Raw genomic sequence first — 72,089 nt, 5'->3', positions numbered from 1 at the left:
TGAAAAGGTGTATGTGATGGCGCTGGCTCCCAGCTGTAACGGCCAGGACCAGAGCTAGCCTCCGATCCTACCGATTAACCCCTAAGTGGTATCTAGCCTGTCGGCACCCCTGATGTTTGCCATGGCCGCGGGTGTCAGCTGTTTCTCACAGCTGACATCCTGCTCTAACGACCTTGACTGGAGCTAGGCTCTGATCTGGCCGATTAACCCTTTAGATGCAGTGATCAAAGCTATAGCTGTATATAGGTGATTAGATCGCACCCGATGGTTGCTAATGGCAACCATCTGCACCAGCGTGGGTGCTGATGGTTGCTATGGCAACCGGAGGCCTAACAATGACCTCCTAGTACAGAAGCCTATTAGGCCCCGCCAGGAGGTGAAGCCTAATAGGCTTGCTGTCAGTGAATACTGACAGCTCTAATACACTGCACTATGTAGGTAGTGCAGTGTATTAGAATAACAATCAGGGATTCATGCCTTCAAGTCCCCTAGTGCGACAAAAAAAAGTTAATAAAAATGTAAAAAAGTAAAAAAAATAAGTTTCACGTTAAAAATACAATAACCGCCTTCTTCCCCATAATAAGTTTTTTATTATAGGAAAAAACGGAAACCATAAAAAAAGTACACATATGTGGTATCACCGCGTCCGTAACAACCCGAACTATATAAATATCATGCTATTTTACCCGCATGGTGAACACCGTAAAAAATAAAATAAAAAACAATTCTAGACTCGCTGTTTTTTAGTCACTGCCCCTCCAAAAACAGAATAAAAAAAGTGATCTAAAACTTGCATGTACCCCAAAATTATATTTATATAATCGTATAGAATATGGCGACACAAAAAATAAATTATTTGAAACAAAACTGATTTTATTGTGCAAACAGCTGCAAAGCATAAAAAAAGATATATATTTTGCATTGCCGTAATCGTATCGACCTGCAGAATAAAGTAGAATTGTCATTTATAGCACACTGTGAATACTGTAAAAAAAAAGAATAAAAAACATTATCAGAAGTGGTCACCTTGCTTGCCTCTTAAATTAAATAAAAAGTGATCAAAAAATCACATGTACCCCAAAATGGTACCAATGAAACCTACAGATTGTCCCCCAACAAATAAGCCCTCACAAAGCTCCGGTGGAGAAGAAATAAAAAAGTTCTGTCTCTCAGAATATGGTGATGCAAAATGTGCTGAGCGTTCCATAGGCGGATACGATTTTTATTTATCAGTGCGACAATGGCCCCACATCTGTGGATTATTATTTATTTACCACATTATTATACCCTCTTATTATGCCCTGATGTACTCTGCCCATCTTACATACGCCCCCACATTACTAACTAAAATACCAGCAAAACTCCAAACAGAACAACTACCGAGCAAAATCTGTGCTCCAAAAGCCAAGTGGCGCTCCTTTCATTTTGAGCTCTGCCATGTGCCCAAACACCAGTTTGGGCCACACATGGGGTATTGGCGTACTCTGGAGAAATTGGGTAACAAATTGTGTGTTGTTTTTTCTCCCATTACCCCCTGTGAATATAAAAAATTGGGAGAAAAACTAAATTTTTGGGGATTTTTTTTTTCATTTTCATTTTTACTGCCTAATTCTAATACAATCTACTGTGGGATCAAAATGCACTTCTCAGGGGTTTCAACTGTACTGGTACCTCATGGGTTCTGTAAATGCGACATGGCGCTAAAAAAACAATCAAGCAAAATCTGCCTGCCAAGTAGCACTCCTGCCATTCTGAGCCCTGCCATATATCCAAACACAAGTTTCTTACCATATATGGGGTATTGCTATACTCGGGAGAAATAGCTTCACAATTGTTGGGGTGCTTTTTCTCCTTTATTCCTTGTGAAAATGAAAAAAAATCAACATTTTAGTGGAAAGAATGTAGATTTAAATTTTCACTGCCTAATTCCTATAAATTCAGCAAAAAAAAAAAAGTGTGGTCAAAATGCTCACTATACCGCTAGATAAATTCCATGAGGGGTATACTTTCCCAAATGGGGTCACTTTTGCGGGGTTTGTACTATTTTGGTTCCTCAGGGGCTTTGTAAATTGGATATTCCAGCAAAACTTGAGCTCCAAAAGTCAAATGGTGCTCCTTCCTTTACAAATGTTGGGGTGCTTTTTCTCCTTTAGCTATTGTGAAAATGAAAAAATATGAGCTAAAACTACATTTTAAAAGAAAGAAAGAATTTAGATTTTCAATTTCACAGAATAATTCCAATAAATTCTGCAAAAACTGTGTGGGGTCCAACTGCTAAATTTACCCCTAGAAATATTCCTTGAGGGATGTAGTTTCCAAAATGGGGTCACTTTTGGGGGGTTTCCACAGTTTTGGTCCCTCCAGGGCGTTGCAAACACGACATGGCACTAAAAACAATTCCAGCAAAATCTGAGCTCCAAAATCCAAATGGTGCTTCTTCCCTTGTGAGCCCTGCCGTGGGTCCAAACAGCAGTTTATTACCATATATGGGGGATTTCCGTAATCGGGAGAAGAGGCTTTACAAATATTGGGGTGCTTTTTCTTATTTATTCCATGTGAAGATTAAAAAATAAATTCAGAAAAAAGTAGATTTTAAATTTTACAGACTGATTCCAATTAGTTTAGCAAAAAAAACTGTGGGGTCAAAATGCTAACTATACCACTAGATAAATTTCTTGATGGGAGTTTTTTCCAAAATGGGGTCACTTTTGGGGGTTTCCACAGTTTTGGCACCACAAGACCCCTTCAAACCTGACATGGGGCCTAAAATATATTCTAAAAAAAAAAGCAGGCCCCAAAATCCAGTAGGTGCTCCTTTGCTTCTGAGGCCTGTGCTTCAGTCCAGTGGCACACTAGGGCCACATATGGGATATTTCTAAAAATGGCAGAATCTTGACAATAAATATTGAGTTGCGTTTCTCTGGTAAAACCTTCTGTGTTAAAGAAAAAAAATGTATTACCAATGAATTTTGGCAAAAAAAATGTAAATTGTAAATTTCACCTCTACTTTGCTTTAATTCCTGTGAAACGCCTAAAGGGTTAAGAAACTTTCTGAATGCTGTTTTGAATACTTTGAGGGGTCTAGTTTAATAAATTGGGTGATTTATGAGGCCTTTCTAATATATATAAAGCCCTCAAAGCAGGGGCGTAGCTAAAGGCTCATGGGTCCGGGTGCAAGAATTCAGCTTGGGCCCCCCTACCCCTCCCCAGCACCACCATCATCATCAGACCCCTGCGCGCTCCTATGCCCAGACGCCTTGCCCAACAGCCCCCATAGTATAATGCCCCCACACAGTTAATGCTCCCATAGCTGCCCCCACACAGTATAATGCCCCATAACGTATACTGCCCCCCCATAATAGCCCCATACCGTATAATGCTCCCCATATCAGCCCCCCATACAGTATAATGCCCCCCCCCGCAATATCAGCCCCCCCATACAGTATAATGCCCCCATATGTGCATAATTACTTACCTATCCCCGTTCCCACGTAGAGTGGAGGATCCTTCGCCTCCTCCGGTGTGTACTGAGTGACTCGGCACAGGAAGGCGCGATGATGTCGCTACATCCCGCCTGCCTGCGTCGAGCCGCTCACGGCACAGGGAATGCTGGATCAAGGAGATGTCAGCTCCTTGCTCCAGCATTGATTGGAACCGGGACCTCGGTGAGTGACTCACGAACCCCCAGGGGGACGCGACCCACAGTGTAGGGATGTCACGATACCAAAATTTGGACTTCGATACCGATACTTCGTTTACTTTGCCAACAGTAATAAAAATTTTAAAAAAAGTTCTTCCATTTTCTGATGTGAGGCACGAGGTGCGATGATGAATTTTGAATGTGCCTCACATTAATAGTAATTAACCCCATCATGTTTCTCAGCCATAATGGGCTAATATGTAAGGTACATGATGGGGTTAATTACTATTAATGTGAGGCACATGGAGGTTAAATTCATCATCGCACCTCGTGCCTCACAATTAGGCCCCATGCACACGACCGTAAATAACCTCCATTCACTTTCATTGAGCACAGACACATTTCCGTAGCGCTACGGATGGGTGTCCGTGCCGTAGAAATGTTCCGAAAATTATGTAACATGTCCGTCCTTTTGCATTTTGCGGGCCGTTCTCCCATACTTTGTATGGGAGCACAGCCCGAAAATGCGGGTGGCAGTCGGCGGCCGGCCGTGCCCGCAATCGCGGGCCCTGATTGTGGGCACGTTCGTGTGAATGGGGCCTAAGTGATAGAAAGCAATTTTTATTTTTTTACAGAGTACACATCATAAATGATGCAAAAAAATTGTTGTGCAGGTTATTACGGCCGCGCCAATACCGATTATGTGTATATTTTATGTATTGAGACTTATTTTAATGTTTATTATAAAAAAGGTGAATGTGTAATTTTTTTATTTAACATTACTTTGTTTTTATTTTATTTTTAAACTTCAATGTACTGGCCTATAGCTATATGCCAGTACATTAGCCTGTGTACGGATAGTACACAGGCAGTTGTTAAGACATACCTCAGTATGCCCTAACAGGAAATATGGTAGGACAGCCCTGGGGTCCTTCAACAGACCCTGGGCTGTCTGCCCATATATGGTATGTCCCTTAATCGCGTCACAGGAATTCCCCGTGACGCGATCCAGGGGCATCCCCCCTTCTCACTTTCCCCTGAATGCTGCAGTCAGCTGTGATCGCAGCATTCAGGGGAATAACGGCGGAGATGAGAGGTTTCTCTGATCTCCGCCGTTATAGAGCGGGGCTGCAGCTGTGGAATACAGCCATTGCCCCGCTCCTGATATAAGTGCGCGCGCGGTCAGCATGAGGTGATGCGGCCGGCGCTGCACTAATGAGCGGCGGTTCAGGCCCTGGGGACAGAACATGGGGGTGTTTTGTAGCGTGCCCACCATGTTCTGTCTTCAGTGCCGCAGATCATTAGTGCAGCGCCGGCCGCATCACATCATCCTGACGGCGCGCACATGTCAGGACTCAGGAGCGGGGCAGTGACTGTATTACACAGCCGCAGCCCCGCTCTCATACACTCGTGTACTATACTGTATCGTGCAGTTTGCGGTGGAGGAGGGGGGGGGCTGTGATTTAACGCCCCCCCCCTCTCCACCGCATACAACACAATACATTACAAGGCATCACACACATTACATTACAATACATAACGTTACAACACAATACATTACATCACACTGCAGCTTACCTGGAGTCCTCCGCACCGACTCTTCTGCTCTGTCTGGAAGCCGTGTCACGTGACAACACGGTCACATGGTACACTAAGTGTACCATGTGACCGTAACCCGGAAGTGCCGGCTTCACGGCACAGAAGATTTAGTTAGAAAACATGCTGTATGGCAACGGGGGCCCGTGGGCCCCCCAGGCTTATGGGCCCGGTCGCAACTGCGACCGCTGCGACCCCTATAGCTACGCCACTGCCTCAAAGCCACTTCAGAACTGAACTGGTCCATGAAAAAATAGCCTTTTGAAATTTTCTTGAAAATGTGAGAAATTGCTGTTAAAGTTCTAAGCCTTGTAACGTCCTAGAAAAATAAAAGTACTTTTAAAAAAACGAGGCTAACATATAGTAGACGTATGCTAAATGTTAACTAGTAAATATTTTGTGTGGTATTACGATCTGTCTTACAAGCACATACATTCAAATTTAGCAAAATGAAAATCTTTGCACATTTTTTCTGAATTTTGGAATTTTTTACAAATAAGCACTGAATATATCGACCAAATTTTACCACTAACATAAAGTACAATGTGTGACGAGAAAACAATCTCAGAATCGCTTGGATACATAAAAGCATTCCAGAGTTATTACCACATAAAGTGACACATGTCAAATTTTCTGTGTCCTTAACCCCTTAATGACCGGCATATAGTGTTTTTATGTCGGCCGTTCAGGGTAGTTCTTCTGAAGCGACGCGTTTCCACATCGGCCCTTCAGAAGAACTTTCCCTGCATCATGCGGAGTACTGCTGAAGCCCGGGCTGTTAGTAACAGCCTCGGGCTTCAGGGCAACGATCGGAGACCACGAGCAGTGTTCTCCAATCATATTTAACCCCTCAGGTGCGGTGCTGAATAGCTAGCGCCACATCTGAGTGATTTTAGAGGGAGGGGGCTCCCTCTCTCATCCCACTGGCATCCCCGCGTGCATCGAGGGGGGGGCAATGGGTTCTATGGCAGCCTGGGGGCCTAACAAAGGCCCCCAGGTCTGCCTTTAGTGATTGCCTGTTCGGCTATGCCAGATGCATGACCTAAAATGTGCCTGTCAGTTTTACACTGACCGGCAATAATACACTGCAATACCGAAGTATTGCAGTGCATTATAATAGCGATCAGTCTGCACAGTAAAGTCCCCCAGTGGGACTAAAAATAAAGTTAAAAAAAAGTTAAATAAAGTTTAAAAAATATAAATTAATGTCCCAAGTAAAAACACTTTTTCCCCTTACAAAATACTTTATGAAAAAAAAGCAAAAAATTATTCATATTTGGTATCGCCACGTCTGTAACGAACCCAACTATAAAATGATTACATTATTTAACCCGCACGGTGAACGCCGTAAAAAATATAATAGAAAACAACGCCAGAATTGCTGTTCATCCTGCCTTCAAAAGAATTTGATAAAAAGTGATCAAACCGTCGCATCTACTCCAAAATGGTACCAATACAAAATACAAGTGGCAAAAAAAAAGCCCTCATACAGCTGCATCGGTCAAAAAATAAAAAAGTTATGGCTCTTAAAATATGGCGACACAAAAGCAAATAATTAAAAAAAAAATAGTTTTTACTATGTAGAAGTAGGAAAACATAAACAAATCCATATAAATTTGGTATCGCCGCAATCGTAACGACCTGCTGAATAAAGTTACTCTGTTATTTATACCACACGGTAAATGGCATAAAATTAAGACGCAAAACAAATGGTGAAATTTCTGTCTTTTTTCCAGTACCCCACTAAAAAAGTTATTAAAAAGTTAATCAATAAATTCTATGTACCCCAAAATGGTGCTATTATAAAATACAACTTGTCCCGCAAAAAAAAAGTCCTTATACAGCTATGTAGACGCAAAAATAAAAAAATTGCTCGGTCATTAAGGTTTAAAATACCTTCGGTATTAAGGGGTTAATATGGTAGTGTGAATGAGGACTTACACAAACAAATTGGGTCAACACCAGACATGTGCTATTTCTGTCTATGAAAAACAATAGAGGAGCAACAAGATTTTCTGTCATGGGAATAAAAGTGACATCATAATTATTTCATTTTATATTTAAAATACAACCATATAGTGTATGTAAAGCTAATGCCTAGTGATTGGAAAAAAAAAACGGTCACTATCATGCTGTGGCCAAGGAGGTTTGTGCTTATTTTATTAACAGTTATTAATTAGATAAATAGGAAGTGCACATTAGAAGTGAAGTCCATACCTAGTGGAGATTTTGCAATGTGTATTTTGCAAAATCCACAGAAAACCTGCGGAAAAATCCGTATGTCTAAGGGTATGTTCACACGCAGTGACCAAAAACTTCTGAAAAACAGAGCTGTTTTCAGGCGAAAACAGCTCCTGATTTTCAGACGTTTTTGTAGCAACTCGCGTTTTTCGCGGCGTATTTTACGGCCGTTATTGGAGCTGTTTTTCAATGGAGTCAATGAAAAACTACTCCAAAAATGGCCCAAGAAGTGACATGTACTTATTTTTCGCGGCCGTCTTTTTACGCGCCGTATTTTGACAGCGACGCGGAAAATTAAGGCTTGTGGGACCAGAACACCGTAAAACCCATTGAAAGCAATGGGCAGATGTTTGTAGGCGTATTAGGGGCGTTTTTTCAGGCGTAATTCGAGGCGTAAAACTACTGAATTACGTCTGAAAACACTGCGTGTGAACATACCCTTACATGCAGATTTTGTTGCAGGATTTTGCAGCGGATATGCCGTAGATTTCATCCTTTACATTGTAAAATCTGCTATAAAATTCTGAAGCATTTCTGCAAAAGAATTGATATGCTGCACGTCCTGAATTCTGCACGGTTGTTTGCCTCTATATATGGATGTAATTTTCAAACCCCATCCACATGTGTTATACAAAAATCCACGACAGTCTCAACTCACCCGAAAAGGAATATACTGTATACACTTTATAAAGCCATTCTTTTTAGCTTACAGTTATATATTAATATCTTTCTTGATATCAATAGGTATCACATAGTCATCATGATTCCTTCAGTGGTTCTAACTGGTTAATTAACACATATTGTGAGGCAAATGAGAACAGCTGTAATAAATTTAAATGGTGGTACGAAACTGAAGGTGTTACAGCAGGTCAGTCAACATACCCATTCATCTAGAGGCACTAAATATTCAATTTTTATTCTGAATCTCTCTATGCCTGGAGGCTATAAAACACAATGCTGAGTGTGTTAACTCATTTGCCTGCATACTAGAAGTCTAAAGGAAAAGTGCTGCTACCACCGGTATAAACACGTTCTGAAGGGCAAGTTCTTATTAACCTATGTAAGGAATTAGAACAATTAATGACATCAGTCCCTGTCCCCAATTGAGCTCATAACTAATATCTTCATCTCTTAATGTCTGTCAGGGGAAACTTTCCTCAAAAACACCATCCCCAGAGCAGGGCCAGACTGGGACTTAAAATCAGGCCTGCCATTTTTAAGCACACAGGCCCACCGCAGGCCATACGCAGCCGCCAGTGTTGGGCTTGGACCACTTTTCAGCTATACAAGACATGGGGAGATTTATTAAAACAGGTGTAAATGAAAAGAGGAATAGTTCCTGATAGCTCCAACTCCAATGAATCCACTGCTTTTCCATGAGAATAATGAACATGCTCATTATTCTAAGGGATTTTTCTTTGCGGAGCTTGAAAAAAATTGAAGCAAACTTATTTCTGCTGCATGTGAATGGGGTATAAAATAGCCCATTCACTTGTAATGGATGAGGAATGTTAGTGGATTTGAAAGGGATTTAGGTATGGAATCAGGGACTTAGTCCTAATCAAATCCTGATTGCTCGATCATGGCCTAATACTGACGTATAAAGATTGCAAATTATACCATTATACATTGGTAAAATATCACCATACTGTAACTAAATAGTATGTGTCACGCAGAAATACACGGTAAACAGTGAGGTCCCTGTTCTTCGCCAAACCTCTGTCCCTACATACTTGTACGACCCGACCTAAACGACGGTGCACAACTGGGCGGCATTCCCTATACTAGTACAAGTGAAACTGCCAAACGCATAAGACAGAGACAGTACGAAATAACAAAGGGTCACCTGGGAAGTACACGGAGGGAGAGGCAGGGCAAAAGCGCCACGGACAAGTCCGGGCGCAAAAGGCAGAGTCAAACCGGGAGAGTGCAGGAAAACAAAAAGTCAGAAGGCAAAGAAAAGTCAGGAGTCCAGCCAGGGTCAGGGGTCACAAAGGAGTCAAAATGCAAGTCACTAAGGGGAGTCTGAAACAAGGGAAAGCACCAGGCAAGGTAACTCTAATTACAGGCAAAGGCCTACTACCCCAGGCTGAACTAAATAAGGAGAGGACGGGAGCTCAGGAATATCAGCTAGGCTTTGATTGGCCTGACGTTCCTCAGCTCCTATTGGCTGCAGACTGCCTCAGTCTGCCAGGCCGGGGGACGCCCGAGCAAGTGACTCTCGACGTCCTGGAGACCGAGGGAGCCACAGGAAGGGAGTACGTGACATTATAATTTTATATTTAGCCATATACACACAGACTCACATATTGGACAGATGCAACCCACAAGCTGGACACATGCTGCATTCGTGACACTCACACCTAGGACACATGTGCATGCACACCACTCACACCTAGGACACATGCGCATGCACACCACTCACTCCTAAGACACATATGCACGCACACCACTCACACCTAGGACACATGTGCATGCACGCCACTCACTCTTATGACTCATGCGCATGCACACCACTTACACCTAGAACACATCCCCCACTCACACCTAGGACATATGCCACACATGCACCACTCACACCTAGGCACATGCGCACCACTCACACCTAGAATATATCCTTGAATCTCGCCACTCACACTTAAGACATATGCCGCAATTTGTCTAACTACAGCAAGGACGTATGTTGAACACGCACTACTCACACCTGGCACAGATGCTGCACACACCACTCACACACTAGACACGTACCACACACTAGACACATAACGCACACACACACACACACTACTTACACTAGACACATACCACACACACCACACAAATGCTAAACACATGCCTCACATAACACTTACACACTAGACCTATACCACACATACCACTCAAACACACACACACACACACACACACACACACACACACACACACACAGATGCCACTAATACATTAGAAGACACAAAACTCACACAAATTGCATATTTCACTCATACAATTGACATACACTGTTAACACTACATCAACCAGTCACGCTACAAAAATCAATCCAACACTTCACTCACATTGCTATATTTGCTTGCTTTCTTTTGTAGACTGCTAATTCTTAAGCACTGGCATGCAGGATGCTGTCAGTACATAGGCATCTATACACGAGATGCCCCCTCCACCACTAATACAAACAAAAAATAAAAAAATAAAAATGCTTGAGAAAGGTACTGTTGTACTGAAACATTGCATGGGTGATTAAAGCTGTCTGTTTTTTTGAAGTGCTGCCTCTCAGCCTATTTTTCGATTGCCCTCCACCACTAAGACCCACCCATGTGCCCACAAAGCCATGCCCCTTTTACAAAGCTCTTCCCGTCTGTGGCTCAAATTAACCATAACCTGATGCTCACCATTTAAACCTATAGTTTCTTCTCTCTACAGTATCTGGACCCCCCCCCCCCCCCACAAGCAGGTTGCTTGCAGATACTGTGTGCATCACCCATGTCCTTTACACTCACTTATGCCCCCTCTACCCCCTTCAATGTAGAGGGCTGCTTGCAGCTTACATGAAGCTGAAGCAGATGAGGAAATAAACCTGCTGGCGCATCAGTCGTCAGCAACATACCTGGCAGGGGCTTGAGTCAGCAGCCAGACTGAAGCTGTGATCAAGAGGCAGTAGAAAGAGCAAGCCTGTCACTGATTGGCTGATGCTCAGCCAACCAGCGTTAGGTTTGATTTGTACGTGCAGACTGGGCAGGTACTGATTCTCACTTTCCTCTACGGCGCCAGAGATGTGCGCTAATGAGCGAGGCATCAGTGCAGAAAACAAGTCTAGGGCTGATTAGCTGTGGCTCGGCCAACAAGCACTATACTGTACTTTATTTCTGCAGTGCTCCTTCCCATCATTGCAGAGCACACAGCAAGTTATTGTAAGGTTGGTGTTTGTATTCACCACTGTCCGCAGGGCTGATTCTAGCTTTTCTGCTGCCTGAGGCCAAAATTGAAATGGCGCCCCCCAGATTTTGATTGACATCCCCCTGGCTGTTCTACATCACTAGCAGCCTCCCCCAACTTTTGCAGATGCGCTGTTGCCTTGTACAGGCATGCGCGATGCAGCTGGGCAGGGTACACCTCACTGCACGGTGGGTGCCCAAGTAACACAAGGCAATGGCGCATCCGAGAAAAATGGAGTAGACTGGTAGTGATGTATAACAGCTAGAGGGATGTCAATCAAACATGGAAAGTTGGGTTTGGAGGCAGGACGGCGGTTCAAGGGGTTAAAACTACCAGGTTCCCATTAAATATACAATGAATTGAAAACAATTCCATCTGTAATTTAGTTTTTATAAATATATTCTATATAATTACAGCTCCTGAACCAAGCTCTGATATATACGGCTCAGAACCAAGCTCAATACATATATACAGCACTAGAACAAAGCTCAGTACATATATACAGTAGCAGAACCAAGCTGAGTTCATATATACAACACCAGAACAAAGCTCAGTACATAAATACAGCACCAGAACAAAGCACAGTACATATACACAGCACCAGAACCAAGCTCAGTACATAGATACAACACCAGAACCAAGCTCAGTACATATATACAGCACCAGAACTAAGCTTAGCACACATATACAACACCAGAACAGAGCTCAGTACATATATACAGTACCAAAACAAAGCTCAGTACAGATATACAGCAACAGCACAAATACAGCTCAATTTAGTGTAACTCCTTCCGTATAGGTTTGTACGCTGTAAAACTAAAGCTCCCAGCATGGACCGAACAATGGTGAGGATATGCTGGGAGTTGCTGTTTGACAAAAAAACAAATCATACCACCCATTATCTCGCTGCAGATCATACAGTGACTACAGTACTGATTAGAGGCAGAATAACCATTTACAATAAGTGACTCGCCGGTGATATCTCAGATTCTAGTTCTTTTTCTCTTTTCTTCTCCGTCCGGTCCAGACCTCTATGATGACTTCTCCTGGCCACGGCCCATTTCTGCAGATTTTACCACTCAGATGTCTTCAGCTACTCACTATTCAAAACATTTCTGCGCCTATAAACGAAGATACAATTCTCAATGTGACACACACTGTACTCCTAAATATAATAGTTCCATACCACTTCACCTCTAATTATAATAGCGCCATACACTGTGTCCCCGATTATAATAGCACCATACACTGTGTCCCTGATTATAATAGTACCATACACTGTCCCTGATTATAATAACACCATACACTGTGTCCCTGTTTATAATAGCCCCATACACTGTGTCCCTGATTATAATAGCACCATACACTGTGTCCCACACACAGTGCCCCTTGCAGATAGTGCCCCCATAGTGCCCCCTGTAGATAGTGCCCCCTGTAGATAGTGCCCCCTGTAGAGCCCCCTGTAGATAGTGCCCCACATATAGACCCCCCTGTAGATGGTGCCCCACATTTAGCCCCCTGTATATGGTGTCTCACATATAGCCTCCCCTGTAGATTGTGCCCCACATATAGTGCCCCCTGTATATAGTGCCACACATATAGCCCCTCTGTAGATAGTGTTTCACATATAGCCTCCACAGTAGATTGTGCACCACATAAAGCCTCCCCTGTAGATAGTGTCCCACGTATGGCCTCCCCTGTAGATAGTGCACAACATATAGCCCTGTGTATATGGTGTCCCACATATAGCCCCCTGTATATGGTGCCCCACATATAGCTCCCCCTGTATATAGTGGCCCACATATAGACCCCTTAGTGTCCCACATATAGCCTCCCCTGTAAACTGTGCCCCACATATAGCCTCCCCTGTAGATAGTGTCCCACATATAGCCTCCCCTGTAGATAGTGGCCCACATATAGCCTCCCCTGTAGATTCTGACCCACATATAGCCTCCCCTGTAGATAGTGTCCCACATATAGCTCCCCCTGTACATAGTTCCCCACATAAAGCCCCCCTTAGTGTCCCACATATAGCCCCCCAGTAGACTGTGCTCCACATATAGCCTCCCCTGTAGATAGTGTCCCACATATAGCCCCCTGTATACTGTGTCCCACATATAGCCTTCCCTGTAGATAGTCTCCCACATATAGTTCCCCCTCCCGTAGATAACGCCATTCACACTTCTAAGTGGAAAAAAACAAAACTTTACATACTCACCTTGATCCCGTTCCAAAGCCGTCCTGTGTCAATGCAGGCCTGCTCTCTTTTGAGCAGGTCTGCTGGGTCTGAACGATGGCGCTGATTGGCAGGGCAGAATGACTTTCAACAACGGAAGCGGTGCGATGACATCATTGCGCCATTAGCATAGTTGAAAGGCACTGATTGGCGGGGCAAGTAAGGTATTGTAAGGAGGGTACAATTAGTTCACCAGGGGGGGCGGCAGCGTCTGCTTTCAGTGGCACCGCCGCCCCCTCAGAAAGGCAGCAGGCCGCCGACACTGATTGTTCGGGCGGACAGCAGGCCGCCTGCTGTCCGCCCGAACAATCAGTGTCGGCGGCCTGTTCACTGGCCCCTCTGCCATTTGCCAGAACTGCCAGATGGCCAGTACGTCCCTGCCCCAGAGCATGCTGCATTTTGAAAAAATTGCCATTGGCTTCAAAACAGCTCAAAAATGCAACATACTAATACTCAATGAGGGAGATTTACTAAGCAAAATGCGCCAGAATTCAGCCACAAATTGCTTCAAAAAAGTGACATACAAAGCTTGTCCCAAATTTATTATGTGTTTAGACATGTTTTACGCCTCATTAAACTGTTTTTAAACAAAGGGTCTAGAAAAAGGGGCTAAGAGGAGTGATAAAATGCGGCAGATTAATTAATGGCGTGTTCCATTTTTGTGGCGCAAAGTACTGGTGTAAAGTACAACAGCCAAGAGGTGGCATAAGAAAGAGAAAAGTATTTAATTTGTTTATCGAGTTGCGCAAAATTTATCCTACAGCGTGCGCCATTGTGATGAATTTGTCCTGTCTAAATTTGGGACAGTATTAATAAATTTTCCCCTATGTGTGTTGAAACATATATTTTTCTATTCACTAACAGAAAACATCTGGTTGCGTTTTTGTCTAAAATGTGCCCAAAATAGTAACACCAATGATGCCATAAAAAGGCTCTAAATGCTGTGTCTGAACCCAGCATATGCAAAAAATTGAACAAAGAATATAATTAAAACCACAGAAAAGGCCATACTCACAAATTAGGAGGAGGGTAAAAACCCGTTCCAAACAGGACGCGGCCAGGTCAGAGAATGCTGCTGAAGGGAAGTGCCCAGGTGTGTTTAAATAATGATTTAAACCTTGAGGGGAGTGGTGTGTTGGGCATGGAAGTAAATGTGTAATGGAAAAATAAATAAATAATGAAGTACTGTGTATAGTGTACATGTGAGGTATAGGGGACATGACTAAGTGTAGTGTGTAGAAAACAGGGCTGTGAGTGAAACAAAAACGTGAGTGTAGTGTGTAAAACATGGATGCATAGTGTTTGGATTGTGAGGCTTGTGAACCCAGCATAACACAAACATACACAGTATATTCAATATCATAGAAAACGAAGGCCCCATGCACACGAACGTGTTTTTGCGTCCGCAATTCCCCCGCAAATCCACGGGAGAATTGCGGACCCATTCATTTCTATGGGCCCATACACACTATCCGTGTTTTCACGGGTCTCTGCATGTCCGCAAATCCGTGCCGCAGAAACTCAGTACATGTCTTATTACGGCCCGCAAATTCGATGCGGAAATGCCCATAGAAGTCAATGGGCCCGTGGAAAATGCGGGTACACCTCCGTGTGTCAACCGCAGTTTGCGGATTTGCGGAAGTGTTGCTAGGCGACGACCGGGAATGAGTTCTGTCGTCATCCTGTTTTACCTAGGCTTTTTTTTTTTATCCGCATTTTGCGGATTACATACGGATGAACTGCGGATTACATACGGATGAACTGCGGAGGACATTTCACGGAACACGGTCCTGGAATTTGCGGACCAGAAAAACACTACGGTCGTGTGCATGAGGCCTAACTAAACTTTGTTTTTAGAGTGTGGAAGGAAAACCACAAAAACATGGAGAACATTCAAACTTCATGCACATTTAAAAACATGAAACCTAGAATTCGTAATTTAAAAACTAGGGGTAGATTTTCCATTATATACAGGAAGTGCATGCCTCAGGGCAGCCCTGCAGGAAAGGGCACTTGGCTTTCAAGGTCAGGGCTTGATTATAGCTCATGCGTTGGGTGTTGTCCGTTTGATGCTTATATTACCAAATAAACACACAACTTTAACCTCAATTTTTTTTTATCAATAATCAAGCACCTAAAGTTACTATTTTCTTGACAGCGCGTGGCCAAGTAATGTATAACAAATTATTGTTTCTGGTCCAGCCATCATCACTGTATATAACCCCCATCATCCCCGAATATAACTCCCATCATCACTGTATATACCAGCCATTATTCCAGGAATGATGGCTGGTATATACAGGGATGATGGTTGTTACATACAGGGATGTGTCCAACCATCATTCCTGTATTAACCTCTTCCGCTCTTGGCAGGCAGCGTCAGAGACGTGCTCTAGCAGACGTGCCTAGCGTGTGGCCGGGAACGCCCAATGCCCCCCCCCCCCCCCCCCCCCACTAGCTACGCCACTGAGATGCATCAGTCTTTTCTTTATACTTTTCTCTCTTTTGGATCCACTTCTGGCCTTGGCTAAAAAAAACAGCCAAAGACTGCATCAAAATATTTTGTGTGTGTGTGTGTGTGATCCTCTCCTAAGGGTCACTATACACATTAGATAAGGATTTGCTTATTGATGCATACAGATCTGCAGGCCGATTTAATTACCAACATTAAAGATAAATGTTGCTAGATGTGACAGGGATTTACAAAAAAAACAAAACCTTTTAGAATGCATTCGTTTCCAGGAGGAGATAATGCAGAGCTCACCTCTAATTCAATATCTTTTTATAGTGGTAAAAGTCTTTAAGTTCTGAGATCCTATCTGCACAGTCTGAAAGAAACAGTGTCAACCTACACGGAACAAATCTTGTCCCCTGTCAATACTGGTAGCTTAAACATTAGATGTTGACCCATATTTTAAGACAGAGATCAGCCCCTCATTCACGTAAAATAGATGGCGATATCTTACAGTAAATTAGTTTCCAGACATGAATTCAGTAGATTGTATGAGTTCAAAGGTGAGTTAGGACTACTGTAGTAGTAGTTCCTCGGCAGTGCTTAGACCAAGGCTCATGGCTCCATGTAATTTTTTTATGCTTTCTAACTGACTATTCTTTAAAGAGAAGCTGTCACCCACCCAAAAAAACTGCAGATGACACCTCAGTTAGACTGCCGGCACCTCACAGATTCTGGCGCTTTTTTTTTTCTTCTAGCCCCCAATTTTCCTGAGATTTCGGTGGCATTAGTTTTGGCGCCCGATATGCAAATGTGGCCTTTGTCTTTTTAAAAGGCACCAGGATCTGTGAGTTGCCGGCAATCTAACTAAGACGTCAACTGCAGTTGTTTGGGCAGGTGACAGGTCACCTTTAAAATTAACATGTATCCATTGTTAACCAGTTCCTCAATGCCCATAGACTATAAACATCTGGAACACTCCACACCTATCTCTGCAAAGATGTTCAAGAACATCCTGCAGAGAGGCCTGTTTGTCGCTTACCGTGGCATTTATCTTCGTGATACTGGTGTCTCTAGACAACTGTATCACAGGGCTTCACCCGGGGACCAAGCAGCGTGGTCTCCAATCATGTGATCGTTATGGCAACCTTTCACAATCAAATAACTCCTCCTATGGGCGCTTGTGCACCGACTGTAAGGAGCTCCGTGATGCAGCTGTCTAGAGACTTAACCCGGTGACAACTCAGTGTGCTCTCCGGTCATGGATCGCTATGACAGCCTGTCACAATGATCACAGAAAAGTTTGTTAGTAAATAACAAACTTTTCCATTAGTTGTATCTTCTCCCTCTTTGGCAAGCTGTCAGAGAGGGAGAAGAATAATGTAAAAAACACAAACACACTTTTTTTTTATAAATATATTTATATGTCTGTATATCTATCTATCTATCTATCTATTACACAGCAACTTTTGCCGTGACACAGGTCGCACGGCCAAAGATTGCTATGTCCCATAGCCTACATTGCAAGTAATAAAAGTGGTTTTGTCGCAACATGCAAGTTGCCACGACATGACAGGTGCAAGAAATCCAAACTGTCATGTCGCAGTTGCTTGCAGGTCGCAACGCGACCACAATGGCTTTCATTACTTGCGGTGTAGGCTATTGGACATGGGTGTCGGTGTCTTCTATGGCAGCCGGGGGGCCTAATAAAGGCCCCCAGGTCTGCCCCTAGTTATGCCTGCTAGGCCACGCCAGAGGCATGGTCTAGCAGATGCCTGTCCGTTTTAAACGGACAAGCAGTAATACACTGCAATACAAAAGTATTGCAGTGTGTTATAAATGTGATCAGAGGATCGCATAGTGAAGTCCCCTAGTGGGACTAGTAAAAAAGTTAATAAAAAGTTTAATAAAGTTTAAAAAAAAGGTGAAAAAACAATGAAAACCCCACTTTTTCCCCTTACAAAATGCTTTATTATTAAAATAAATAAATAAATAAAGTAAAAAAGTTACACATATTTTGTATCGCCGTATCCGTAACAACACCAACTATAAAGTTATAACATTATTTAACCCGCACGGTGAACGTCGTAAGAAATAAAATAAAAAACAATGCAAAAATTGCTGTTTTCTTTGAATCCTGCCTTAAAAACATGTGATAAAAAGTGATCAAAAAGTCGCATCTACTCCAAAATGGTACCAATAAAAACGACAAGTCGTCCCGTAAACAAAAAAATCCCTCATACAACTGCAATGGCGGAAAAGTAAAAAAGTTATGGCTCTTCAAATATAGAGAAGGGGGGCACAGAAATCTATATGGGGCACAGAAATTCCTGATGGTGGCCCTGGTGCCGTGAGTCAGACCACAACCGATCAGATATTCATGGCCTATCCTGAAGTTAGGCTATAAATTTCTGGGGATTGGACAACCCCTTTAACAGGGTTATGGAACTTCACAATATCTGTAATGGTCGTATAGTTTCAGCAAACCAGCTTTGGAAAATTTGCTCTCCAAAACCCAGTTTGCGCACAATTCATTGCAAGTTCCGCCTTGCACCTAGCATGTAAGAAATGTACACATATTCGGTATCGCTGAAGTCAGCAGAATTTGCCAATTATGAATTCAGTTGTGTTTACCCAGTGACATACACCACATGTTAAAAAACATCACCTAAAACCACATATTCACATTTTTTATCAATTTTTTTTTTCCATTTTTCCTTCCATATTTAAAAAAGAGTAAAATATATCTATTATTTTTTTTGCGCAATATGAAAGCCCAATGTTCTGGAAAAAAAAGACCAAATACATGTAGGTTGGAAAAGAAAGTTAACAACAATTTGCTTCTAAATTGGCACATGGCTAAAATTTGAACATGGGCCTGGTCAGGAAGTGTAAATGTAAAATAAACTTTACATTTCAAGTGACTGGAGTAAAATTCCAGTATTGCCAAATCCCCTTTTACATAATTAACCAATTTTGAATAGGATCTTAGGGCCTGTTCACATCCTGTTCACATCAGCATTCGGTTTCCATTGATGGGTTCCATCTGAGCTTTCCGTAAGAGAAACCCATCAACGGAAAGGCAAACAGAAACCATTGCTCCCGTTTGCAGTACCATTGATTTCAATGGTAATGCTTCCGTTGCCAATGGTTTCCGTTTGTCTCTGTTCCGTAACGGTTCAGTTTTTTTTGCGGAATCAATAGCGCAGTCTACTGCGTAGTCTAAGATCCGACGGAACCCATCAACCGAAAGTGAATGCTGATGTGAACACACCCTTAACCCTCTTAATTCGGGCAGGCAAAATGTGTCTTGCAGGTAAATCCATCTATTAAGGTTTATTATATACCACATGAATGGAGTGAATGCATGAAAAAAATAATCTGTAATAGCAAAGATCTCTAACCCTGACACTATGCCACCACTACAATTATGTTTTGTTTTTTTTTGTTTTTTTCATCCTAATGACATTATAACAATTATTATGGCTATTTTGAGCATTGAATAGGGGAGTAGCTTTAGGGGATGCAATGGTAGCAGTTTAATTTGAGGGGCACAAATGCCCCACTGCCATGAGTGTAGATTTCTAACGTTAATCTGTTTTCCCTTAGTCCTAACAGCAGCACAATAATGTGGTATTTCTGCCCCTGTGTATTAGTAGGACAGATGGAATTTTAAATTTAAGCAAATTAAACATTAATTAACTAGAGCCCCTACCTACATAAGGACATCTAGCCCCCCCTACCTTGTGTTTATTATAAAGTAGTAGCCTTACTTAGGGCCGGAACCTTATGCTGCTTTTAGGACTAAGGGAAAACAGGTTTACATTAGATATCTACACTTCCCTTACGTCCTACCAGCAGCACAATTGTCACGGGCTGTGGGTATGTGGACCCACTAGGCCGCACCGCCGTAGCGGGGAGTCAGCTGGCCAAACAACAGAGCACCCCAGCAATACAAAGTCCCGCACTAGGGTACCGGAATAGTCCAGACAGTGGCCGAGGCTTTGGCACGGATGGAGGTGGGTGCAGCAGGTTACGCCAGACGTGGCAGATGACAGCTGGTGCAAAACGTATGCGCCAGACGTGGCGGATCACATGGGACGTGGAAGATGGCACTGGACGTGGCAGATGACAGAGGACGTGGCAAACTACAGCAGGTGCAGTAGCCACGACTCCAACACTAGTAGGCACAGGAACAAGAACACAGCACGGGATACAGGAACAGGTAACACGGCACGAGTAACAAATGGAACGGGAAACACTAAGGGACGATTTGTAAGACAGACTTGGGATACACTAACAATGCCCATGCAGGACCCTTCTTATAGTCCAGGAAATCATTGTAGTTGATAATGATGATTGTCCACATGTGCGCGCGCTGGCCCTTTAAGACCGGGCACGAGCGTGCACGCGCACCCTACTGGACACAGTGGACCGGAGCGGAAGTGAGTGCTGGCGTCCCCTAGGAAGGAGATGCGAGCCAGCACTCACTGATCCATGGCTGCGGGCATCGAGAGGTGAGTAAACCCGACGGCCCGCCGCCATGGACGCTACAACAATATAGGGGATATAGCAAGAAGTAACCCCATAGGGAAGGCCCTCTTCTCTGGTGGAACTCAAAATTGACTGCTCAAGAGCCGTCTCCTCTGTGAACCAAAAAATCAGCCTATAATGGTTGATAAATATTAAGTGCGAGCTCCAAGCTGCACAGTAAATCTGATCGTGCTGGATCAGACTTTATTCAGCCCAAGATGTGGACACTGCTCTAGTAGAGTGGGCTCTAGAAAAATAAGGTGGATCAGGGTTAGTTCTAATGGCCTCTACACTCCATCTACCCAGGGTAGGTTTGGTGGATTTTAATTTTTCAATTGTATTTTTTTTGTTCACAGATCACGGCACATACAAATTTGTGACACATGGATATATTCCCTTGGAAGGAAACTGGCTGATCACATTTATTATAAGTTTATTCTAAGTAACAAATGGCTAATATTAAAGTATTTTTTTCTGTACATTTTTTGTCATTTATGTATTTGTCATAATCTGACAAATACATAAATTACAAAAAATTTACAGAAAAAACTACTGATGGTTACCTTTTTATATTTTTTTCCTTACCTCTCTCTCTCCCTTTCCTTTTCCATCCCCCCCCCTTTTTTCCTTTTTCTTTATTAGAAGCGTAATGTGGACAGGGGTTCTTTTGGATTTATTACCCCGTTATCAATATTATCCTTTGTGTTTGGGATAACCGGCATCTGTTTTATACAACTCAGCTGGCATGTAGTGGTGGCTAAAGCCATAGATATTATTTGGCAATTGCGGAGTACCCTTTATATGGGAATGTAGGACGATGGATTTGTCACTCGACTGCATCATATATGTGATCAATGTGCATCTAAGGGCGTATGCGCATTAGACTGTCCCCTCTGATGGATGGGAGAGTAGACTGTGTGTTCCTATGGGGTGCTACGTTTATACTGCTTATTGAGTTGGCTTATGCCATTATGATGCGCTTACAATGGTGCTCTCTTTTGATCTAATTTACGTAGTAAATCAATTTTATGATGCCTGGTAATTCCAATTATTCTCATTGATGCCCATATAACTTAGGGTAACTCTATACAAAAAACTCTCTATGGTAACACTATAAGTATAGCTAAGTTTAAGGTTAAGTTTCCCTACCCCGTCTCCTTGCTTTCTAATACGCATGCTCATTGATTTTGGGCTTAATAGCTTATATTCCCTTAAGCAAGATGGCCATTCTTTGCACGTTCTGTGCTATGCACATTTATGGACATGCGCTTTGAGTTAAAAAGCTTCTGACATTACATTGTGTCCTGACGTGCAGCGGCGCTACAGGAATTCTGCTATTGGCACATATATTCGATCAAAATGTGAAATGGCCGAATTCCAAATATGGCGAGCACTATGCACACTTTAATCCCTATCCACACCACGACGTACTAATGCGTAGTAGTGGGAGGAGGTCATGTTTGGAACGGGCTCACCTGCTGAAGCGGGTGTCAGCTGTATATTAAAGCTGACACCTAGGACTAACGGCCAGGCACAGTGATCGCGCTGTTCCTGGCCATTTAACCCCTTAGATGCTGAGATCAATCACAATTGCAGAATCTAAGACGTTAAAAAAGGGGGCGCCCCCTCTGGCAGGTCATCGCCCCCCCTGCAATGCGATCGGGGGGTCCCAATGGGTGTCACGGCATCCCAGGGGCCTAATGAAGTCCCCAGGACTGCCTTTCTTCATCTCCTGTTAAGCCCTGCTTGTTCATAGGTAGGTAGTGCAATGGTAGTGCAATGTATTCATAGGCAGTGCAATGTATTAGAACAGCAATCAAACAGTTGTAACTTGAGGTCCCCTAGTGGGACTAAAAAAAAAGTGAAAAAAGTTGTAAAAAAAAAAAGTTTCAAGTAATAGAATAAAACACATTCACCCTTTTTCCCTTATCAAGTCCTTTATTATTGCAAAAAATAAATAAACCATACATCTTTGGTATCGCCGTGTCCGTAACAGCCTGAACGATAAAAATATTATGTTATTTATCCTGCGCGGTGAAAGCCGTAAAAACAAAATCCTAAAAAACAATGCCAGAATTGCTGTTTTTTGGTCACTTTGGCTTCCAAAAATTGGAATAAAAAGTGATAAAAAAGAAGGAATTATAATTACGCTATTCTTCTTTTCAGTAGTCCAAGCAGCAGCACAGAAACAAATAGGTTAATCCCCCACTGCTGGTAGGACAGGTGACAAGAAACAATAAAATTCTTAATTAAGCAGACTATATCATGGGACCTATATCGAAATCTGTGACTATAAAATATGAACACCTATAAAAGATCACACATGAGATATTTTATACAAATATATAATTCTTTATTAGAAGGCCATACAATTAAAATATTCCATGAATGGACAGGTACGCTATGTCTAAAGTGATTACGGACAAAAAATATTGTCCAAAATATTAAGCATTATAGACAAAATCCAAGTCAAAAATACAGGGAGGCATACAGACCAGGGCTATGATCCAAACCCCAACACATATTTCGCACATAGTTTCTTCCTGGGGGCCATACCACAGGTTAGAGTGAATTGACATATAAAATACAGTCCACCAATGAAAAACATGACAAACAGCTGGTAGCAATATAACACCAATTTCAAGTCCTATAGAGTGCTTTGAAACCGGGTGGCAACCTCTTCATTACCATATGTGGCAGCATGCCAATTCGGGGAGGCGTAGTAGTTAGACACAACACCATATATGTACTCCATGTACAAAGCCGATCGTTATCCCAGCCATCCGTCCCTCAGAATGAGGGAGGGGCGGGTGTGAACACGGTAAAAAGAATGGAGGGAACCCACACAGGGCATTATATTAATAGAAAAACGCCAATAAATAATGGCATAGAAATATGATCATATCACCATGCATGGAACGTAGTGAAACGCAAACTGCGTGGCCACCGTCCCAAATCGCCCGCCCCACACACACGTGGAGGGAGGGGCGGATGGAAGAATGGTCAAATAGCGCCTGAAACAGAAGAGGACGCCAACTAAATGACGACACATACTCAATACCTCTGTACGTATGAGGTCAATGAGAAACGACGGAAAGGGATGGAGGTACAAAAAGATAACACTAGAATTATTGGCCAATCAAAAACTAGTGATAAATAGTAAATGCATATGAAATCAAATATTACCATATTTATATAAAAATAAAAAATAAATAATTAAACATAGATAATGAATATTAAATAACCATAACTATATATCAGTGCAAAAAAAAACTATCATAATGAAGCGATAACCCACTCCAAAATATCATATGCAAACAAAATATATATTATCTATAGTATAAATGTGACATATTGACAAAAACACCACCGTCGGGTGTCACATTGAGTATGTGTCTTCATTCCGTTGGTGTCCTTTTCTGCTTCAGGGGCTATTTACATTTTTCAGCACCGTGACCATTCTTCCATCCGCCCCCTCCCTCCACGTGTGTGTTGGGGCGGGCGGTTTTGGACGGTGGCCACGTAGTTTGCGTTCCATGCGTGGTGGAATGATCATATTTCTACGCCATTATTGATTGCCATTTTTCTTTTAATATAACCTGCACCTCCTTACATCTCCTCCCTCATCTCTGTCTACCACCCTACTCGGGCTCTACGTTCTGCCAACGACCTTAGATTAAAATCCTCCATAATCCGAACTTCACACTCCTGTCTCCAAGATTTCTCTCGTGCTGCACCCGTCCTCTGGAATGCGCTACCCCAGGCAATCCGATTAATTCCCAATATCCATAGTTTTAAACGTGCCTTGAAAACACATCTATTTAGACAGGCCTATAACATTCCCTAATCTGACTCCTTTCCATGGCCCTCCTTTTAGATTAGTCATCAGAATAAGATTCCCTCACACTCCTTCTCTTCATGTCCGTCATACACGGATACTGGCTGGTGACCGGCTCATGCAGCTTTGTGTTACCACCGCATGTGTATAAAAATAGCCGGACCATTGTACAGAACAAACACTATTACACTTTGTGTCTCCCTTATGTCCTCATAGATTGTAAGCTCTTGCGAGCAGGGTCCTCACTCCCCAGGTTTGAATTGTAAATGAACTTTGTCACTATGTAATGTCTGATATTGTTTGTTTCATGTCCCCTCTAAATTGTAAAGTGCTGCATAATATGTTGGCGCTATATAAATAAAGATTATTATTATTATTAATATAACGCCCTGTGTGGGTTGCTTCCAGTCATCTGACCGTGTTCCCGCCTGCCCCTCCCTCATTCTGAGGGACGGATGGCTGGGATAACGATCGGCTTTCTACTTGGAGTACATATATGATCTTGTGTCTAACTACAAACAAAGAGGGTTGGTCAGCTCCTCCTAAAACATGAAATAGATATGCAGATGCTAATCTGCCATGACTAATGTATTACCAGTAACAAGAGAATGCAGATGCACACCGCAGGCACTAAGATATATATGTATGTATGTATATATATATATATATATATATATATATATATATACATATATATATATATATATATACACACACTTATTGTTTATTATGCATTTTTATTGTTTTTATTGCATTACTTCTATAGTTATTGCGTTAATAAATGTGAGGTTCTTAGCGCTCAGTTTGATAAAAATGTGCCAGCCCGCCTGCCACGACAAGTCGACCTCTATCAGGGGATCCCTACACTGAACATTGTTGTAATGTTGGGGTAGGGAAACAGACAAGTGAGCCCTAATCTACCCGCCACTCAGTCCCTGCCTACTTGCAACGACCCGCCCTAGGCGACGGGGTACAACTGGGCGACGGTCCTTACACTCAATAGGTGCACGACAGACAAACAGACAAGGGTACAAAGAAGCCAGGGAAATGGGGAAGTTGCCCACCGTGAGCAACAAGCTAGGTGAACAAGCCGAGTCAAACCAGGAGATGAGCGAGGTACAAAAACGCAGAGCAGAAGAGTGGTCAGAAAAGCCAAGGTCAATCACAAGCAGAGGATCAGTAGTTCAAGAAGCTGCAGCAGGGCCAGGAAACAAACAGAGAAGAATCACAAGCAAAGGAGGAACAGGAAAGGCAGGTATAAATAGACAGAGGGCGGGAGTTAGCTCCGTCTGGCCAGGCTGTGATAGGCTCTCCCACTCCTAAGCCTGCCATCCTGGGTGGTGGAAGATGGAGTCAGTCTCACAGACATAGAAGCAGGTGCAGACTGATTACCTATGGGCGTCGACACAGAAGTTGTGTCTGGCAGATCCTTTACAGTACCCCCCCCTTTTATGAGGGGCTACCGGACCCTTTCTAGGTGGACCTGGTTTATTGGGGAAACGAAGGTGGAACCTTCTGAGCAATACCCCAGCGTGAACATCCCGGGCAGGTACCCAAGTCCTCTCCTCAGGCACGTATCCCCTCCAATGGACCAGGTACTGGAGGGAGCCTTGGACCATCCTGCTGTCCACAATCTTGGCCACCTCGAATTCTACCCCCTCAGGGGTGAGAACAGGGACCGGAGGTTTCCTCGAGGGAGCCAAGGACGGGGAGCAGCGTTTAAGGAGGGAGGCATGAAACACGCCGTGTACTCGAAAAGACGGGGGCAACTCCAGTCGGAAGGAGACAGGGTTAAGGACTTCAATGACCTTGTATGGCCCTATAAACCGGGGAGCAAACTTCTTGGACGGGACTTTAAGGTGCAAATTCTTTGACGATAGCCACACCAGATCCCCGACCACAAACAAGGGGTTAGCATAACGTTTTCTATCTGCCTGAGTTTTTTGTATGCTCTGGGACTCCTCTAGGCTCTTCTGAACCTGGGCCCAGACTGTGCACAGTTCCCGATGAACGACATCTACCTCGGGATTGTTGGAACTACCAGGTGAAACGGAGGAGAACCGTGGATTAAACCCAAAATTACAGAAAAAGGGGGAGACCCCTGACGAGTTACTGACCCGGTTATTAAGGGAAAATTTGGCGAGGGGAATGAATGAGACCCAATCATATTGACAGTCAGAGATAAAACACCTTAAATATTGTTCTAGAGACTGATTAGTCATCTCAGTTTGGAAATTAGTTTCAGGATGGAAGGCAGAGGAGAAGGACAGATCAATCTCCAACTTTTTACAGAAGGCTCTCCAAAACAATGAAACAAATTGTACCCCTCTGTCAGAAACAATATTGACAGGGACCCCATGGAGACGCAGGATGTGTTTGACAAACAAGGTAGCTAACGTCTTAGCATTGGGTAGTTTCTTGAGGGGCACAAAGTGGCACATCTTACTGAAGCGGTCTACTACAACCCACACCACCGCCTTGCCTTGAGATGGAGGCAAATCGGTGATGAAATCCATGGAGATATGGGTCCAAGGTCTCTGGGGAACGGGCAAAAAACATAGTAAGCCCACTGGTCGGGACCTGGGAGTCTTGGACCTAGCACAAACTTCACAAGCGGCGACGTAGGCCTTAACGTCTTTGAGCAACCCAGGCCACATATAGTTTCTGGCAATGAGGTGCTTGGTACCCAGGATGCCTGGATGGCCAGATAGTGCAGAGTCATGATTTTCCCTAAGTACCCTTAGCCGGAAGTGCAGGGGAACAAACAGCTTGTTCTCAGGAAGGTTCCCGGGAGCTGAACCTTGATCAGCCGCAATTTCAGAGACTAAATCAGAATCAATAGAGGAAATGATTATACCTGGAGGCAAAACACAAGCAGGATCTTCCTCCGAAGGAGGGCTGGCCATGAAGCTACGCGACAGTGCATCAGCCTTAATATTTTTAGACCCAGCCCTATAGGTGACCAAAAAGTTGAATCTGGTAAAAAATAACGACCATCGAGCTTGTCTCGGGTTTAGCCTCCGGGCAGATTCTAGGAAAACCAGATTCTTGTGGTCGGTAAGGACCGTAACCTGGTGCCTAGCCCCCTTCAGGAAGTGGCGCCACTCTTCAAATGCCCATTTAATGGCTAAGAGTTCACGGTTGCCAATATCATAGTTACTGTCAGTGGGCGAAAACTTCCTGGAGAAGTAGGCACAGGGGCGGAGATGGGTGAGGGACCTGGTACCCTGGGACAAGACAGCCCCCACTCCCACCTCGGACGCGTCAACCTCCACGATAAATGGCTCCATTTGGTTGGGCTGAACCACCACTGGGGCCGAGATAAAGCACTTCTTAAGGACCTCAAAAGCCTGGACAGCCTCAGGAGGCCAGTGGAGGACATCAGCACCTTTGCGAGTGAGATCCATAAGAGGCTTAGCGATGACCGAGAAGTTAGCAATAAATCTCCTGTAATAATTAGCGAACCCCAGGAAGCACTGTAACGCCTTCAGGGAGGCAGGTTGGACCCATTCCGCCACAGCCTGGACCTTGGCGGGGTCCATGCGGAATTCATGAGGAGTGAGGATTTGACCCAAAAACGGTATCTCCTGCACCCCAAACACACATTTTTCGGTCTTAGCAAACAGTTTGTTTTCCCGAAGGGCCTGGAGCACCTTCCTGACATGCTCAATGTGGGAGGACCAGTCCTTGGAAAACACAAGTATGTCATCAAGGTACACTACAAGAAATACCCCCAGGTAGTCTCTTAAAACCTAATTTATGAAATTCTGGAAGACCGCGGGAGAATTACACAACCCAAAGGGCATGACGAGGTATTCGAAATGACCTTCGGGCGTGTTAAACGCAGTCTTCCACTCATCCCCCTCTTTGATGCGGATAAGGTTATAAGCCCCCCGAAGATCAAACTTAGAGAACCATTGGGCCCCCTGAACCTGATTGAAGAGATCAGGACTCAAAGGAAGGGGATTTCCTGTTTCCTTACAGTGACCTTATTCAAGTTTCGGTAGTCAATGCATGGCCTAAGACCACCATCCTTCTTCCCTACGAAGAAGAAGCCAGCACCTACCGGAGAAGTAGAGTTGCGAATGTAACCCTTGGCCAGGCATTCCTGGATATACTCTCTCATGGCATCACGTTCGGGACAAGAGAGATTAAATATCCTACCCTTAGGGAGCTTAGCTCCTGGTACCAATTCAATTGCGCAATCATATTCTCTATGAGGTGGTAACACTTCGGAGGCCTCTTTAGAGAAAACATCAGCGAAGTCCTGAACAAACTCAGGTAGAGTGTTCACCTTCTCAGGGAGAGAAATAGAATTAACAGGAAAACATTCCAGTCAAAAGTGGGATTATGCAACTGCAACCAGGGAAGGCCTAAAACCAAATCGGACGATAATCCGGACGATAATCCCTGCATCACCAGTACAGAGCACTGCTCCAAATGCATGGAGCCCACAAGGAGTTCAAAAACAGGGGTATGCTGTGTAAAATAACCATTAGCAAGGGGAGTGGAGTCGATACCCACTACCGGGACAGGTTTAGGCAAATCAATCAATGGCATAGCTAGAGACATAGCAAATTCCACAGACATAATATTAGCAGAAGACCCTGAATTCACGAAGGCACTGCCGGTAGCAGACCTACCACCAAAAGAGTCCTGAAAGGGAAGCATGATTTTATTACGTTTCATATTTACGGGAAATACCTGTGTGCCCAAGTGACCTCCATGATGGTCACTTAGGCGCGGAAGTTCTTCCGGCTGCTTATTCTTATGCCTAGGACAGTTGTTCACTTGATGCTTGTCATCCCCACAGTAGAAGCAGAGACCATTCTTCCTGGGGAACTCCCTACGCTGTTGGGGGGACACGGAGGCCCCGAGTTGCATAGGTACCTCCGAGTCTTCCGTGGAAGAACGAAGCAACGGAACCTCGGGAGGCATCGTGGGGGAGTCAGAGGAGAAAACACAAACACGTTCAAGTCGTCGTTCCCTGAGACGTCGGTCAAGTCATACCGCTAAAGCCATAACCTGATCTAGGGAGTCAGAAGAGGGATAGCTAACTAGCAGGTCTTTCAGGGCGTTCGACAGACCCAATCTAAACTGGCACCTTAAGGCAGGGTCATTCCACCGAGAAGCTACGCACCACTTCCTAAAATCAGAACAATACTCCTCAACAGGTCTCTTACCCTGACGTAAGGTCACCAGCTGACTCTCGACAAAGGCAGTCTTGTCAGTCTCGTCATAAATGAGCCCGAGAGCAGAAAAGAAAAGATCAACGGAGGAAAGTTCAGGGGCGTCAGGAGCCAAGGAGAAGGCCCATTCTTGGGGCCCGTCCTGGAGCCGGGACATAATTATACCCACCCGCTGGGTCTTAGTACCTGAGGAGTGGGGCTTTAAGCGAAAATAGAGCCTACAACTCTCCCGAAAGGAGAAAAAAGTCTTCCGGTCCCCTGAGAACCGGTCAGGCAACTTGAGGTGGGGTTCAAGAGGTGAGGTGAGGGGCACTACCAGGGTAGCATCAGGCTGGTTGTCCCTCTGAGCCAGGGCCTGGACCTGTAGGGAGAGGCCCTGCATTTGCTGAGCCAGGGTCTCAAGGGGGTCCATAGTAGTGTCAGGGACCAGAGTAGACTAGGTATATGGGCTTGTAATTATGTAATGTCGGGGTAGGGAAACAGACAAGTGAGCCCTAATCTACCCGCCACTCAGTCCCTGCCTACTTGCAACGACCCGCCCTAGGCGACGGGGTACAACTGGGCGACGGTCCCTACACTCAATAGGTGCACGACAGACAAACAGACAAGGCTACAAAGAAGCCAGGGAAATGGGGAAGTTGCCCACGGGAACACCGTGAGCAACAAGCGAGGTGAACGAGCCGAGTCAAACCAGGAGATGAGCGAGGTACAAAAACGCAGAGCAGAAGAGTGGTCAGAAAAGCCAAGGTCAATCACAAGCAGAGGATCAGTAGTTCAAGAAGCTGCAGCAGGGCCAGGAAACAAACAGAGAAGAATCACAAGCAAAGGAGGAAGAGGAAAGGCAGGTATAAATAGACAGAGGGCGGGAGCTAGCTCCGTCTGGCCAGGCTGTGATAGGCTCTCCCACTCCTAAGCCTGCCATCCTGGGTGGTGGAAGATGGAGTCAGTCTCACAGACATAGAAGCAGGTGCAGACTGATTACCTATGGGCGTCGACACAGAAGTTGTGTCTGGCAGATCCTTTACAATTGTATCCTTATTTTGGAGACTTAAAAACAGCCCAGGACAGGTGGGTGGAGAGCACGACCAAATTGGAAGCAGTAACCGCCCCAATGCAAATACTACAAACTAAGAGGGTTGGTCAGCTCCTCCTAATACATGAAATATATATGCAGGTGCTAATCTGCAGTGACTAATGTGGTACCAGTAACAAGAGAATGCAGATGCACACCGGTGGCGCTAAGATGTTGTGTCTAACTACTATGCCTCCCAGAAATGGCATGCTGCCACATATGGTAATGAAGAGGTTGCTACCCAGTTTGAAAGCACTCTATAGGACTTGAAGGTAATTGGTGTTATGTTGCTACCAGCTGTTTGTCATGTTTTTCATTGGTGGACTGTGTTTTATATGTCCACTTATTCTAACATGTGGTATGGCCCCCTGGAAGAAGCTACGTGAGAAACACGTGTTGGGGTTTGGATCCCCTCATAGCCCTGGTCTGTATGCCTCCCTGTATATTTGACTTGGTTTCTGTCTATAATTCTTAATATTTTGGACCACGTTTTTTGTCTGTAATCACTTTAGACATAGCGTACCTGTTTTCTTTTTGGACTATTTGCACTTTACTCCTTATTGAGTTTTGAGAACCCCGGACTGTGTGGGGATCCATCTTCGTGGGTAATGTGTCTGTTTATGTAATATTTTAATTGTATGGTCTTCTAATAAATAATTAGATATTTGTATAAAATAGTTCATGTGTGACCTTTTATAGGTGTTAATACCAGAACATGAGCAAACCAAGAAATGGGAGGGAACAAAAAAGTCTGTGCTGCTTGGACTACAGGAAAGAAGAATAGTGTAAGAATAATTCCTTCTTTCCTGGTCATGCTACACAGCAGCACAGAAACCAATGGGATATAGCAAGATCATACGGGTGGGCAAAAAAAAGTTAAAACTGTACGTCCAAAGGCTGCTTCCTCTGAAGCCCTAATGTCCAGTCTATAGCGCTTCATGAAGGTGTTCGGTTGAGACCACGAGGCTGCTGCACAGATCCTCTCTAACAGAAACCTTCCTCCCTCCACCCACGAAGCTGCCATAGCACGAGTTGAATGAGAAAACTTTTTCAGGAGGTGGCTCTCCTTCTAACTTATAACAAAGGATAATAGTCTCTCTTAGCCATCTGGCTAACGTAGCTTTAGACACTTTAAATCCTCTATTCTTTGGAAGAAACATAACATATAATTTTCCACCTTCCTAAAGGACGTAGTCCTTTCAACTAATCGTTGTAGCTCTCTACCTATGTCCAGGGTGTGTAGATTCTGTGCTGAAGCTTCTGGCCCTTCCGTCAAAAATGATGGTAAACATATTTCCTGATTGATATTTGCCATTGATGATACCTTAGGGCGAAAGGTTGGTAGTTATTAGTACTACTCTTCCTGGGAAAAAGGATATACACGGTTCTTTACATGGCAAAGCTTGGATGTCGCTTATTCTTTTCACAGATCTTATTGCGGTCAGAAATAACGCTTTGTATGTTAGCATTTTCAGATCCAGATCCTGTAAAGGGTCAAATGGAGGTCTTGTAAGTGGAACCAGTGAAAGGTTCTAACTAGGATATGGCTCTAAAAGCCATGGTCTCAGCCTCCTAGTCACTCTTATGAATCTTTTCACCAGCGAATCTTTAGCCCAAGACTTACCGGACCAGGCTGACAAAGCTGATATCTGAACTGCTAGAGAGCTTGGATTTAACCTCAGGTCAAATCCAGCCTGAAGAAATTAAAGAATATCAGCCAGTGAAGGTTTATGTTCAGTCTTCCCCTGATTTACCACCCATCTCTTGAAGGTTTCCACTACTCTTTTATAGATCCTGGTAGTCGCAAATGCTCTGGACTGCATTAAGGAACCTATTACGGAGGCTAGCTGTCACGTACTCTCTGCCTGCGGCTCCCTTGGTCTCCAGGACGTCGAGAGTTACTCGCTCGGGCGTCACCCGTTCTGGCAGACTGAGGCAGCCTGCAGCCAATAGGAGCTCAGGAGCATCAGGCCAATCAAAGCCTGGCTGTTGTTCCTGAGCTCACGCCCTCTCCTTATTTAGTTCAGACTGGGGTAGTAGGCCTTTGTCTATAATTAGAGTCTTCTTGTCTGGTGCTTTCCCTTGTTTCAGACTCCCCTGAGCGACTTGCTTTTTGACTTCTTGTGACCTGACCTTGGCTGGACTCCTGAATTTTCTTTGCCTTCTGACTTTTGTTTTTTCCGCTCTCTACCGGTTTTACCCTGCCTGCCTGACTCCGACTTTTGCGCCCGGACTATTCCGCGGCGCAATTGCCCTGCCTCTCCCTCCATGTACTTCCCAGTAGACATGTGAACTGGAAGTGTCTCATGACCCCTTTTTCCGGGAAGGCTGCTCCTAAAAAATTTCTGCAGGACCTCTTTATGGGAATGTGAAGATATGCCTCCCTCAAATCCAGCGGGGTCATTAAATCCCCTTCTAACAGAGCTATTGCAGATATTATAGTTTCCATACAAAACTTTTCTTTCCTTACGAAAGTATTTAGGTACCTCAAGTCTAAAATGACCCGAAATTTCCCGTCTGGTTTTGGGACCAGAAATAGTGGAGAGTAAACCCCTCTGCCTCTTGAAACTAGCGGAATTTCCTCCAATACTCCTTTGTGGATAAATTCTCTGATAGAGGTTTTGAGAACTTCTACTGCCTGGAAATTTGAGGGAATAGAAGTGACTTCAAACTTTGGCTGCGAAGGGAACTGAAAATCTATTGTGTAGCCTTCTGAAATGACCTGCACTATTCAGGGATCCAAGCCTTGATCCCACCAGAGTGAGGCGAAGGCTAGAAGTCCCACCCCCCACCGGTGGGAGACTGGCGTCAGAATCTGTAGAATCACAGCTCCCATGCTGTTTAGGCTTGGGAGCTGGTGACTATAGGGTATGTCCCCTTAAGGGATTTACCCAGCAGGCTTATCCCCTAGGTAGGGTGGGGTTTTCAGGAGTATCCCAGGTGGGCCCTCCCACCCATATAAATTAGGTTACACAGGGGAGTTGCTTCCTCTTGGACTCCCCTTTGGATCGTGGAAGGAACCCTAGAGATTGTCCTACTAACCTTGTTAGAGTAGTAGTATGGCGTTGATGGCGTTGATGGCACTCCTGAAGGAGAAGATTGAGAGTGAGGGAGCTGGATGGCTCTTCTCTCTGCTTGTGTCTCCCTCTGATCAGCCGTCTGATGTCGCTGGGCGTCCAACAGGTAGGCAGGCGCAGCCTGTGCGGCGCTGCCGTCCCCCCTCCTGCCTGAGTCCCTCTCCGGCTCTGCCTCGTCAGAGAGGCAGAGCTCCATCTAGAAACCCCTGCACTGCCTAGTACAGCTCCGGCGGCTTGGGGTGCCCTGTCACGTGACCGCTCTGCATTAGCAGCAGAGCGGTGTTCAGGGCAGCAGGGTATTGCTAGGGAAAGTTCCCCTGCTGCTAGTCTGCAGATTGCAGATAGTGGGGTGGCTCTGGAGGCTGCTGCAGAGCAGCCAGTCACCAGGCCACCAGGTCGTTTAGCTCGATGGTTCGGCCGTGGGGCGGCTAAAACAGCTCCTCCTGCCCCTACATTATAACTTCCAACAGTAAATGCAGCAACACTGCCACCTACTGTCGGTTCTGCTGAACAGCAGGCTCAACAGGGAAGAATTAATAGTGATGTAGCTCCCCAAGAGGAACTTGGCTCTCAGGCTTTTAACAGCTCGGATGAGCTTTTTGATTGTGTGCCAGGCACGCCTACGGATGGCGCTCAGGTGCCCATTGCTGGACAGCGTCACCGGGCCCGTATATCATGCCAGAGAGATGGGCTCCGTGGTGGGCGTAGCCTTTCCACATCTGTGGCAGGGTCAAGTCGCTGCTTGGACAATAGGCGTAGGAGGCGCAGTCACTCGCCTGGGCGTTCTCGTAGCGGGGAACGCCGGAGCGGTCATAGACGCAGTTCAACGAGCAGGCACAGCAGGAGACGTTCCCGCAGTTCCCGCAGTTCCCGCAGGGGCTGGTCTGGTCACCATTTATCTTCATCGTCTGTGAGCAGTAGGGAAAGTCATTAAACGAGGTGTTCACATAGGAGCCGGAGGCTGGGCGGAGTAGGCGGTCCCACGACCGGAGGCAGGAGAGACATCCATCTGCACCTGCTGCTGCGGTTACTGTAGTTCCTCCGCTACCTACCGTGTCGACTCCTGATGCACTACCCTCGACGCATATGACTGGTGAGTTGTCCTGCGTTGCAGCTTGGGGTAAGGCCGCCTTGAATGGCGGGGGTGAAATGTAGGATATTTTAAAATGTATGTTGGCTAAAATGGAGGGTTCTAGCCCCTCAGTGCATTCTCCAGGGGCGCCAATTGCACAGCCTTAGCTGGCCCCGGCTAATCCGGGTTTATTATTTCAGGATTCTTATTTAAGATGCCTGCCAGACTCGTGCCTTCAGGTAAACCAGAGGACACCAGTGAGCGTCAAAAAGATGCGCCCATGGCTGGACAGGTATCACAGAACCGAGAAAGCCGTAATACTAATTGAAGGTTTTTCAAATGGTTTTTATATTCCGCACGTTAAGCAAGCGGCGGTTGTTTTTGCCGCGAATTTAAAATCTGTTGCGGAATTCCCCTCAGTGGTACAGGAAAAGTTAGATAAAGAGGTTAGCCTGGGCTGCGTAGCTGGCCCCTTCACCGCTCCACCTTTGGAGAATCTTCGGATTTCTCCTTTGGGTGTGGTCCCCAAGAAAGACCTCGGCAAATACAGACTCATTTGTCTTTCCCTGAGGGTGATTCGGTCAATGACGGTATACCTAAGGAGGAGGCGGCTGTGTCTTACATGTCTTTTGACTGGGCCGTCCAAGTAGTATCAAAAGCGGGCCAGGGTGCCCTGTTGGCTAAGTCCGATATTGAGTCCGCCTTCTGGCTCCTCCCAGTACATCCTGACTGTTTTCACCTGATTGTTTGTCAATTGGATGGGATGTATTATGTCGATCTTTGTTTACCGATGTGGTGTTCCATATCTTGCCGCTATTTCCAGATGTTTAGAGCCTGTGCGGAGGAGGATGTGCTCCCATTTCCTCAGAATTGCCATGGTATTACTATTACTTACCTGTCTTGGTTGCAGGAAAAAGGGGTGTCTGCCGGGGTGGCTCAAAAGCATTTGTCGGGAGTAGCCTTTGCTTTGAAGTTGCTGGGTTTGCTGGACGCCACTAAAAGTCCGGTTTTCTCTTTGATCTTGCGGGGTTGGAAGAAGGAAAAATCTATGGTTGATATACGTAGGCCTGTTTCTGTCTCATTACTGCAGCGGATAGTGGATAGCCCGTGTGCTTTTATGTTAGCATTCTTTGGTGCATTGCGTATAGGTGAGTTGGTTTCCCCTTAGCGCATGCGTGTAGCGGGCCTCCTCAGAGAGGATGTAGTTTTGTTTCCCGATTCGATCAGGATAAGGGTTAGTCGTTCCAAAACAGACTTATATGGTCAGGGCGCGTGGTTATCCATTTTTAGTCTCCCTTCATCCTTGTGCCTGGTGGAAGTTATCACAAGATTTGTCGCAGTTCGTAACTCTGGTCCTTGTTTCTTGGTACACGCCGACAGCACCCCCTTAACAAAATTTCAATTTACGAGGGTATTCAAGCTTTGTTTGAGTGTCGCGGGGGCAAACCCGGCAGAGTATGGTACTCACTCATTCCGCATTGGCGCTGCGACAGTAGCGGAGGCTGGGGGCATGTCTGATGCAGAGGTTAAAAGGTTGGGACGTTGGAAGTCAGATGCATTCTGCCGTTATGTTCGCCCTCATTTGTTGGTTTGATAATTATTTCAGTTTTTTCTTTCTTTATAGGTTTCAGGAGACCTGTAGTGTGGCTGCTGGGCCACTCATACATTTATTGGGCTGCGCAACGAGCTTCTTATCGGCCCGGGGGTACCAGTCTCGGTTTCCGTTAAGCGGATGTGAATTGGAAGGGTTTTAGGGGCCTTAAATAGCTCCAGGTTCTCCCTGAGGCGGTTAACTTAAGCAAGGTCATGAACGAACCAGCAGTTGTGGTCGTGCATGCTGGGGGAAACGACCTATGTTCTGTTAGGGTGGCGGAACTTATTTCTATCATTAGGGCTAATTTCAATAGTTTGGGCACATTTTTTCCGGAATTGGTTGTAGTGTGGTCTGAGATAGTCCCCAGGGTGCTGTGGAATGGTGCTCGCAACCATTCGGCTATTGAAAGGGCTAGACGTATAGTCAACATGCGGGTGTCCCGACATGTTAGGTCTATAGGAGGAGTGGTTATAAGTCATCGCCAATTGGAGGGGGATAACAAGGGGTTGATGTTACAGGATGGTGTCCATCTAAATGACATAGGTCTGGACATCTTCCTGTCAGGCCTTCAGGATGCAATTGATAGGGCGCTTTTCCTTTTGGCTGGTGGGGGTAGGGGTATACCTCACTCCTGTGGCAGTGTGGAGGGGCCTTGTCCGTTCAGGCTAGGGACGATGGGAGAACAGTCACCTGCCGTACCAACTAGGACGTGCCCACCGCGGCAGTGGTGGCGTGGCACGCGAGGTGACGGTTATTGTCAACGAGATCAGGAGCTTCCGGTTTTAGCTGCGGACAAGGTTTTTTCCCTCCATACTATAATAATAAAAGCTGTGGCCTATCCCCACTTTATACCCACACTCAGTCTCTTGTGTCCGTTATTTGGGAGAAGACAGACCGTTCATTTATCCCTTTAGTCGGAAGATTGATTAGAGCTTCCTCGCGATCTATAAAAAGTTCTCCTCTGGGAAATCGGACTTTTCTTCAAAACGAAAGTTTTCTCTGAGGTTCCTGACAGGGACTTCTGTGGGCAAATCTTCTTCTAGGCCTCTGAATAAAAGGGCGAGACTTCACCTTCTTATCTGAGAGTCTTTCCATGCGTTCGTCTAACTCCTCCCAGGCTTATATTCCATCGCGCATAATGCGTTCTTGGACTTTTAGTCCGCAACCCAAGACTTGAACCATATGGCCCTCCAGCCTGCCACAAATAAAGCCATATTTCTGGCCGCTTACCTTATCGATTGACTAGAGGCGTCACTAAGAAAGTCTGTGGATAAAGACATGTATCTGAAAGCCCTCAAGAGATCGTCCCTCTGAACTCCGTCTTGCATGTCATCCTGCAGCTGAGCTAGCCAACTCTTAAGGCTTTTAATTACTGCTGAACTAGCAATTGCTACCTTAGACTGTGCCATTCCTGAATCATAGGACTGCCTAAAGGCAGAGTCGGCTTTACGATCAAGGGGCTCTCTAAGGCTTTCCCTATCTTCTACAGGTACTAGGGTTCGGGTGGACAGCTTTTCTACTGCTACATCAACCCTAGGAGAGATTTCCCACTCTCTACTCTGGTCCTCTTCAATAGGAAGCATCAACTTAAAGAGGCTCTGTCACCAGTTTATAAGTGTGCTATCTCCTTCCTAATCTGATAGGCGCTATAATGTAGATAACAACAGTGTTTTTTATTTTGAAAAGCTGTAATTTTTTGAGCAAGTTATGAACAATTTTTGATTTATGCTAATTAGTTCTTAATGACCAAGTGGGCGCTCTATAACTTTTTACCAAGTGGGTGTTGTAAAGAGAATTGTATGATGCTGACCAATCAGCGTCATACACTTCTCTTTATTCATGCCCAGCTTTTTTCACTGCGCAGCGTGATCTCGCGAGATCTCGCTGTGCCGGGACTTCCTCCCACAGGTTCTTCATAGTAGCCATGGAAGACTAAACAGACATCGCCTCCAGCCGCTGCAGATTCAGATAAACGTCCTGGCACGCCTGGAGGGATGTCTGTTGACTCTTCCATGGCTACGATCTCGCGATTTTTTAAATGATCGTTTTTCAAAATAAAAACCACTGTTGTTATCTACATTACAGCGCCTATCCAATTAGGTGGGAGATAGGGCACTTAAAAAACTGGTGACAGAGCCTCTTTAAAGCTTTTATTTATTACTGGGGCTCTATCCGGAGTGCTCCACTCCCTTTTCCTAAACTGTTTAGTTGTGTCGTCTATAACAAAGGCTTTAGGTTTTTTCTGCGCTTCCTGCTCCTCTGAGGGTGTCTCCGGCTTATCTGCCCTGACTGCCTGAATCAGTCTGTTTATCTTTTCTAGAACCTCCATCGGTTCTTCCTCTCCCTTTGAGGCTGACGTATACACATCATCCAAAGCCTGTAGGTCCCCATAGGACAACATAGATGCATCCTCTCTAGGGGTTCTTCTAGGACTAAACATATGATTAGATGACGATTGAGATTGTGAGGCTCCCAATTCTCTCACGGACTCGGCCACACATTCCTTTATGAAAGCTTTCATTTTCCGTGACATTGAGGTGGTAGCCCGGTCTTCCTTGTGTAGACAGTCTCTACATAATTTATCTTGGCAACAGTCAGGTAGCGGAGTATCACAGTTGTTGCAGACTAGGTTCCTTCTCTTAGAAATGATTTCCCGATGATTTCTTAGAGATCTGGAGGGTGACGACATGGGTCAGCAGGACCAGGCAAGTAGCTGGGGCAGTGGAAAGGAGTCCAAAAAAGGAAGGCCAATCCTGTTATTCCAAGAAAAAAATTGCCAAGTTGGGTAATGATGCGAGTGTGTCAGTCTCAGAAATGGCAGCCCTTGTAGATACTAATCTCACTAACAGCTGGGAGAACAGCCCAGCTAGTCGGCGGGATGGTAATGCAGGTAAGGCAAGATAATTGGTAGTTGTAGGGGATTCTATAATTAGGAAGACGGATAAAATAATTTGTCGCCAAGACCGCCTCAACCGAATGGTTTGCTGTCTCCCTGGTGCCAGGGTTTGGCATGTGGTGGAACAGGTGGATAAATTACTGGGAGGGGATGGTGATTATCTAGCTGTCGTGGTCCATGTGGAAACCAATGACAGACTACAAGGTAGGTGGAGGAGCCTTAAGAATAATTTTAAAGAACTAGGCTACAAGCTGAAGGGAATGACCTCCAAGGTAGTATTCTCAGGAATACTGCCTGTGCCATGTGCATCACAGGAAAGACAGCGGTAGCTCAGGGAGTTAAATGCATGGCTTAAGTCTTGGTGTAGAGGAGATAGCTTTGGGGTACAAACTGTATTCTGCAGATGATTTGCACCTAAATGAAGGGGGTCCGCTGTGATGGGGGAGAGAATTCTAGCTGGGGTGGCTAGAAGGTGTATGTTCACAAATGCCAGAAGTCTAGCAAGAAAAATGGGAGAGTTTGAGGCCTTGGTACTGGAGGAACATATAGATATAGTTGGTGTTGCTGAAACATGGCTAGACTCTTCACATGACTGAGCTGTAAATCTACAGGAATGCTTGAGACACTCAAGAAATTTGATGTATTTATTGATAGAGGAGAAAAATATGTTGGGCTCACTCAATATTGAAATTGAGGAAAGTGTTAAAAAATTGGACGCATTTCGTAAAGATCCGGAATTTGATAAATTAAATGATAGTCTTAACCCCTTCCCGCTCCTTGACGTACTATTACGTCATGGCAGCTGTATCGTTCGCGCTCCATGCCGTAATAGTACGTCTCGGGAGTAACGGCCGTTTCGGCCGTCCTCCCGACACATACAGGAGCTGTGACGCTGCTGTCTTGTTCAGCAGCTGTCACAGCTCCTACAGCGGGGACCGATCGCTGTGTCCCCGCTGATTAACCCCTTAAAAGCCGCGTTCTATAGAGATCGCGGCTTTTTAGGGGTTAAGCTGCCATCGCCGGCCTGCTACGCGATAGCGGCCGGCGATGGTGACTATGGCAACCGGACACCAAACAATGGCGTCCGGCTATGCCATAGACGGAAGCCTAGTGGGTCCTGACAACGTCAGGACCCACTATGCTTGCTGTCAGTGAGTAGCTGACAGTTCTAATACACTGCACTACGCATGTAGTGCAGTGTATTAGAATAGCGATCAGAGCCTCCTGCCCTCATGTCCCCTAGTGGGACAAAGTAATAAAGTGAAAAAAAAGTTAAAAAAAGATGTGTAAAAATAAGAAAATAAAAGATTTAAAAGTAATAAAAGTAAAAATCCCCCCTTTTCCCTTATCAGTCCTTTATTATTAATAAAAATATATAAACAAACAAATAAATTATACATAATTGGTATCGCCGCGTCCGTAACGGCCTGAACTACAAAATTATTTCATTATTTATCCCGCACGGTGAACGCCGTAAAATAAAATAATAATAAACCGAACCACAATCACAATTCTTTGGTCACTTCACCTCCCAAAAAATGGAATAAAAAGAGATCAAAAAGTCGCATGTACCTAAAAATCGTACTGATCGAAACTACAGTTCGTTACGCAAAAAATAAGTCCTCGCACGGCTTTATTGATTGAAAAATAAAAACGTTATGGCTCTTAGAATAAGGTAACACAAAAAGTGAATGATTGTTTACAAAACGTATTTTATTGTGCAAACGCCATAAGACATAAAAAACCTATAAACATCTGGTATCGCCGTAATCGTATCGCCCCGCAGAATAAAGTGAATATGTCATTTATAGCGCACGGTGAACGCTGTAAAAAAAAACGAAAAAAAAAACAATAGTACAATTGCTGTTTTTTAGTCACCACGCCACCTAAAAATAGAATAAAAACTGATCAAAAAGTCGCATGCACCCCAAGAAAACTACAATGGATTCCTCAAGGGGTCTAGTTTCCAAATTGGGGTCACTTTTGGGGGGTTCCCAATGTTTTGGCACCACAAGACCTCTTCAAACCGGACATGGTGCCTAATAAAAAAGAGGCCTCAAAATCCATCAGGTTCTCCTTTGCTTCGGAGGCCGGTGCTTCACATGTGGGATATTTCTCTAAACTGAAGAATCTGGGCAATACGTATTAAGTTGCGTTTCTCTGATAAATCCTTTTGTGTTATAAAAAAAAATGGTATAAAGAGGATTTTCTGACAAAAAAAAAATTTAAATTTCACCTCTACTTTGCTCTAAATTTCTGTGAAACACCTAAAGGGTTCATAAACTTTCTACATGCTGTTGTGAATACTTTGAGGGGTCTAGTTTCTAAAATGGGGTGTTTGATAGGGGTTTCTAATATATGGGCCCCTCAAAGCAACTTCAGAACTGAACTGGAACCTAAAAAAATAAATAAATGAGGCAATACTTCGCTTCTTACATTATACTGATAATGAGCCGTGCCCACCCCGAGATGACCCCAGTTTTGACCGTTTGTATAAACGGAGACCCCTATTAGACCGTTCCAGTGCCCGGTTTTCCCAAGCATACACCCCCGAGAAGTGTATTTCTATTGATGTGTCCCTGGTACATTTTAAAGGGAGGGTTCAATTCCGCGAGTACCTGCCGGGTAAGAGGGCAAGGTATGGCGTGAAGATGTATAAGCTGTGAGAGTGCATCAGGGTATACCTACAGGTTTAGGATATATGAAGGAAAGGCCACCCCCAAACCAGACTGCATCCTGGACTACAATAGGTACATGGGAGGGATGGACTTGTAAGATCAAGCCCTGAAGCCCTACAGCGCCATGCGGTGTGGTATAAGAAGCTGGCCGGGAACATCATATAGATGGCTTTGTACAATGCGTACGTGCTACGTCGATGTGCAGGCCAGACGGGAACTTTCCTGGAATTTCAAGAGGTGATTATCAACAACCTAATCTTTAGGGACCAAGAAGGGGGGCACCCAGTACTTCTGGAAGCGAGCCCACACGCATCGTACCAGGGCAACACTTTCCAGGAGAAGTTCCCCAAACTGGCAAGAAGGGAAAAAGTCAAAAGAGGTGCAAAGTCTGCTATAAGAGGGCGATAATGGATGACACAATATATCAATGTGACAGGTGTCCCGAATAACCAGAGCTCTGTATGAACGTGTTTTAAAATTTATCATACATCCCATGGTTTATAATTTACCCCAATTTTACTTACCCTGATGCACTCCACACAGCTTATCCCCCCTCGTCTTTCCCCTCTGGGCCCTGCTGTGTGCCCAGGCAGCTGATAACAGCCACATGTAGGGTATTGCCATACCCGGGAGAACCCACATTACAGTTTATGGGGTGTAGGTCTCCGGTCAAAATGGTCACTACACCTCTAGATGAATGCCTTAAGGGTGTAGTTTTTAAAACGGGGTCACTTCTTGCGGGTTTCAACTGTACTGGTACCTCAGGGGCTTCTGCATACATGACTTCGCACTAGAAAATCCCGAGTAGGCCAAATGGTGGTCCTTTCCTTCTGAGCCCTCCCATGGGCCCAAACGGCAGTTTATCACAACAAATGGGGTATTGCGGCACTCAGAACAAATTGCGCAACAGAATGAGGTATTTTGTTTCTTGTGAAAATAAGAAATTTTCAGCCAAAACTACATATTATTTGACAAAAATAATTTTGTTTTCATTCCCAGCCCAATTCAAATAAGTTCTGTGAAGAAACTATGGGGTCTAAATGGTCACATTACCCATAAATGAATTCCTTGAGGGGTGTAGTTTCCAAAATGGGGTCACTTCTGGTGGGTTTCCATTGCTTTGATACCTCTGGGGCTCTGCAAATGTGACATGGCACCCGAAAACCAATCCAACAAAATCTGTACTCCAAAGAACACACAGCGCTCCTTCCCTTCTGAGGCCTCCCATGGGCCCAAACGGCAGTTTATCACCACAAATGGGGTATTGCCGCACTCAGGACAAATTGGGCAACAAAATGGAGTATTTTATTTCTTGTGAAAATAAGAATTTTTGAGCTAAAATGACATATTATTGGAAAAAATATATTTTTTTTAAATTCCCAGCCCAATTCAAATAAGTTCTGTGAAGAAACTATGGGGTCTAAATGGTCACATTACCCATAAATGAATTCCTTGAGGGGTGTAGTTTCCAAAATGGGGTCACTTCTGGTGGGTTTCCATTGCTTTGATACCTCTGGGGCTCTGCAAATGCGACATGGCACCCGAAAACCAATCCAGCAAAATCTGTACTCCAAAGAACACACAGCGCTCCTTCCCTTCTGAGGCCTCCCATGGGCCCAAACGGCAGTTTATTGCCACAAATGGGGTATTGATGCACTCAGGAGAAATTGGGCAACAAAATTGAGTATTTTGTTCCCTGTGAAAATAAGAAATTTTGGTAAAAAATTACATCTTATTGGAAAAAATGACATTTTTTTAATGTCACAGCCCAATTGAAATAGGTGCTGTGAAAAAACTGTGCGGTCAAAATGCTAACAACAACCATAAATGAATTCCTTGAGGGGTGTAGTTTCCAAAATGGGGTCACTTTTGGTGGGTTTCCATTGCTTTGATACCTCTGAGGCTCTGCAAATGCGACATGGCACCCGAAAACCAATCCAACAAAATCTGGACTCCAACAAACATATAGCGCTCCTTTCCTTCTGAGCCCTCCCATGGGCCCAAACGGCAGTTTATCACCACAAATGGGGTACTGCCACACTAAGGACAAATTGGGCAACAAAATGGGGTATTTTGTTCCCTGTGAAAATAAGAAATTTTGATCACAAATGACATTTTATTGGAAAAAATGACATTTTTTTCATCTCAGAGCCCAATTCAAATACGTGCTGTGAAAAAAATGTGCGGTCAAAATGGTAACAACAACCCTAAATGAATTCCTTGAGGGGTGTAGTTTACAAAATGGGGTCACTATTGGGGGATTCCTACTGTTTTTACACCTCAACACCTCTTCAAACCTGGCATGCTGCCTAAAATATATTCTAATAAAAAAGAGGACTCAAAATGCACAAGGTGCTTCTTTGCTTCTAGGGCTTGTCTTTTAGTCCACGAGCGCAGTAGGGCCACATGTTGGACATTTCTAAAAACTGCAGAATCTGGACAATACATATTTAGTAGTGTTTCTCTGGTAAAACCTTCTGTGTTACAGAAAAAAAAATGAATAAAATTGAAATTCAGCAAGAAAAATGAAATTTGCAAATTTCACCTCCACTTTGCTTTAATTCCTGTGAAATGCCTGAAGGGTTAAAAAACTTTATAACTGCTGTTTTGAATACTTTGAGGGGTCTAGTTTTTAAAATGGGGTGTTTTATCAGGGTTTCTAATACATAGGCCCCACAAAGCGACTTCAGAACTCAAGAGGTACCTTAAAAAAAAGGCTTTTGAAATTTTCTTAAAAATATGAGAAATTGCTGTTTATGTTCTAAGCCTTGTAACGTCCAAGAAAAATAAAAGAATGTTCAAAAAACGATGCCAATCTAAAGTAGACATATGGGAAATGTGAACTAGTAACTATTTTGGGTGGTATAACCGTCTGTTTTACAAGCAGATGCATTTAAATTCTGAAAAATGCAATTTTTTCAAAATTTTCTCTAAATTTTGCAATTTTTCACCAATAAACACTGAATATATCGACCAAATTTTACCACAAACATGAAGCCCAATGTGTCACGAGAAAACAATCTCAGAATCGCTTGGGTAGGTTTAAGCATTCCGACGTTATTACCACATAAAGTGAAATATGTCAGATTTGAAAAATGGGCTCTGAGCCTTAAGGCCAAAACTAGGCTGCGTCCTTAAGGGGTTAAAAGACAGGTTGAAATGGAACTTCGGGAAATATCCACTCGTAAAAGGAAAAAATTCCAAAGGGATACCTTTGATTTTGAACAAAAACAAATTTTTTCTTTCTTTAAGGAGATACAAAATAAAGGGAGACCTTGAATAAGAAGAAACACTTTCATGTCAACAGATGGGGAAACGACTAGTGACCCATCTAGTGACAATGAAACAGGGAAATATACTAGAATGGAGGAATCCCAATCAAAGGTGTCTTTTTTAGGGGATCGAAACAGAGGAAAGTACGGAGAGGAAAGAATAGCAGAGAAAAAAGGAGGACCCAATACAAGACAGCGCAGGGGAAGATAGAAAATAATATCAATAATATAATCAATTTGACAGATTTTTCCTTATCAATGGATCATATTTCCCTATTAAATCGTGGTTTGGGCTTTTCACCTGTTACCCCTGGAAAGGAATTTGAGATCTGTAAAGATCTTCATCTTTTTTTGAGAAAGATCTTATTGAGACTTTGGCATGGGGAAGGAAACGAGGGGAATAGCAAAAATGAGGATATAGAATTAGCATCACAGAGAGAAATGGTTTCCAATTTGGAATTGTGAGATTGGAATACCTTGATGGATTTGAAGGAATTATGGAGGGAGGGCAATCAGCTTGAAGATACGGAGGAACCTAAGGAAGATCCTATTGATATTATACCAGAATATACAGGATTGCGAAAAAAGAGTAGTATCATGCCAAGCATCTATTCAAATCGATATACACAGGCCTTTTTGGAGGCAATGCTTAGAGATATTGGTCTCGTCGACTGGTCCTCCTTCCTGTGTGAGGACAACTTAACTAAAAAAGAACGTAAAGCCCTAAAGGAATTGCAGGATGCAAAAAATATTGTGATAAAACCCAGTGATAAGGGTGGAAATGTTGTCCTCCTCAGGGAGGAGGACTATGTCGATGAGATCAGAAGACAACTAGAAATGGACACATACAGTGGAGGAAATAAGTATTTGATCCCTTGCTGATTTTGTAAGTTTGCCCACAGTCAAAGTCATGAACAGTCTAGAATTTTTAGGCTAGGTTAATTTTACCAGTGAGAGATAGATTATATTAAAAAAAAATAAGAAAATCACATTGGCAAAATTATATATATTTATTTGCATTGTGCACAGAGAAATAAGTATTTGATCCCCTACCAACCATTAAGAGTTCAGCCTCCTCCAGACCAGTTACACACTCCAAATTAACTTGGTGCCTGCATTAAAGACAGTTGTCTTACATGGTCACCTGTATAAAAGACTCCTGTCCACAGACTCAATTAATCAGTCTGACTCTAACCTCTACAACATGGGCAAGACCAAAGAGCTTTCTAAGGATGTCAGGGACAAGATCATAGACCTGCACAAGGCTGGAATGGGCTACAAAACCATAAGTAAGACGCTGGGTGAGAAGGAGACAACTGTTGGTGCAATAGTAAGAAAATGGAAGACATACAAAATGACTGTCAATCGACATCGATCTGGGGCTCCATGCAAAATCTCACCTCGTGGGGTATCCTTGATCCTGAGGAAGGTGAGACCTCAGCCGAAAACTACACGGGGGGAACTTGTTAATGATCTCAAGGCAGCTGGGACCACAGTCACCAAGAAAACCATTGGTAACACATTACGCCGTAATGGATTAAAATCCTGCAGTGCCCGCAAGGTCCCCCTGCTCAAGAAGGCACATGTACAGGCCCGTCTGAAGTTTGCAAATTAACATCTGGATGATTCTGAGAGTGATTGGGAGAAGGTGCTGTGGTCAGGTGAGACTAAAATTGAGCTCTTTGGCATTAACTCAACTCGCCGTTTTTGGAGGAAGAGAAATGCTGCCTATGACCCAAAGAACACCGTCCCCACTGTCAAGCATGGAGGTGGAAACATTATGTTTTGGGGGTGTTTCTCTGCTAAGGGCACAGGACTACTTCACCGCATCAATGGGCGAATGGATGGAGCCATGTACCGTCAAATCCTGAGTGACAACCTCCTTCCCTCCACCAGGACATTAAAAATGGCTCGTGGCTGGGTCTTCCAGCACGACAATGACCCGAAACATACAGCCAAGTCAACAAAGGAGTGGCTCAAAAAGAAGCACATTAAGGTCATGGAGTGGCCTAGCCAGTCTCCAGACCTTAATCCCATCAAAAACTTATGGAGGGAGCTGAAGATCCAAGTTGCCAAGTGACAGCCTCGAAATCTTAATGATTTACAGATGATCTGCAAAGAGGAGTGGGCCAAAATTCCATCTAACATGTGTGCAAACCTCATCATCAACTACTAAAAATGTCTGACTGCTGTGCTTGCCAACAAGGGTTTTGCCACCAAGTATTAAGTCTTGTTTGCCAAAGGGATCAAATACTTATTTCTCTGTGCACAATGCAAATAAATATATATAATTTTGACAATGTTATTTTTTTTTATTTTTTTTATATAATCTATCTCTCACTGGTAAAATTAACCAAGCCTAAAAATTCTAGACTGTTCATGACTTTGACTGTGGGCAAACTTACAAAATCAGCAAGGGATCAAATACTTATTTCCTCCACTGTATACTCTCCTGATGAACAATCCACTTGAAAACATAATGGGGATTTTAAATAGGAAATTGATCTTCGCCCTGGATGAGGGTCTAATTAATAAACATGAATTTAAATATTTGGAGGTCAAGGAACCACGTATGCCTACTATCTATGTGCTTCCCAAGGTGCATAAGAATAGGGATACTCCCCCGGGTAGACCGATAATTTCAGGTTGTGATGGCCCAACAGATCACCTTGGGAAGTACATAGATGAAAAGCTGAAGCCCTTTGTTCGTATGCTTCCCTCTTTCGTGTTAGATACAGGTGACCTTCTAAACAAAATTGAGAACTTGACAATCGAGGAGAGTGTCTTTTTGGTTGGACTAGATGTGGAATCATTGTATTCCTCGATTCCACACGATATTGGCCTAAGAGCCGTGGCGCACTTCCTGGAGAGGAGAGGAGGAAGCTGGGCTCATCAAAATGAGTTCATTATAGAGATGTTAGAATTCATTTTGAATTATAACTGTTTCTCTTTTGATGGCAAATTCTATCGCCAGACCCATGGAACAGCCATGGGATCCTCCTGTGCACCATCGTATGCCTGTTTACATCTGGGATGGTGGGAGGAATTTATTGTATACCCGCATCCCCTTTTCAGGAAGTGTGCCTCCACTTGGCTAAGATACATGGACGATATTCTCCTAGTTTGGAAAGGACCCTTGCAATCTTTGGAAGATTTCATTAAAGACTTGAATATCAATAAATTAAATATTTTTTGGACCTTTACCTATAGTAAAGAAACCATTAGTTTCCTTGATCTCAATATTTATAAAGAGGTAAATAGATTGAAAACAACTACATATCGGAAACCTACAGCTGGTAATACATTGTTGGTAGCGAGTAGTCATCATCTTCCCTCTCAAATTAGAGGGATCCTCACAAGTGAATTTCTTCAAATTCGACGCAATTGCACTGATTTCGAAAAATTCCAAAATGAAGCTCAAGATCTGTCCTCTCGTTTTGAAAAAAGGGGATATCCTAAAAAACTAATAAAGAGGGGATACAACAGAGCATTAAGGCAGAATAGAGAGGAAATCCTCAAAAAAAGGAAAAAAAAAGAACAGTGATAATAGAGTTAGATTTATCTCAAGATATGGATCCCATTGGGACATATTACGAAATCTGATGATAAAAAATTGGCCACATTTAACCTTGGATAAAAGAATTAACTCAATAGTGGGGAATATACCTAGTATGGTCCCCAAAAAAGCCCCTACTTTGAGGGACATGCTAGTTAGCTCGGAGTTCAAGAGAAGGACTCCAGAAAAGGATCAATGGCTACAGAAACGTCCAAAAGGAATGTTCATGTGTGGTTCATGCAGATGCTGCAAATATGTTTTGAAGTCAGATACCTTCTCTGATAGTGAACATAAGAGGGAATTTAAAGTCTATAATTTCATTAATTGTCGCTCAACTATGGTGGTGTATACTATCATTTGCCCATGTGGGAAACAATATATCGGGAAAACTAAGCGAGAATTATACATTCGTATAAATGAACATATTTTGGATATCTCCAAGGGAGAAATGAAAAATCCGTTAGCAGCACATTTCAAAACACATCATGGACAATCACCAATTGGCTTAAAATTTATGGGGATTTACCAACTCCATGGGGATAGGAGGGGAGGTGATCGTAATCGTATATTGTTACAAAAAGAAACCATGTGGATTTACACATTGGGGACTTTGAATCCTAGGGGACTAAATAATGAAATAAAATTTAACATGTTTCTCTAGGATCAAATTTTTTGGGAGCATGTGGATTTCTACTAGGATGGCTGTTTTCCAGCGTCTATAGTGGTCTCCACATGCTCCTTTCAGATCAGGCTGTACTTGTTTCACTTATTTAGAATTGCTGCCCTGATGTCCTTTTTCCTTGGAATTTCCTTTGATCATGAGAATTTTGGATTGAATATAAAAAATATGGATTGCACTGAAATATCCCATTATGCTAAAATATAATATAATAAACCAAAAAACTGAGATTGGAAATGAATGGCCAATTTTTTGCTTCTTATATGAAACATGAAATATACTATAGATAATAAAGTTTTCTTTTCTTGGCAAAGACAAATATGCACTGAATCTGGGTATCTCGCTTCTCGTCAATGAAAAATTTAGTGAAAAATAGTGAAATAAAATTAATTAATCTTGCCTCTAATATGGAGGATTTAATTTATTGGATAAAATAGTCGTCTCATGTCTCTTCTGTAAGTCTCTTGTGTTGGGACATTTGATCGTGATGACTTCCGGGACTGGTGGGGACCTGGGTTCTACTGCTTTTTTAGGCATGGACTCTCTGTCCCTGCCACTCCCGTAATATCTCACAATCTCTAATTATATATTGACTCTATATTAAAGAGTGAAGGTTTGATAATATGACTAAATTTTCTAATTTTGAGGAAATTAATATGTTTTCAAACTAAAAGATACTTTTTGCTTTTAGAGATAACATAATATCATTGCTGTGTTAAATTGGAATAAAATATAATTAAGAATAGAGATTAATAAATGAAATCACATAGCAAGATGTTATTATGGTTGTTTCTCAAGGAATTGATAAAGATCAATCTAGATATGGACACACCTCTGACGATCCCTTATGCATAGGAATACTAAATACAAGGCTCTGGAAACATGGGTCAATTGAATGTTTTCCGTTATTTTAAGAGAAACTATTATGGACATATTGTGTGAAGATTGTTATGCTTGATTTGCAACAATGTTGTTTCTTGCTATGGAATATTATGTTCTAAATTGAATAATCATTAATTGAATGTCGGGACACTATAAATACAGCGTACCTGGGCACATTTGCTAAACAGCTCTGAGGAAATCCCGTTGCGGGATGAAACGCGTCAGCTGATCAAATCAATTCGGGCGGGTAATGACGTCCAAACCCTGCTCTGTAAATCCCTGACCAGGCTGGATATACTATTTGGAAAGGAACATTTCATGCTATTGGAACTTACCTTTTTTCCGGCGTGTGCTCTCACCCTCTCGGATTCTCTGCCTTTGGAGGCCTAACGTGGAATGATCTAATCCACTGGAAAAAGAAACAATCTTTTGGAGTGACGGTGAAGGAGATATATGCTCCCATATATATTTGAAATTACCTAGTGAAGGCACTCCATTCCGCCTGTTGGATTGATCGACCCTGGATTTGGCTCCCCGATACTCACTGGAAAGTCAGAGGTAAAAATCTGTATGATCTAATGAAATTGTGCTTGGAACATAAAAAATCTTTATGGAATGGGCCTTTGAAAAAGTTTGAGATCGGGAGGGCTATGTATTGACCTAAGGGTCTAAGAATGGACTGCCTAATACCATTGATTCCTATAATTATAAGGATCTGATTACCAAAGGGAAGGGAGTAAAACAAAACACGCTGTATGATATACTTCCTCAATATATGATGGTTACCCTCTTATGATGTGAATTGCACTATATAGAAAGCTTTCTGCCAAGAAAAATCATTACCATCTATCTGCAATAGGAACTCTGGCCACCCTTAGGATGGAAAATATTTTTTTGTCGGAAATTGCTAGTGTGAACACAACCCTGCGGTTTTTGAAAATAAAACCTTTTGAGATCAAATATATATCGATTATCAACAATTTGTATCCTTGAGGGGCTAATACCTTTGATCCCTATAATTATAAGGATCTGATTACCAAAGGGAAGGGAGTAAAACAAAACACGCTGTATGATATACTTCCTCAATATATGATGGCTACCCTCTTATGATGTGAATTGCACTATATAGAAAGCTTTCTGCCAAGAAAAATCATTACCATCTATCTACAATAGGAACTCTGGCCACCCTTAGGATGGAAAATATTTTTGTCGGAAATTGCTAGTGTGAACACAACCCTGCGGTTTTTGAAAATAAAACCTTTTCAGATCAAATATATATCGATTATCAACAATTTGTATCCTTGAGGGGTTTTGAATTCATGTATAGAGGATTGATTCCATTTGTATGTTACCTTTTCCCTGGCCAGGAGATTTATATTTTTTAAAAATTAATTTATGTATATATTAATATTTCCTGAATTATTTGGAGTTCAAAAATAAAATACTTTTGATAAATTTATATTTACCCAAGAGTGCCTAGTTGTATTTCTGGAATATTTTCTTTTCTTTTCTTTTGTTTTTTTATATATCCTTTATCAGAAATGGCACCGTGCTATATTTATATTGCATTTTTGGGTAATTCTATTAGGTATGGTTAGTCATAACCACATCTTGTTTTGTGTATGTTCACAAATGCCAGAAGTCTAGCAAGAAAAATGGGAGAGTTTGAGGCCTTGGTACTGGAGGAACATATAGATATAGTTGGTGTTGCTGAAACATGGCTAGACTCTTCACATGACTGAGCTGTAAATCTACAGGGTTTTACGCTGTTTTGGAAAGACAGAGCAAATAGGAAAGGTGGTGGTGTATGTCTGTATGTGAGAAGTGATATGAAGTTGAGTGTGAAAGAGATAATAGTGGGTGAAGATTGTGAGAAGGTTGAAACGTTGTGGGTGGAATTACAAAGAGAGGTAAACACTGGAAAAATTACATTTGCTGTTATCTACAGAGCCCCCCCCCCCCCCGAATATAACTGAGGAGATGGAAGGCCAGCTATATAAACAGATGGAGCGGACATCACAGGGGGGTACTGTAGTGATAATGGGAGACTTTAATTACCGGGATATTAATTGGCGTCATGGTTCGGCTTCAACTGCAAAGGGAAGACATTTCCTCAACCTGTTGCAGGAAAATTTTATGGGCCCGTTTGTGGAAGACCTGACTAGAGGTGAAGCTCTGTTAGATCTGGTCATTTCTAATAATGCAGAGCTTTTTTGGGAATGTCAATGTTCGTAAAAACCTCGGTAACAGTGATCATAATATAGTTATAATTTACCTATACGGTAAAATACAAACACGGGCTGGGAGGTCAAAAACACTTAATTTTAAGAAGGCCAATTTCCCCGGGATGAGGGCTGCAATTCAGGTCATAGACTGGGAACAACTGATGTCAAATAATGGTACTAATGATAAATGGGAAATCTTAAAATACGCTTTGTATAATTATAGTGCAAAATTTATTCCTATGGGTAACAAGTATAAACGACTAAAATTAAACCCCACATGGCTTACACCTTCTGTAAATAGGGCAATATACGACAAAAAAAGGCTATTTGAAAAATACAAATCTGAGGGTACAGCTGTAGCCTTTGTAAATTATTAAGAGCTTAATAAAATCTGCAAAAAAAGTAATAAAATCAGCAAAAAGATAAAATGAAAGGCAGGTGACCAAAACAGATAGCAAAACAAATCCCCAAAAAATTCTTCAAGTATATAAATGCAAAGAAGCCAAGGTCTGAACATGTAGGACCCCTAAAAATTGGTAATGGGGAGATGGTCACAGGGGATCAAGAGAAGTCAGAGTTACTAAATGGGTTCTTTAGCTCTGTATATACAACAGAAGAAAGAGCAGCTGATGTAGCCGGTGCCAGATGGGTTAAACACTAGAGTTCTTAAAGAGCATAGTTCAATTATTTCTGTCCCCCTCTTCATAATATTTATAGATTCTCTAGTGACTGGTATAGTGCCAAGGAACTGACGCAGGGCAATGTGGTGCCTATTTTCGAAAAGGGCTCTAGGTTTTCCCTGGGTAATTATAGACCAGTTAGCTTAACATCAATCGTGGGAAAAATGTTTGAGGAGCTATTGAGGGACTATATACTGGATTACGTGACAAATATAGTATTATAAGTGACACCCATAACGGTTTCACTAAGGACAGAAGTTGTCAAACCAACCTGATTTGTTTTTATGAAGAGGTGAAAGAGGGGCCGCTGTGGATATAGTGTTTTTGGACTTTGCAAAGGCATTTGACACTGTCCCTCATACACGTCTAATGGGTATATTAATGACTATAGGTTTAGAAAGTATAGTTTGTAATTGGATTGAGAATTGGCTCAAGGACCATATCCAGAGATATGGTCAATGATTACTACTCTGAATGGTCCCCGGTTATAAGTGCTGTACCCCAGGGTTCTGTGCTGGGACCACTATTATTCAATTTATTTATTTATTTATTAAAGATATAGAGGATGGGATTAATAGCACTATTTCCATTTTTGCAGATGACACCAAGCTATGTAGTATTGTTCAGTCTAAAGAAGATGTTAGTAAATTGCAAGCTGATTTGGACGCACTGAGTGTTTGGGCATCCACTTAGCAAATGAGGTTTAATGTAGATAAATGTAAAGTTATGCATCTGGGTACCAACAATCTGCATTCATCATATGTCCTAGGGGGAGCTATACTGGGAGAGTCACTTGTTGAGAAGGATCTAGGCGTACTTGTAGATCATAAATTAAATGACAGCATGTAATGTCAATCAGCTGCTTCTAAGGCCAGCAAGAAATTGTCATGTATTAAAAGAGGCATGGACTCGCGGGACAGGGATATAATATTACCACTTTACAAAGCATTAGTGCAACCTCATCTAGAATATGCAGTTCAGTTCTGGGCTCCATTTCATAGAAAGGATGCCCCAGAGTTGGAAAAAATACAAAGAAGAGCACCGAAACTAATAAGGGGCATGGAGAATCTAAGTTATGAGGAAAGATTAAAAGAATTAAACCTATTTAGCCTTGAAAAGAGATGACTAAAGGGGGACATGATTAACTTATATAAATATATGAATGGCACATACAAAAAATATGGTGAAATCCTGTTCCATGTAAAACCCCCTCAAAAAACAAGCTGGCATTCCCTCCGTCTGGATAAAAAAAAGGTTCAATCCGAAGAGACGACAAGCCTTCTTTACTGTGAGAACTGTGAATCTATGGAATAGTCTACCACAGGAGCTGGTCACAGCAGGGACAGCAGATGGCTTTTAAAAAGGCTTAGATAATTTCCTAGAACAAAAAGACATCAGCTCCTATGTCAATGTGTAGACATTTTTCCCATCCCTTTTCCCATCCCTTGGTTAAACTTGATAGACATGGGTCTTTTTTCAACCATTGTAACTATGTAACTCTAAATCCTATCACCTGGGAGACTTAAACCTATTAAACCGCTGTTGACTTTAACTCTACTGAGAGCAGGGAAGATACGCTGCCCCTAGCTCCGCCCCCCCCCCCCGACCAACGACAGGAGCGGAGCGGCAGCCAATCAAGGCGGCCGACACCAAAAAGATGGTGGCGTCCTAGACGTGAACGAACAAGGGTAGAGGCGGGCTGCCGGATAACACACACAGCTCCACCCCTATGGTGTTGGCCAATAGCGCTACAGCAAGCAGGTCCAGCTGCTTAGCCTGGCCGTCCGAACGCTGAGAAGACTAGGGGAAACAGGACCTTAACGTCGCTGCTGATTAGGAAGCCAGCCAGAACATACAAACCTTCTTTTACCAAAGAAAAAGGACTTGGAAAGGAAAAAAAATACCCTCAGCCAGGCTAAACCACAACATCTCCTGCCAGTACCAACGGTAGGAAAAAAATACTCAAGGAGGTGGGGTTTAGGTCCCATGATATAGTCTGCTTAATTAAAAATTTTATTATTTCTTGTCACCTGTCCTACCAGCACTGGGGAATTAACCCATTGGTTTCTGTGCTGCTGCGTAGGATGACCAGGAAAGTTGCATGTATCCAATCATACCTATAAAAACTATAGCTCGTTTCACAAAAAACAAGCCCTCTGGAACATATTCAATCATAGCTATATGATAGAGCAGTGTTTCTGAATCAGCGTTCCTCAGAACCTGATCATGGGGCTTCCTAGCACAGTGCAGCAACAAGACCTGTCACTTTTACAGGAAGGGCTCATTCACATAGCAGAGCTTTGTGCACAGAGCCTGTACGGCAGTGCACTGCAGCTGTATGGATCCTTAGTATGGAGCCACTGCCATAAAGGCTTCATTTGACTTCTAGAGGAGAATAGCTTTGTACATACAGGGTCCAATGGTACATGCGGATTTGTACGGAATCAGACAACAAAAACCTCTGTATTCCTCCATCTGAAATCGAAAACATAACGAGGTACAGTGGAGGCTTAATGGACCAATTTGGCAGTCCTATTATGGCCCCGTACAAAACAGAGCTGTAATACTGCCTTGTGGATGAGCCCTAACGGCGGCAAACTGATTTCAGCCTGCTCATGCTTAACAAAACAGTGAACACGTTTAAGCTAGAATAAAGTGCTAGAGCAATTAAAATTATAATAATAATAAAATGCTCGACCTATGGGCACCAAGGTTTTGAAACCTTAAGAACTAGCCAATTTTCGCCTTGAGGACAAGAAGAAATAATTTTAAGTAGATGTAGCTTTATGGGGTCTTTTTTTTTTTTTATCAATTGTACTTTCTTTATGTGTCATAGTGGTACATTAGTATTTACATCTTTTTTTCTGTTACAGCTTTCACTGATCCTCATATATGGTGTTATAAATGTGTTATACAAGTTGTAATATCTGCAGGGATACCATATAATTGTATTTTTTGTAGTGTCTTGGGGCTAATATTTACTACAAGTTACTTAATGTAAAAAAAAAGTGTATTTGCATGGTTTGTTTTTTGTTGTGTTTTTTTTAACTATAAATATATTTCTATATATATATATACATATATATACACTACCGTTCAAAAGTTTGGCGTCACCCAGACAATTTTGTGTTTTCCATGAAAACTCACACTTATATTTATCAAATGAGTTGCAAAATGACTAGATAATATAGTCAAGACATTGACAAGGTTAGAAATAATGATTTTTATTTGAAATAATAATTTTCTCCTTCAAACTTTGCTTTCGTCAAAGAATGCTCCATTTGCAGCAATTACAGCATTGCAGACCTTTGGCATTCTAGCTGTTAATTTGCTGAGGTAATCGGGAAAAATTTCACCCCATGCTTCCAGAAGCCTCTCCCACGAGTTGGATTGGCATGATGGGCACTTCTTGCGTACCATACGGTCAAGCTGCTCCCACAACAGCTCTATGGGGTTGAGATCTGGTGACTGCGCTAGCCACTCCATTACAGATAGAATACCGGCTGTGTGCTTCTTCCCTAAATAGTTCTTGCATAATTTGGAGGTGTGCTTTGGGTCATTGTCCTGTTGTAGGATGAAATTGGCTCCAATCAAGCGCTGTCCACAGGGTATGGCATGGCGTTGCAAAATGGAGTGATAGCCTTCCTTATTCAAAATCCCTTTTACCTTGTACAAATCTCCCACTTTACCAACACCAAAGCAACCCCAGACCATCACATTACTTCCACCATGCTTGACAGATGGCGTCAGGCACTCTTCCAGGATCTTTTCAGTTGTTCTGCGTCTCACAAATGTTCTTCTGTGTGATCCAAACACCTCAAACTTCGATTCGTCTGTCCATCAGACTTTTTTCCAATCTTCCTCTGTCCAATGTCTGTGTGCTTTTGCCCATATTAATCTTTTCCTTTTATTAGCCAGTCTCAGATATGGCTTTTTCTTTGCCACTCTGCCCTAAAGGCCAGCATCCAGGAGTCGCCTCTTCACTGTAGACGTTGACACTGGCGTTTTGCGGGTACTATTTAATGAAGCTGCCAGATGAGGACCTGTGAGGCGTCTATTTCTCAAACTAGAGACGCTAATGTACTTGTCTTGTTGCTCAGTTGTGCAGCGGGGCCTCCCACTTCTCTTTCTACTCTGGTTAGAGCCTGTTTGTGCTGTCCTCTGAAGGGAGTAGTACACACAGTTGTAGGAAATCTTCAGTTTCTTGGCAATTTCTCGCATGGAATTGCCTTCATTTCTAAGAACAAGAATAGACTGTCGAGTTTCACATGAAAGCTCTCTTTTTCTAGCCATTTTGAGAGTTTAATCGAACCCACAAATGTAATGCTCCAGATTCTCAACTAGCTCAAAGGAAGGTCAGTTTTATAGCTCCTCTAAACAGCAAAACTGTTTACAGCGGTGCTAACATAATTGCACAAGGGTTTTCAAGTGTTTTCTAATCATCCATTAGCCTTCTAACACAGTTAGCAAACACAATGTACCATTAGAACACTGGAGTGATGGTTGCTGGAAATGGGACTCTATACATCTATGTAGATATTGCATTAAAAACCAGACGTTTGCAGCTAGAATAGTCATTTAGCACATTAACAATGTATAGAGTGTATTTCTGATTAACTTAATGTTATCTTCATTGAAAAAAACTGTGCTTTTCTTTAAAAAATAAGGAAATTTCTAAGTGACCCTAAACTTTTGAACGGTAGTGTATATACAAAAATATATATATATATGTGTGTGTGTGTGTGTGTGTGTGTATGAATATATATATATATATATATATATATATATATGCTCCAAAATACGAGACAGCACTCCGGTGTTTGTGAAAAAATAGGATCACTTTAATGCAACGTTTCAGCCCTACTCCATGGGGCCTTTCTCAAGCAGTGCTGTCTCGTATTTTGGAGCATATTGGTTATTGGGACACGGGTCGAGTGTACTAACGAGAATTTTTGCACCCCCCACGGAAGGAACAGTGCTGCTTTTTCTCTTTTTTCATATATATATATATATATATATATACCAATTTACTTTTTTTATCCTAAAGGAACATTTAATATTTTGATATTCATTTTCAACTATAATGTACTGGCATGTATCTATTTACCAGAACATTAGCCTGTGTACTACTCGTACTGAGGCAGTTGTTAGGGCATACCCAACTTTAACGGACTTTGGGTTGTCTGTCCATACATGGTTGTGGGCATTGATCACATGCCCTCCATATCGCTGCTCTTGTATGCCATGATTAGTATTGACTGCAGCATACAGGAAGCAGAGGGTTTTTGAGGTATTCACACTGGTCACTGAGCCCCCAATAGGCAGACACTTCCTATTTTGTAGATCATTCATTTTATTATCATCACAGGCAGGATTACAATAAAAGGTGAAACCTATATATACTGTAGATAACACAGGATGACAACAATAATAATAATCGGTGATGGGAACAGTTTACCCCCGCCCTCCCTGTGCAGTGACTTCTACAAATTTCACAGAGTATGCCCACAACACTCTACCATAGAAGTCAATAGGTTGTTTTCTTAATTTTTTTTTCACAGCTCAGAGCATCAGATCAGTATGGTACTTATAGTTTTCTTAAATATCACCCGCATTTTGATTTTTGTTATGATGGACGCAAAACATTTTAGCCTATTATCAATTGAAATCATCAAAAGTATTTTCTATAAAGGGATATTTCAGCTGCTACTATTTATCGCCTATCCGCAAGATAGACGATAAATGTTAGATCAGTGGGGTCTGACCACAGATTGCTTGAACAGGGGACCCTAGTTCTTTTCTTTTTGACAGTCAGAGTACAGTGGCATGCTGGGCTATTTTATCTAGTCAAAAAAGGGATTTTAATAAACCAATTATAGGGAGAAAATACGCAGACCATAATGGATTGTAACGGATCATAACAAATCATAACGGATCCATCATAGCCTTTATGGGTCCTGTAAAGATAGAGGTCATGATGTAAGTCTGAACCAAGCCTTTTATTTATAGCAAATTATTTCATGTAAAGCATTGCAATGCCAGCTAAAATATGAACATGCGACACATTATTTTTTCTTTTGTAGTGATAACCTGGCATCACACAAATAAGTCAAGATGGCATCTAGAGGAACATCTTTGGCACATTGCCAGCATAGCCAGATAAGAAATTGACAACTTCACCTTCAATCAATGAACCCAGATGCTATTTATTCGGTTCATGAGCGACTACAATGACCACTTCACCTTGAAAGTCATCATATAAAATGAGAGGAAGACACTGCACTTGCCCTTCCTACCTGAAGCAGATATTAGTGCAGCCTTGTGTTACTTCATATTTGCATTATTTTATAAAGTCATTAATGTTTCAAACAATAAGGCTTTATTATAAACTATCAAACAGTGTATGACCGGGGTCTGCATTTTCCCCTCCTTCCTGTATGTTCCACTGCCCCCCCTCCCCCAAGAAATATAAACTCACCGTTTTTCAGGCCATATGGAAAAGGTAATGTAACCGTATGTTTATGTTGGTGCAGATTTGGGGCAATTACGCAAGGAATCTGCACCAACATTTGCATATTTGACAGGTAATTCAGACGTTGCAGAAAACACAGCGGACTTGCCACAGATTTCAGTATATTCATTGCAAAGGCTGAAATCTGCAGTGAAATTCCGCTTCTTCTCCGCGACAGACAGTGCATGCTGCGGACTCAAAATTCCGTACCACAGCCTATGGTACGCAGCAGAGTTTTCCGCAACGTCTGAGCTAACTTTCCTAAAAATTTATAGAAACAAATGTAAAAAACGGCCACTGGAGAATTCCACTGTGGACTGTCCGCAGCGGAATTCCACAGCAATTCCGCCACTGTCCGCATAAATGCCGCACATAATCTGCGTTGCAGATTCTGCTGCGGCTCTGCCTAAAATGATGCGGACTAGCCGTTGCGTATTGAGGTGAAAGTACTTCCCTTCTCTCTATCAGTGCAGGATAGAGAGAAGGGACAGCCCTTTTCCTAGTAAAAGTAAAAGAAATTCATATTTACCCGGCCGTTGCCTTGGTGACGCGTCCCTCTCTTGACATCCAGCCCGACCTCCCTGGATAACACGGCAGTCCATGTGACCACTGCAGCCTGTGATTGGCTGCAGCCGTCACTTGGACTGAAACGTCATCCCGGGAGGCCGGACTGGAGGAAGAAGCAGGTAAGTAAGAACTTCTATTTTTTTTACAAGTTGATGTATATTGTGATCGGAAGTCACTGTCCTGGGTGCTGAAACAGTTACTGACGATCGTTTAACTCTTTCAGCACCCTGGACAGTGACTATTTACTGACGTCGCCTAGCGACGCTCCCGTAATTACGGGTGCACACACGTAGTCACCCGTAATTACGGGAGCCCCATTGACTTCTATGGGCCTGCCCGTGCCATAATAACGGCCCGTGATTACAGGCATTTTTACGTTAGTGTACATGGGGCTTCAGTCTGGCTGTAGACCTAGAAATACATAGGTCCAGCCAGAATGAAGAAAGATCATGTTCGTAAAACAAATACGCTACGCAGCACACATAACATCTGCGGACTTCATTGCAGAATTTTGACTCTCCATTGAAGTCAATGGAGAAATTCCGAAATGAGTCCGCAACAAGTCCGCTACACATCCGCAACAACCAGTGTATCCTGCGTACACCAAATTCCGCACCGCAGCCTATGCTCCGCAGCGGAATTGTCCGCAACGTGTAAACGAACCTAACGAGAAAGGTGTGGAAAGCTATGGAGAAACGTGTACGCTGCGGATTTCCGCAGCGGACTGTCCGCAACGGAATTCCAGAGCAATTCCGCCACGTCTGGCCATGCCCTAAGTGTTACCCGTAGTGAAAATGTCCCTGAGCAGCTCTAGAATAGTAACTTGCCACTGGTTTATAAGTCTGGGTTATATCACCAAAGTAGATATCTCCATTTTGACCACTAGTCCTTAGCTATTAGTCTATTATATTCTAGAAATAATAGTGTCCTTAAGGCCTCATGCACACTTCCATCACCGTTTTCTCGGCCGTTTTTGACGGATCCGTGTGTCCGTTTTTGTTTCCGTGTGCACTCCGTTTCCGTTCCGTGTTTCCGTTTTACACGGACGTTTTGCTTCCGTTTGGCTTCCGTTTTTCCGTTTAAAAAACGGATGTGAACTTAATTTGAACCTGTCACATGTCCCAGGAAACACCCATAGAAAGTTTACAAGAAGTTTTTGGTGCTGTTTTCTGCAGCTTTCAAAGCATAGAGAACAGTTTGAGATTACTCTGCTTAGCTTACTTTGGTTTTTTGGGTGTTTTGGAGTGAAAATATGAGCCTATCTTCAGGAATGAATGTTTACTGTAGTCTGTGAGTCTGTGAACTTTTGCTCACCCAGCCGTTGCTATGGCAACGGATCCAACAGGAACAGACGGCACACGGAAGCCTTCCGCGTGCAATCCGTTTTTTTCACTGACCCATTGACTTCTATGGGCCACACGGTCACTGAATCACTGAGCAAAGTATGACATGCTCTACTTTGCACGGAACGGAACAACGGATCCGTTTAAATAACTGAAGTGTGCATGGGGCCATTGAAATGAATGGGTTCAGGGTGCTATCAGTGACAAAAACGGATAGCACCCTGAAGGAAAAAAACTGAAGTGTGCATGAGGCCTAAATGGTCTGCTTTGTATTCCTAAATATGTATTCCAACCAAACTGGTTATTTATTGAATTTTGATCCTTCTAAATAGTAACATAGAGTATATTGTATGATCTAATATCAATTATCCATATTTATTTAAAGTGATTAGATCCCAAGAGGATTTTGTATATTGATTTTAAAGCTGAATACATTAAGTTTTGATAATGAAAAAGCACAAGCCACGAAATTGTTAAACTGTAAGCAGCTATGTACAACACAACTCTCTTTACATGAGACTTGGGAGGTATTTTTCTGAACTGTCTGTGAAAGAACCATGTAAAGCCGAGGGACTCAGGGAATAGAAGTGAGAAGGCACAAAATTGTAATGCTTCCCAGAGTGGTCCATCTCTCCGCCATACCCACAGAAGTACTCTCCCCCTCCTTTTCCCTTCACCTCCTCCCTTGCTGCTCTGTTTCCACCCGTCCCCATTGTCGCTAATGAGAACACATTAAGCTTTTCCTCAATGCCCTGATGTGCTCTTACACTGCTGAATCCTTGCATTGCAATGCACAACGCAGTCCAAGGATTTTTTTTTTTTAAGTATTATAAAGAGAGAAAATGCTTTCTAGACAGCTCATCTCTCTCTCTCCCCACTGCTCAGCAGGGATTTAAACGTGCCTGCTTCCTCTGAAAATAAATGCATGTTTTTGCCCCAACTAAAAGGGACAGCATGCATGATCCCTGATCACAATCGTACCTGTATTTAAGATTACATGTGTACAGCTGTGTAGGGGTGTATGCGTTCACACTAATGGACTAAACCGTCCTGTATTACTGATAATTATAATGATATTTGACATTCCATAACAGCCAATAAGTTTAAGTTGACTGTATTGACAGCATGCTAACCCCATGCAATGTTGTATGTGATTTTAAACAACTTCTAAATTTACTTTTATTAAAAAATATTTTTACTTTTTAAGATACAGCTTCCATGTAACCTGTATACACAGAAGCTGTATTGTTCCATCGAAGCCGATTCCATTAGTCCAGCTGAACTGACGGCTCAGCTGAAAGCTGTTCCTGCGATTTACGATAATAAAGTTATGAATTGACAGCTGCAGCTTTGACAGTACAATACAGCTTTTATCTCTAAGGGATAAATAGAAGCCGTATTTAAAAAAGTTAAACAAAAAAATTAACAGTTGTTGTGACTAGGCTGTTTTTGTCAACAAAAGGCAACGAAAACCCGACAAAATGAAGACAAGTGCAAGTGTGAACAGAGCCTTAAACAGTTACTCAAGGGGAAAACATAGCATATGTGCAACCCATGCTGCTACGCAGGGACCCAGTATTCAAATTCATAGCTCACAACTACTAGTGGATTATTAGAGACACATAAGATGGGGGGGGGGGGTCTCTATGATGACATGTAGCCCAGAAACTCTTGTTCCATAGAGGCTCTCTGCTGTCTGAGTCTTGTGTCATGCTCTTGTGTCATGCAAATAACTTTCTATGAATTGCTGAAATACTATGGTATTACGTATAGTAAAAAAAAAAACACAAAATAAAAAACTTGATAACGAGCAATGAATATAGGCTTATACCATGTTAAAATCAGAGTTTTCATCATAGTCAGTTAGTGGTTTCCAATAATGTACTATGTGGATTGATTGATGGACTGACACAGGTCCAGTGAGGGGTTTATGCAAAAATATAAATAAATAAATGAGTAGTAAAAAAAAAATCACTTGAAAATCCTTTAATGCTTTCAGCTGTTTTTATTTTCCGTCTGCAGTATTGCTCCTCTGAGCATAATATATGTCATGGGCCACTGGATATGAGAGTGCACTGTTTTTTATTACACCTGTTATTGTTTTTCACTATATGACTCTTAAAGCCCATAAAATGCCTATATGTACCTAACAGGAAATATGTGACCAGTCCAAAATATGCTTATTTTTATGAATGTGCGATTAGAAAAGAAACTAGAATTTAATTTCTTCAAAGCTTTTGTGACCTCAAATCCATGAAATTCAGATTATCCTTAAAACAACATAGGGAAATATATAAATACATGCCTGTACGGATACTTTATGTGATTTGTGGGTCTTATGTAATCAATTAACATAGAGGAAACAAAGATAATATATTATTTTCTATCAATGAAAACTCCAATAACAAGTGGGCAGGTAGCAAAAAAATGGAAGGACAATAAATATGTAACCCCGGCTAAGGCCCCATTAAGTAATAACTTTATTATAAATCGAAAGGGTCAAGAGATTAAGAAAATTTATATATACACTACCGTTCAAAAGTTTGGGGTCACCCAGACAATTTTGTGTTTTCCATGAAAACTCACACTTAGGCCTCATTTACACGAGCGTGTGCGTTTTGCGCGCGCAAAAAAACGCTGCGTTTTGCGTGCGCAAAAGGCAATTGACAGCTCCGTGTGTCATCCGTGTATGATGCGCGGCTGCGTGATTTTCGCGCAGCCGCCATCATAGAGATGAGGTAGTCGACGCCCGTCACTGTCCAAGGTGCTGAAAGAGCTAACTGATCGGCAGTAACTCTTTCAGCACCCTCGACAGTGAATGCCGATCACAATCTACACCAACCTGTGAATAAAAAAAGACGTTCACACTTACCATGAACTGCCTGCTTCCTTCAGTCCGGTCTCCCGGCCGTTGCCTTGGTGACGCGTCCCTCTCTTGTCATCCGGCCCCACCTCCCAGGATGACGCGGCAGGCCATGAGACCGCTGCAGCCTGTGATTGGCTGCAGCCTGTGCTTGGCCTGTGATTGGCTGCAGCTGTCACTTGGCCTGAATTGTCATCCCGGGAGGTCGGACTGGAGGAAGAAGCCGGGAGTTATCGGTAAGTCAGAACTTCTTTTTTTTTTTTACACGTATATGTATATTGTGATCGAAAGTCACTGTCCATGGTGCTGAAACAGTTTAAGTCTTTCAGCACCGTGGGCAGTGACTGTCTCCTGACGTCGCGTACCCGAACATTTTTTGCCGGGTTCGGTTAAAACGAGTTCGGCCGAACCCGGTGAAGTTCGGTGCGCTCATCTCTAATTTGACACTCCGTTTGGATGTTTGTAACCAGAAAAGCACGTGGTGCTTTTCTGTTTACATTCAGGAGTTTGACAGCTCTTGCGTGATTTTCGCGCATGCAACGCAGGACCGTCAGTGTGGCATGCGTTGTTTTCACGCACCCATTGAAGTCAATGGGTGCGTGTTGCATGAAAAACGCAAGAATATAGAACATGTCGTGAGTTTTACGCAACGCACTCACGCTGCGCAAAATTCACGCATCGTCTAAACAGCCCCATAGACTATTATAGGTGCGTACGACACGCGTGAAAAGCACGCGCGTCGCACGCGCGTATAATACGCTCGTGTAAATGAGGCCTTATATTTATCAAATGAGTTGCAAAATGACTAGAAAATATAGTCAAGACATTGACAAGGTTAGAAATAATGATTTTTATTTCAAATAATAATTTTCTCCTTCAAACTTTGCTTTCGTCAAAGAATGCTCCATTTGCAGCAATTACAGCATTGCAGACCTTTGGCATTATAGCTGTTAATTTGCTGAGGTAATCGGGAGAAATTTCACCCCATGCTTCCAAAAGCCCCTCCCACAAGTTAGATTGGCTTGATGGGCACTTCTTGCGTACCATACGGTCAAGCTGCTCCCACAACAGCTCTATGGGGTTGAGATCTGGTGACTGCGCTGGCCACTCCATTACAGATAGAATACCAGCTACCTGCTTCTTCCCTAAATAGTTCTTGCATAATTTGGAGGTGTGCTTTGGGTCATTGTCCTGTTGTAGGATGAAATTGGCTCCAATCAAGCGCTGTCCACAGGGTATGGCATGGCGTTGCAAAATGGAGTGATAGACTTCCTTATTCAAAATCCCTTTTACCTTGTACAAATATCCCACTTTACCAGCGCCAAAGCAACCCCAGACCATCACATTACCTCCACCATGCTTGACAGATGCCGTCAGGCACTCTTCCAGCATCTTTTCAGTTGTTCTGTGTCTTACAAATGTTCTTCTGTGTGATCCAAACACCTCAAACTTCGATTCGTCTGTCCATAACACTTTTTTCCAATCTTCCTCTGTCCAATGTGTGTGTGCTTTTGCCCATATTAATCTTTTCCTTTTATTAACCAGTCTCAGATATGGCTTTTTCTTTGCCACTCTGCACTGAAGGCCAGAATCCCGGAGTCGCCTCTTCACTGTAGACGTTGACACTGGCGTTTTGCGGGTACTATTTAATGAAGCTGCCAGTTGAAGACCTGTGAGGCGTCTATTTCTCAAACTAGAGATTCTAATGTACTTGTCTTGTTGCTCAGTTGTGCAGCGGGGCCTCCCACTTCTCTTTCTACTCTGGTTAGAGCCTGTGTGTGCTGTCCTCTGAAGGGAGTAGTACACACCGTTGTAGGAAATCTTCAATTTCTTGGCAATTTCTCGCATGGAATAGCCTTCATTTCTAAGAACAAGAATAGACTGTCGAGTTTCACATGAAAGCTCTCTTTTTCTAGCCATTTTGAGAGTTTAATCGAATCCACAAATGTAATCCTCCATATTCTCAACTAGCTCAAAGGAAGGTCAGTTTTATAGCTCCTCTAAACAGAAAAACTGTTTACAGCGGTGCTAACATAATTGCACAAGGGTTTTCAAGTGTTTTCTAATCATCCATTAGCCTTCTAACACAGTTAGCAAACACAATGTATCATTAGAACACTGGAGTGATGGTTGCTGAAAATGGGCCTCTATACACCTATGTAGATATTGTATTAAAAACCATACGTTTGCAGCTAGAATAGTCATTTAGCACATTAACGATGTATAGAGTGTATTTCTGATTAATTTAATGTTACCGTCATTGAAAAAAACTGTGCTTTTCTTTCAAAAATAAGGAAATTTCTAAGTGACCCTAAACTTTTGAACGGTAATGTATATATATATATATATATATATATATATATATATATATATATATATATATATATATATATATATATATAGCAAAACAGAAGGTCCAGCAGCACCGGAATAGCGATGTGGGTGCACGCCTATGGGAGCAGACCAAGTTCCCAGTAATACGGCAACTCAAAAAAAGCAGCACTCCGTAGTTCAAGTGATAAAGAGGGTACTTTATTGCCCCATGTGCGACGTTTCAGCTCCAAACACTAGAGCCTTTCTCAAGCCTAGTGAGAAAGGCTCTAGTGTTTGGAGCTGAAACGTCGCACATGGGGCAATAAAGTACCCTCTTTATCACCTGAACTACGGAGTGCTGCTTTTTTTGAATTGTTATATATATATATATATATATATATATATATATATATATAAATGGCAAAAGATAGAGGCACAATGGTGTGAGTAAAGTGGTGTGTTTAATTAGCACCAGTAGCAACATTTCAATCTGACTCAGTGGGATCTTTATCAAACATATATATATATTTATATATATGTATATATATATATATATATATATATATATATATACATATATATATATATAAATATTGTGAGGGTTTAGCATCAGAAGAGGTTGGTACAGCAGTTTCTTAGTAGCCAGAGACAGGGACACCGTGCATTAAAGTTCATAACAGGGCTTTGCCTGTGTTTTATTCTTGTCAAAGAAACAGCCTCTTGTACATCAAGGCAAAATACAAAAATAAATCCTGCTCGGCTGAGCACTAACTAAACAAGATATTATCTAACTATACCACGTGCCTTCCTACCAGGCACTGGACACAAAGTAACACAGGTCTTTACTCACATAGAATACAGGCTACTCCAGACTTAGTAGTCTCCGGTCTGAGTCAGGGGTGAGACTCTCACACACTGTGTCTGCACCTTTTTATACACAGGCTGCAGGTGCAGCTAATTGAGCAGCAGCCTTGTCCTACAAACAGAGATGGACTAGGGATTGGGGAACCCGCCCTGCTCTTCCCCAATCCAACTCCAGGCCCTTTTTCTGGCTTTTCCTTAAGCCGAGATTGGAAAGCTAGAGCTTTCTATTGCAAAAAATACTCATTCCCTGGAGCCTAGGATACATATGACAGGATTCTAGGGGAAATGTACCTTCCCTCAATGACTTTACCTGTCACTGTCTCACATACCCTCTTCCTCTGTTCGAGCCCGTGGGATCGGACACATTTAGCTACAAGGCAGTGTGTCCTAGACAAAGCATCAGCATTGCCCTGCAGTTTTCCTGCTCTGTGTTCCACAGTATATTTGAAGTTCTGCAAAGTAAGAAACCACCGTGTAACTCTTTAATTTCTCTCTTTCGCTTGACACATCCATGTAAGAGGAGAGTGGTCTGTAACCAACCTAAACCGATGACCCAATAAATAATATCTCAGGGACTCAAGTGCCCACTTAATGGCCAAGCACTCACGTTCAACTATGCTATAGTTTTTCTCAACCGGGGTAAGCTTTCTGCTCAAATAGGTCACAGGATGTTCCTCATCACCCACCTCTTGTGACAGAACTGCTCCGAGCCCCACATCAGAAGCATCAGTTTGGACAACAAACTCCTTTTTGAAGTCAGGAGTGACTAAGACTGGTTGGTTACACATGGCCAGTTTCAACTCTTGAAAGGCGCTTTCAGCCTTCGTGTCCCACTTGACCATGACAGACTTACTTCCCTTGGTAAGATCTGTCTGGGGCGCTGCTGTGCTGGCAAAGTTTGGAATGAACCTGCGGCAATGACTTACAATTCCTAGGAAAGCTCTGACCTGTTTTTTAGTTGAGGGCTGGGGCCAGTTTTGGATAGCCTCAACTTTGTTGACATGTGGCTTTATCACCCCTCTCCCAATTATGTACTCCAGATACTGTGCTTCCTCCAAGCCTAAGGAACATTTCTTTGGGTTTGCTGTTAACCCCGCGACTCTGAGGGAGTTTAGTACTGCTTGTACTTTTGGTAAGTGGCTTTCCCAGTCATCACTAAAGATTATAAAGTCGTCCAGATATGCCGAAGCATACCGACGATGGGGTTTGAGGACTATGTCCATTAACCTTTGAAAGGTCACTGGAGCCCCATGTAGCCCAAATGGTTAACAAATATATTGAAACAGACCATCCGGGGTGATGAACGCAGTTTTCTCTTTGGCGCCCTCTGTGAGGGGTACTTGCCAATAGCCTTTGGTTAAATCAAGTGTTGAAAAATACCTTGAATGGCTCAGTCTCTCTATTAACTCGTCAACTCTTGGCATTGGGTATGCGTCAAACTTTGACATCTCATTTAACTTGCGGAAGTCGTTACAGAAACATAATGACCCATCTGGTTACGGAATCAATACAATGGGACTGGACCACTCCCTTTTTTTTTTTTTAACGTGGAAAATTTTATTGGTGTGCATCGAAACCAAAACAAAACAGTAATGCTGCCCATACACAATAGATAACGGACAGGCACAGTTTATTGGGCCATCAGTTATCAGGGGGAGATAGGACCAGATGAGAAAATGCAGAGTGGTTGCTCCTCTTTTGTCCTGGGAATGGGCGACATGCAGGAGCCTGGGGTCCCTCTGAATATGCCACGATGGCGTACGGCAGACCTCGGTATCCGTGGCTCTGGCTGCCTGGGCAATTTTGATTTGCATAGATAGTCTTTCCGGTAACTGCTGGACTGGCTTCCACTGATTCAGGGTCTGATCCGGCAGCCATGTCTGAGTAGGATGTATCTGGTGTGGTGACTCCCAGAGGGATTACAATGCTCATGATGTCCGGCACTACGGTCGGAGAGAATCACGGGGTCGGAATCGCAGCGACTGACCACACCAAGGGCGGAGAGCCGCAGAGTGACGAGAGACTCTTTACGGACATGAGGAAACCTTTAGACTGGCCCGTGGCCGTGAGGGTCCTATAATCTCTTTTCCCAGCGTCCTCTGGAAGTCTGCCGTCTTGGCAGGACCAGGCCTGCCCCACTTGAAGGAGCCAAGAACGCTTCAACACGTCCAAACGTCCCAAAACCTTAAAGGCCTCAACTTAAGCAGCGGTGTTTCCTGAGTGCCTCAGCCGAGCGCCTAAAGGAAACTGAGGTAGGAGCCAGCACTCGGCGACTTCCAGACTTTGTATATCCGTTGTAGGTGCAGGGTGCTTCGCCTCGGTTCTCTCCCCTTCTTCTTGCTTGTTACTTGGGTCGGGATACTACAGCTTCTCCTCAACCCCCTTCAATCCGCATCGACAGCGGCTCCACAAGGCTTCCCCTCCCCCCTCCGACTCGCTACCTCCACAAGTCCCAGAACACTGGGAAGTCTCTCCCCAGGATCACACTGTGCATCAGGGACTTGACCACACCCACTTCATGGCAAGCGGTTAAACAGGAAGTCTCTAGAGTGACCAAAGCGGTGGGGTATTCTTTAGTGTCCCCATGAATGCACAGGACCCCTATACTATGTCCTCTGAATGTTCCAGGGTCTATCAGGCTGGCATGCACCAGGGTAACCAGACTCCCAGAATCAAGCAAGGCACTCACAGTACACCCTTCCACTTATACGACACACATTTGTTGTTCAGTCTCGTAAACCATTTCAGCAGAACAAACAGGACGTGCAAACAAGGCTATTCGCTTTGCTGCATCACACTCCATTGGCTCAGTAGTCAGGGGACAATTGGCAGCAATATGCCCAGGTTCATAACACCGCCAGCACTGCATGCGGCCCCAGTCCCCAACTTGAGACCCTGGTCTGGCCTTCAGTGTCTCTCTGGGATTTCTTCCCTCCGTCTGCTCCCCTTCTGAGCCACCTCCCTTAAAGACATTTCTCACCCCTCTAGTAAATGGAACAGTCTTACCGGGTGCTCCGCACGATTTGCTGTTCCTGGGGTTAGAACATCCAGGCGGCACTTCTTGGAGTAGATCCTGAGTACCTCTGTACCTTTCAATCAGGTTCACCAGCTGTTCCGCATCTGTAGGATCTCCTTCACCGAAACAAAGCTGAACCTTCAGTGGTAAGGAGCGGATGTATTTGTCAAGCTCCACTCTCTACACGATCAGCGCAGGGGTTGATTCCTCTGGCTGTAGCCATTTCCTTGCAAGATGGACAAGATCATACATTTGTGATCGGGCAGGTAGGTGTTCCACAAAAGTCCAGTTGTGCACCCGTCGAGCACGCACATTCATATTAACACCCAGACGGGCAAGGATCTCATCCTTCAGCTTGGAGTAATCCTTGGCATCCTGCTCATTGAGATCAAAGTACGCCTTTTGTGGCTCTCCGGTTAGGAAAGGTGCCACCACTGCTGCCCACTGATCTGAAGATAACTTCTCTCGTTCTGCCACTCGCTCAAACACCATGAGATAGGCCTCAACGTCGTCGGTGGGTGTCATCTTCTGCAGAGATGTCTGTACCGCTGCATGAGTGGTTTGGCGCAAACCATGAGGCCCCGCTGACCTCTCCACTGAGGCCTGAATTTGGTTTTGCAAATGGCGATTAATTTGCTGCTGTTCTTTTAAGGCCAGTCTGTGGGCTTCACCCAGCAGAATATTGGTTTCAGCCTGTGCACGCATGGCTTCCTCATGCACCATTCGCTGAGTCGCACTGGCTTCTTGCAGAGCTGTGCTTATCTTCCCCTGGTTGATATTAGCCTGAATCAGCTGTTTAAGTATTTCATCCATTTTAACAGTCTCTTTTTCTAGCCCTGTTGCCGCCTTCACCCAAGACATACACTTCCAAGCACTCTCGGGGGGAAAAAAAAATTGCGTTGTTGCCCCTAGCAATGATTTTCCGCTTGGAGCAGCAAAAGTCCTTTTAAATAGGTGTATGTCTCTTTAAGACCATGACCGCATTGGCCACCATATGTGAGGGTTTAGCATCAGGAGAGGTTGGTACAGCGGTTTCTTAGTAGCCAGAGACAGGGACACCGTGCATTAAAGTTCATAACAGGGCTTTGCCTGTGTTTTATTCTTGTCAAAGACACAGCCTCTTGTACAACAAGGCAAAATACAAAAATAAATCCTGCTCGGCTGAGCACTAACTAAACAAGATATTATCTAACTATACCACGTGCCTTCCTACCAGGCACTGGACACAAAGTAACACAGGTCTTTACTCACATAGAATACAGGCTACTCCA

This window comes from Rhinoderma darwinii, chromosome 1, assembly GCF_050947455.1.
Source record: "Rhinoderma darwinii isolate aRhiDar2 chromosome 1, aRhiDar2.hap1, whole genome shotgun sequence".
NCBI classification, from domain to species: Eukaryota; Metazoa; Chordata; class Amphibia; order Anura; family Rhinodermatidae; genus Rhinoderma; species Rhinoderma darwinii.
Note: the sequence above shows the minus strand (reverse complement) of the source record.